Consider the following 72,089-nt stretch of genomic DNA (forward strand, 5'->3'; position numbering starts at 1 on the left):
GTTTAGATAGTTCTAGCCTGGATGAAATGACATGGGTGCCTTGATTTGTATTTGGGTATTAGTTATGGTTTATGCTTTGTTAGTTAGTTTAGCCTGTGCATCTGAGTTCTCCAGCTCAGATGTGGCATAGCACCCCGACTACTATGTCTAGTTTATGCTCTGTTTGGGAATTAAGAGATTAGCCTTTATTTTATAGGTTTTAAATATCTTGATATTTAGGGGTGTTACAATACTTGTATTAAATTTAGAACCCCTCATAATGTGACCCCATGAGGGTTTTTATACAAGAGATTTGGGCCTTGAAAAAGGTAAGAAAGAAGAAATTAACTAAATTAAACTTAGGAAAGTTTCTAAAACTTCTAGATTAACTTCCTAATAAGAAAAAGGAAAATTCATCGCCACCATTGGAAAGAATCTCTGCAAAATCTTCGTCCACCGCCTCTGGAATCGGCACCACATCGGAACACATTCAACTGCGTTGAGTGGTCGCTCAACCGGGCTGACTAGCGGGCTGAACCAACGATAGGCAAGAACTAGGTCGTTGGGTCCTCTCTCTCAAATATTCTAAGGGATTAAGCTTCACCCTCCTGACTGTCTCGGGGCACACCTGACTGGGTACCTTACTAGGGGTATCCATCACCAATTCCTCACTTTCTTAAAATCTAGCCAGATGATGTCTTAAGAAAGTATAATTTAGTAAGTGTAGTACCCGGGGATCTGAGTACCGATTGCCGAGAAGATTTCCCTCAAATTTTCAATCTTGCAATGTAGTTGAGTGCAAGGCCGCAGCCAGTCAGGCTAATGCCAAAACCACCTAAATCATCTCAACTCCTCGTACACCCCGACTGGTTCCATTTTTTTTTTACTGGTTCCACAAAAGATGTAATTACTGAAGCGTATTGAATACTCCTCTCCACTTCCAGCCAGTTACAATTTTGAAAAAGTAACTCTAGCGTAACCGTCTTTCATCAACTCTTCCAGTTGACAGCAGTCGACTACGCCGCCTCGGGCTATGTACATATCCGTACCTAGGATGGTTGTCGGTTTCTGGATAAGCTAGAGTCCTCCCACAAGGGCTGGAAAGAAGGGTATTTCATCCGGCAAGTTGTGCCTTATGTCGCCATCGACGTACTACCTAGCAATCGTCGTACTACCGCTTAGAGAAGAGGTTTTCTTGCCCGGACGCCTTAGTCAAGCTAGTCAAGAGGATCGACGAGGGGGACCTCATATCTGCCAGGAGATGGTCCCGGCTGCGTGCAATGCAGGTACCAGACATTTTACCGGATGACGCGACTAACACAAGCTCGGGTACTACCCCCTTCTTGACTAACTACCCCTAAGCTTGCGTGCTCATCTTTTTCACTCGTTCTGCAGGGAACAAAGACACCGAGGAGTTGGGTGAAGATCAGGAGGGCGACAACAATGAGCTGGTCGTCCACCACTCCACTGCTTCCGCTGTTGATGTAACACCCAGTGTTACGCCCTTTAATCCCATATTAATTATTTAATTAATTCCGTTAAAGAATAGTTAAAAAGGATTTAATCTGGCCAGGATCCCTTAATTAATTAATATGGTCCACGAAGGACCGTGGGCCCTTGTTTATAATAAGGACTCTTAGTCTATTAGGAATAAAGAATGTGGGCCTTTACTACTCAGATTCTAATTAGGAATCCTAGACCTATATACCTGTTAGGAATACAAAGTAGGTCTTTACTATTCAGACTCTGATTAGGATTCCTAACTCTATAAATAGGGGATTAGAAAGCAATTAAAACCCTTACCACCCACAGTTATATTACACGAAATTATTCCCAAGAGATTCCCCACCACCAAGCCTAGGGAAATCAATCGGATGGAAATCTTAGAGAAGAACCTTAATAGCCAATGGAGGATTAATTAACGCTAAGAGGTAACCCATGTCTTACAAAACCTATTTTCCTTGTTATATCTTATTCATTGGTTCCTTTGATAATTGTGTATGTGATTCTGTGATTGAGTCTTGATAGAGCCTTGCCTAGGATTTATATTGTGTTTATTTGATAATCTTAGTGATCTTGATGTTGTGATTGATTATATGTGTGATCTTGTATTTAATTATGTCTAGAGCTTGTCCCTAGGGTTTATATCGTGAACCTCGTTGTTGTGTTGTTCTTGGTATTCTTGGGTGGGTTTATGCTTGCTCGGGTGTTGATTCTAGTCTAGGACTTGTCTTTAGGGCTTTGCATATAGATTTCTTGATGTTCTTGAGGTTCCGGATGCTCCCGAACCGTAATGTGATTGATGTCGGGTCATGGCATGTTTAGGAATCGTGTTAGAACTTATTTGGAATGATTCTTGGTTTAGTCTTCGTTAATTGAATCCTTGATGTTGTTGTTACGTGTTGGAACGTGTTTGGACATGGTTTTGAGTTGCCCGACGAACCCCGAGCCGGGATTATACATTCGTACCAGTGGGGGGTAAGTGGGGGGACGAGTCCCCACCACCTACCCGCTTCCCGTACTGCCGAGTTCCAGCGGGCAGGCGACTGCCCACCGGGCACCCGCTGGAAGTTGAGACCGCTGGCGGCGGGTGGCCGGCAGGTGGTCCTTCACCCGCCGCCCACCCGCTGGAAATTAATGGTGTGTCGTGATGTTTTTCCCCGTTTGATGTTTTCCCGTGTTCTGTTGTGTCCCGTTGTATCCCGATTGTCGTGTATGAGTCTCGTTTGATGTTTTGAATACTGTTCTAGGAATTTATGTGTAGTACGTGTCGTTGTTAAAGTCTTGATTGTCATTGATTGATTATGTGTTGATTGATTGAATGATGATGAGTATCGTGGTTATTGCGCAATGATCGATGTGACTGATGATGGTGAGATTGTGATTGGTGGAAATGAATTGTTGGTGGAAAGCACAATGAGTGCTCGGTTAGCATGCTAATGGCACGGACCACCCCTTAGACTTGCTGGCTAAAGGCTTGGGTCAGGGTATAAGCACCGCGGTCTCATGTTAGAGCTATATGCGCTAACCCCTTGGTGTTGGTACTAGAGGTACGAACCTTGCGAATGACACTTCGGTGCTACCATGTTGGTGGTTATGGAGTGGGGCATGTAGTTGCTCCGGAGGGATAAGGAAGGAGGGATAAGGGTGGCCTGGAGGTACAGGCTCGAACTGAAATAAGGATGGAGTGGAGTGAAAAGGTTGGAACTTGGTATAAGGTTGGAAGATGGTTTGTGTGACTTGATGATTACTTGCTAATTGATTATCTTTGAATCCTTTTGTTATCTCGATTTGTTATTTATGAGCTTATTTGTCTATTATGTCTTACGTTGTGTTTTTAGGACACACGCTAGCCTTTATGATTGTTCTATAATGTCGAGTATGTTATTGTGTCTCGAGTCTTGATCTTGGTTTTTTATTTTTATATTTTTTTGGTAGGAGGAAGGGCCGAAGCCCCGGGAAATTAAAGTAATCTACTAAAAGCGACGTTGTTGGCGTCGTGAGCTAAAAGCGGATTCAAACCGTCCGGAGGTTGAGCAAGAATTGTAGTACCCCACTGGCTATTTTGACCCATGTTGGCAAGAAAATCGGCGCATTGGTTGCCTTCACGAAGCACGTGCTTGAGTTCGAAGGAGTGGAAAGCCTGAATCAAGGCCTTACAATCAGAGATGAGTGTGTCTGCCTCAAGAGAATTCCCAAAATCTTTCTGGAGCACATGAGTAATGGCCAATGAGTCTGTTTCAGCTTCCAGATTTCCAAACCCATTATCTCTTGCAATACGAAGACCTTCCCGGATATCAGCCAAAGCAAACCACATGTAAACCTTCAAACTCAACAATGTGCAACTTTTCCTGAAACCAGACTTGAGTTACCAGTGGTTTGTTGATATCAGCCTTGGATCATATCATGGATAATGATTATAGTTTATGCTTGTTTAGTTAGTGTAGCCTGTGCGTCTAGGTTCTCAAACCTAGATGTGGCATAGCACCCCGATACTTATGTTGTTAGTTCCGCTTTGTTTGGATGAATAATGATAGATTTGCCTTTATTTCATAGGCTTTAAATATTTTAAAATTTAGGGGTGTTATAGTTGAAGTTGTATATCTCGTCTCCGAAGACGAACACGCCGCCGATGAGCATCCTACTAAATCCATGGCTGACCGTCGAGCCTTCCTCTGAGCTCAAGGTCGAGCCTGCCTGAGTGCCGCCATTAAGGGGAAAGGCGTGGCCTCATTCTCCAACTCTGTCCCCCTACCCACGCAGCTCGACCCCGCTGGTCATCGGCGGGTCATCGACTGTTATTGCCTGGGCCGCTGCAGATAACAGGTGGAAGGAGTTTGTCGCCCCAACTACGACTGCACAAGCACCACGTCGGTCGAGAACTAAACAACCGGGGGATACCTTCATTGAAGCCCCTATTGCCAAAGGGGTCGTGGTCGACCTGGAGGCCAATGCCAGTGAGGCCATTCACAAAGGGAAATTCACAGTGAATGAATGGCTTGACAAGGTGATCTTCCCCAATAACTTGGAGTTCATTGAAGGGGCTGATGCTGACCTGTTGCTGGAGGGAGTGTCTCGTCGTACCTACCAGGTCAGTTGAAAAGTGATTTCCTCACGACTGCCTTCTTTCCTTTACTTAGAATAATTCGTGTATTTTGCGCGCAGGCTCTGATGTTCCAGCTCGCTCTCCGTCGGTGCCAAAAGGGTCATACTCTCCGAGCTGGAGGTCCTCTATGCCTCCCACTCTAATGATGGAAAATAAATTGACGAGCTGAACCTGAAACTAGAGCAGGCAGCATCTGCTGTAGAGGAAGAGGGGAAACGGAACGAGCAGCTAATGCTAGAGTTGTAGACTGCCCGAGAGGCGGCCCTGACTGCATACGAAGGATTGGAGGACATCAAGCGGGATTTCAAGGAATACACCAAGGAGTGTGCCCAAGAGTGGCTGAAGCCTATTGCCGGTCAGGAGTACTCGGCCCTGCTTGGTGCGGATGACTATACTTCTGGAATGATAAACATCCATAATGAGATCTACGCCGGCATGGCTGCCCGCTTCAGCGACTTCAGCCCGCACCGATATGGACTCCCGACTACTTTAGAGCATTACTCACAAGTCCCAGCTACCCCTGCACATTACCAAAGGGCGGTCGGCCTAGACCAATAGGTCGCCGGACAAGTTGTCAGCAGCAGATTACGCTAAATAACGAGTATCTGTACTCGGTCGCCAATCGCGATGCTCTGGCTAGGGTACCGGAGGCCACTGTACTGGACTTGGAGGGGGAAGCCGAAGGTGAGCTGGTTGCCCAACCGGAAAGGCGCCGTCAGACTCCTCCTGCCCCGACTACTAACGCTACCATTCCGACTGAGGCCTCTTCTGGACCAACGGAAAAGGCTGTTGGCCTATCAGCTAGTTAGGATAGTTTGCTAGGGCTTATCTCTCTTTTTTTTTTTCATGTATCAGACTGCCCCCCTGAGGGTTTAATGAAAATTTTTGTTTTCTACTAGTCTACTTATACCTCTTTTTGCTTATAAATTCTTGAGAATTTCCTAAGTATTCTAACAACCAGGGCTAACTGCCCGCAATACACCCCAACACCATACACCTTACAAACTGACATAAAAATAAGCAAAGTCCCTTAGTGGGCGAGGTTAATTGTCTACGAGCCATGAGCACTCAGTACCGCGAATCGCCTTCGAAATCCGCCAAGTCCCTTAGTGGGCGAGGTAGAGTGCCTACAAGCCCCTGAGTACCAAAAACCTCAAACCACCTTCGAAACCCGCCAAGTCCCCCAATAGACGAGGCACACTGCCTACAAGCCCCTGAGCGCAAAACACCTCGAACCATTTTCGAAATCCGCAAAGTCCCATAGTTGGCGAAGCAGACTCCCTACAAGCCCCTGAGCGCCATACACCTTGAACAACCTTTGAAATCCGCCAAGTCCCTTAGTGGGCAAGGCAGACTGCCTACAAGCCCTTGATCGTCAGCCACCCGACTACAAGCAACGTGGCTGCTCCCCCAATCTTCGTGCTTGAAAAGGAAAAGTCAGCCGACCTCGCGGGAAAGGGTGACTATTAACTCCTGACTACGTGCAGTGTGGCTGCTCTCTCAAACTTCATGCCTGAAAAGGCAAAGTTTGCCGACCTCGCAGGGAAGGGTGACTATTAGCTCATGACTACACGCAGCATGAATGCTCTTACAAACTCCATGCCTAAAAAGGCAAAGTCAGCCGACCTTGCGGGGAGAGGTGACTACTAACTCCTAACTACCTTAACTGTTAGTTACAAAGGGGGCATCAAAATGAACTAACCAACTTTATTGCTAAACGACTAAGTAGAAAACGAATAATTTGGCTGCCGAGTACCTACATTGAATAGTAAAAGAAAAGGGAAAAAGCAACTAACCTACTAATAACATTTCTTTAAGTGGTGCGCATTTCACATTAGGTCCACTAGCCTGCCTTCCAATTTTTCCAGTCAATAAGTCTCCAGGTAAACAAATTTCACAATCTTGTAGAGCCCTTCCCACTTGACCACTAGCTTACCACCATCGGTGGGCCGACTGGCCTCCCGATTCATCAGTACCAGGTTGCCCACCTAGTAGTATCTAACCCTGGCTCTCTTGTCCTTGTATCGCTTTACTGCCTATTGGTATTCACGCATTTGTACACAAGCAGCATATTTTTTCTCCTCTAAGAAATTCTTCTTGATCTGTTAGCTCTCCTCATTGCCTTCCTCATTATATAACAAGATCTTCCGACTAGGGACTTGCATCTTAGTAGGTACCAAGGCTTCAAAACCATATGCTAAGGCAAAGGGTGTTTCGGCAGTCACTCGATGGGGAGTCGTTCGGTAAGTCCACAAAATTTCTCCAGCTGCTCGAACCAAGTTCCGCCCAATTCCTCTAGTATTTTCCTCAATAAGTCCAGGATGGTGCGATTCAGATTCTCGATCTGTCCATTTGACTAGGATAGGCCACAGATACCTTGACGTGAAGGATTCCATGTCTGAAACAGAATGCATCGAATTACTAGTTATTAAACTATCTATCATTATCAGTGACCAACTGCTCAGGCAATCGAACCTACAAATGATGATTTTCCACAGAAACTGGTGGCACAGATAGTCTGTAATGGTCATTAGGGGCTCGGCTTCTGCCCGCATTGTGAAATAATCAACTGGTACTATACAAAATCGGACGCGTCAAGGTGCTTATGGAAACGACCCAAGCAAATCGACTCCCCATTTCACGAAGGGAATCATCGTAGTGACTATAGTATAGAAAGTGGTCGGTCGGGTATCCTTTTTAGCAAAAGATTGGCAAGTCGGGCACTTCATAACTTTCTCTATGCAGTATTTCACCATTGTCGCCCAGTAATACCCATGGATGACTAGTTTCCTAGCTGAAGTGTTAGCTCCTTGGTAGGCTGCATTTATAACTGACTGTCAACTATCTCGTCGGACGGCGTTCTTCTCCTTGCCTTGTCCGCATCTTCCTTGTTGCTGGGAAACTCATACGTTTCTTTGTACCTTATGATGTCCGCGATCCAGAACCACCTGGGCCAAGTCTTCGGGTCGGGGTGTGGTGTAGGCATCTGGGTAACCGAGCAGACCAACAACAACTCCGTACTCGGTCATTCTACTATTTTCGTTCGACAGGGCAATGAGAGGTGTTTGGGCATGCTACCTAACGCCAACTTTGATAGAATATCTGCCTCCACGTTCTCCGCCCTTGGCATGTTGATGATTTTGTGGGCGGCTAGCTTCCCAAGCAGTCTCTCAGTCACGTCTTTGTATAACTTTAACCTTTCCTCCTTAGTCTCACATTCACGCACGTCAACTGAATGACCACTAGGCGGGAGTTGGTCTTGATCTGGACCCAAGTTGCCTTAAGCGCTTGGACCAAACGGAGTCCACTAATGACTGCTTCGTACTCGGTTTCATTGTTCTAGGTACGCTTGTATAACCGACTGTCAACTATCTCGTAGGACGATGCTCTTCTCCTTGCCCGGTCTGCATCCTCCTTGTTATTGGGCAACTCACACTTTTCTTTGTACCGTATGATATCCGCAATCCTTAACCACTCAGGCTGAATCTTCAGGTCGGGGTGTGGTGTACGCATCCAGGGAACCAAGCAGACCAGCAACACCTCGGTACTCGGTCTTTCTACTATTCCCGTTCGACAGGCCAATGCGAGGTGTTAGGCCATGCCACCTAATGCCAACTTTGATAGAATATCTGCCTTCGTGTTCTCCACCCTTGGTACGTGGATGATTTTGTGAGCGGCCAAATCCCAAGCAGTCCCTCAGTCACGTCTTTGTATAACTTTAACCTTTCCTCCTTAGTCTCACATTCACCCGTCAACTGATTGACCACTAAGCGGGAGTTGGTCTTGATCCAGACCCTAGATGCCTTAAGCGCTTGGACCAAACGGAGTCCACTAATGACTGTTTCATAATCTGCTTCATTGTTCGAGGTACGAAACTGGTTTTGCAAGCATAATATAGGTGAAATCCTTTCGGGGTGGTTATCATCACGCCGCTCCCATAGTGCCGGGCACTGGCGGCTCCATCTGTTGCTGGATTTACAAAACTCCATATGCTTCAACATAAGGGCGGGCAGATTGAATTTGATCTTGTGCTTAAGGAAGTAAGCAAAGGCGCATTCTAGGCTCCCAACACCCTTGCTCTTGTTATTATTTGGCAACAGACTGTCGGTCACAAGCATTACCAAGAGTTTTTGCTCGACGGTTAACAATTGCTTGTTTGGCCTTGTGGCCATAGTGATCCCGTCGTCTCTCCCCAACAAATAACTCAAATAATCCTTGTATCCCAAATTCCGAGTGCAAATCCAGGACTTTCGGTGGTATTCTGATACGCCCGTGGTGGTTAATTTTAGGAGTTTGGCCATTCGGGCTTCACTCAACACTATTTCCTTACCCCAGACTTTGGAGGTGATTTCCAACTTGTCCCCATTTTTGGTGGCTACCTTGTGGTGGTAGAATTCCTTTACCAATTCCGGTAACGTATCGCATTTTATGTCCAAGTAGATTCCCAACAAGCCTTGAACTTTAAGCATATCAATCAATTCTTTAGAGAATTGATCGAGTTCGAGAGCTTTACCTTCCAAATTCCGGCGAGACTTTTTGGCGAGTTTCCGGTAAGATTTTCCAGCGACAACCTGCCGATGGTGGGGTCATTCGGTGTTTCGGCAGGACGGGGCGTCGCGGTGGCAACGGTGGCTGAGTGGGTCGCGGCGGCGGGGGCTAGGGTTGCTGCTCTGCGTTCGCGGCGGGTGCGCGGCTGGTGCGACGCAGTGGCAGCTGGGCTGTGTTTTGGGTCGGGCGGTCTACGGCAATGAGGATGGGCTAAAAAGGTTTATCTTCTTAGCCTAAGCATATTCTTCTCCAGGATTTTCTTCCAATTGGTCCGTAGGGTCCTCGTTCCCTATGGCTACGGCTTCGATGCCGTCCTTGTCTTCGGTTTCGGTTTCGGCTTCCGTTTCGGCTTGAGTGCGACTCATGATGAACACCTTCCTAGGCGCTTCATAGCCCCCTCGGTTATTCATATTGTTTTGTTGCCCAATGGGTGGTGGCCTTACTCGTCCGGGTTGGTTACACTGGAAGGCTTTGTGGCCTCTTTCCCCACAGTTGAAGCATTGCAAGGTGTTTCCCTATCAATCCTTGCCCCGATGCTCCTTGCCACATCTCCTACAATGGAATTGTCTTCCTCCAGTTTCATTGTTTCCCCTAGGCGGTCCTTGTGCCTGTGGGTTAGTCGCCTTAACGTTGGAGTCATTCCTTGGCCTTTTTAAGTTAGGGACTCCATTCCCGTCGTTCCTTCTTTTCACTTGTTCCCCTCGTTGCAACAGTTAGACTCGGTAAAGGTCGGCAGCACTGTTGTAGGCTTCTTTGAGTGTTCTTGGTTTGCTCACGATTAAGGCCTTTCTAGCCTCAAAGTTGAGTCCCGCAACGAATTTATCCACCTTGGTTGCCTCTGTAGGGACCAACACATGAGCGAAACGAGCCAGTTCCAAGAATCTCTTGTGGTATTCTACCACCATGGTGAATCCTTGTTGTAAGTGAAGGAACTCTTCGTACATGGCTGCTCTTACGTGCGCGGGGTAAAAGCGTTCCTGTAGTTTGGCCTTTAGGGCTTCCCAGTTGAAACTCGGTTCTTGCCTACAGGCCGGTCCCTCATGGATCTACCATAGGTCGGCCTCGTACCCAAAGTAGAAGGTTGCCAACTCGACTTGACGCTCTTTCGGGCAACCCACTACTCCAAAGATCTTATCCAACTTCCGGATCCATTCCTCGAGTATTGCAGGATCTTCTTCCCCGGCGAAGATAGGGGGACGATGGTTTGACACTTGGTGAGCTACATCGTGGTTTCCGCTCGGTGGCGGACAGTTGTTGTTGTTACGGAAGTTGTCACTCAGTTCCTGGGCGATCTGAGTTAACTGATGCAAGCTCTGAGCCAACTGTTCGTTAGTCAGCGTCTCAGGGGTCCTTGCACGGTTTCTTGGTGGTGCCATCCTAGATTCTACAAGGTCGACATCGGTTATAGATGTGGGTTAGGAACAGGCACCCATACCTGGTGTCTTAGTTACGAGAATAAAAGCTAGACAGAGAACAAGCGTAGGAGAACTTTTAACAGAAAGCGGTAAATAAACTCACAATCTCACCGCGCGTCCTAAGTACTTAAACACCTATAATTTCAAGCTTAACATCTTAAAGTCTTATCCTAAAGACATTATCCTAGGCTCGACCTTAGGCTCTGATATCAACTGTAACACTCCCGATTTTCGAAATAATTTAAAACTATTAAAGCTTACAGAATAAGAGCAAGTCTATCATTAATAACCCAAATACACGAAAGCTAAACATAAGTGTTGGGGTGCTATGCTACATCTAAGCTTGAGAACCTAGATGCATAGGCTAAAACTAACTAAACAAAGTATAAATCATAGTCATTATCCAAATACAAGCATGGCTCACAGGTCGTCTAACTAATGCTTATCTATTATCTAACTAGGAACTACATCTTCGACTAGCGCGCTCATGAGCCAACTAATCAGTACCTGAAAAACATGCAGTGTAGCAACTGTTAGCAAATAATGCTAAGTAACCCACTCCCACCCGTTAAGTACCATGAGTATATAAATATAGGAAAACCATTTTGAGACTTGGGAATACATAAATATAGACCTAAACAACTCTAACTTTAAAACCAGAGATAAAACTCAATACACACCAACAGACCTGACACGACACGGCACATAAAGACACAAGCATGCAAGCTATGACCACAAGACAATACGACAATAAGACTTAATCAATAACAACAAGATCACACAACAAAACATGTCCATGTTCCAACCTTATAACCAAGTTCCAACCTTTACGCCTCTCCAACCTTATATCAGTTCCAACCTGTACCTCCAGGACACCCTACACACCACATCATTATCCCTCCGAGGAACCGCATGCTCCCCACCTACATAACCGCCAACAAGACCACCGATCTCTTAGTATCCGCGATGCCATTAAATCACACACAAGTACAGCAGTACCATCACACACAAGAATGTGTAGTGCATCAAACCGCCAACATATCTTTTCCACCAATCTCATATCTTTTCTCATCATGGACAACAACACAATAAGCAAGACTCGACAATGACTTCATAAGGGGATAATCAAGGGAAGGGCACATCATGCATATTGACTCTCAACAACCAGTGACCTCAAGGCGACCACAAGACTCATAAATACCACTATAGACCATACTCTGACACCACACGATACAAGTATGGGCCACATGCAAAGACACGACTCACAATTCACATTATGGTACTTAAGACATTGTACTAGACTCACAAACATCAAACGGGGGTACATCAGGACACGGGGAAACGACCAACGGGGACCCGCGACACAACCCACCAACCCGGGACACGGGGAAACGACCAATGGGGTACATCGGGACATCCTCCCGCCGGATTGCCCGCCGTCGGGCTGCCCTGTTCCAGTGGCCAGTCCAGCGGGTGGTCGTCCACCCGCCGGCCACCCGCTGGAACAGTGGCCAGTCCCGGCGGGTGGTCGAGTGGGGGTTCGTCCCCCCACCGACTACCCGCTCGAACATATGTTTCTTGGCATTTTCCCATCCTGGGAATTCTCCAATTTTGCCCAAAATCAAGTCCAAACACGCCCAAACACATATCAACAACAATAGGGACTTGAGTTGGGGGCACTTTTGCTTAGGGTGGTCACTTTTGGACCACCCTTGTACATATGTTTCTTTAGTTGGCCGAATGGCCTTGCTTGGTTACTTAGGCCGAATGGCCTTGGACTCTTTTGAGCCATGGCTCACTTTTGGGGCCATGGTGTTTATGTGTAGACGTGGGTTTTTTTATGATATAAATTTACAGTTTCCGAAAAAAAAAATCATGCCAAGACTCAAGAATAAACACATAACGACTCAAGAGCATCAAGAACCTCAAGAACATCAAGAAGTCATCATATAAAGCCCTAAAGACAAGCTCTAGACATAATTAAATACAAGAACATGCAAACCACCACACAAGATCATCAAGATCATCAAGAATAACAAGAATCCACATCATAAATCCTAAAGACAAGCTCTAACAAGGCATAAATACAAAATCATACATACAATCATTCAAAAGAGCCAATCAATGAAAGATAACAAGGAAAATAGGTTTTGTAAGACATGGGTTACATCGTAGCTTTAATTAAACTTCTTACGACTTCTAGGATCTTTCCTCGAAGTCCTCTTCCTATCAATCTTTCATAGGCTTGGTGACGGGAATTCTTCGTTTGAATTCTGGGAGGGGATTTTCGAGTGTGGAGAAGAAGATGGGAGGGAAAGGGATCTAAAGGCTTTCTAATCCCTTTTATATAGGTTTAGGAATTCTAATCAGAGTCTAATTAATAATGGGCCCTCTTTCCTTATTCTAACAGGCTTGGGGCTTCAATATGGGTAGGGGTCCACGATCCTCTGTGGACCATATTAATTAATTAACGGATCCTGACTGAATTAAACTCTTTTAACTATTCTTTAACGGAATTAATTAAATAATTAATCCGAGTTTAAGGGCGTAACACGGGGTGTTACAGTAGGAAACATTTGGGCGTTTCCATCTCTGGTTCCCCATTAATTATTATTCCTGTCATGTTATCATATCATATTTTTACATGGTAAATAAGTAAATCTAGCCAAATAGATCAATTTTTATTTTTTAAATAACTAGATCTAGCCAAATTCATGTGCATTAAGGTTGAATGGTTAATTCAAGTGATCTTTTCTCCCTTTATCTCATTTAAATATTGCAAGTATTGTATATTTGTATTGGTGAAAGAAATGCCATTTTGGCTTAGTTGCTTAACTTGCTTTGTTCACTTTTGTGCTTTGACAAATTAAATGAATGGTGTATTGCTTCTCCCTACTTTTGGAATAACTTGTTTATAATGCAATGCTATTAGAATCTTCAAACCAATCTAATATTACATTATTTTGCCACACAATTTCTCTATTTATGTTATCTCTCTCTTCAAATAACATTGGAATTGGTTCAAATATATCCATGTATTGTTGCACTAAAAAAATGACATATTGAAATGATATTTGATTCACTTTTCTTCTCTTTATATTAGAAAAAATATGGAATTTGAGGAGAGGGGGTTACAACTTCAGCTTTGACGAGGGGATTACAACTTCAACAGCTTTTACTGAACTTGCCAAGCATTTTTACTGTTTGTTTTTAAAATTTTGTTATTTATACTTCATGTCTCTCATCATTATTTTATTAGATTAGTATATTGTTGCAATGTTATTAAAGTTTTTTGTTGTAATTATTAATTTAGATCTTTTAGGTTTATTTTAGAATTTTATTTCTTTCTTTATTTTCTCAATGGCTTTAGGGTTCTTATTACTTTATTTCCAATACTTGTATAATTGTCTAGCTCAAAATATTTAGAATTTCTGAATTTTTAAAAAGATTTACAGTTTCGGGTTAAATTACCCTAACCCGAAATACGCTCGACCAGATATATCCAAACCCGAAAAGAACCCGTTAATTTTCAGTTCAGTTTAGGATTTAAAAACACAGGGCTCGAAAACTATCGAGTAACATATATTTACGCGCGGGTCGAACTCGAACCCGACCCGTGCCCACCCTTAATTGCGATGGTGGCATTGCCAACGTTTCCAGAGCATCTGCTCGTCTAGTGCGTGCTATTAACAAAGTTTAGAGATAGAACCTTTTGTATCGATCCCCACAGACGACGTCAATGATGGTTTTACGGCTTAGGATAGCCGAACGGCGGGCCATCACTACCGTAAAAGTACTAAATAAAAGATGGAATATATGAGAGAGAAATAAGACAGAGTAACAGTGCTTGTATTGAATTCAGAACCCCTCACAATGTGACCCCATGAGGGTATTATACAAGAGATTTGGACCTTGAAAAGGGCAAAAAATGAAAATTAACTAAATTAAACTTAGGGCAAGACTATGTGGTCTAATGGTATCCGGATTGGACTTCCATTTGGAAGATTGTAAGTTCGAGCCTCAGTGGAGGCATTATTAGCTCTTTGTGTTTCAGTAGGTTGAGAAAGTATATGAACAGATACTACAATGTAATAGAGCTAGTAGCATTCAAAAAAAAAAAAAAAAACTTAGGAAAACTTCTAAAACTGCTAGATTAACTTCCTAATTAAAAAAAAAAAGGAAAATTCCTCGCTACCAGGCCATTGGAAAGAATCTCTACAAAACCTTCGTCCACCTCCTCTGGAATCGGCACCCGGTCCGGACACATCCGACTACCTTCACTGGTCGCTCGATCGGGCCGACTTGCGGGCTGAACCAACGGTAGGCAAGAACTAGGCCGCTGGGGTCCTCTCTCTCCGATCTTCTAAGGGATTAAGTCGTACCCTCCTGACTGGGTACCCTACTAGGGGTATCGATCACTAAAGATTCACATCTTTAAGTTAAGACTGATTTGAGATACTGAGAACCGGCGAAAAGTGCAGTTAACCTGATTTGAGATACCGTTAGGAGTGTGGACTTTAACCACTTAAGGTTGATTTGAGAATTTCTAGTTATAATAAATGTTTAAGGAAAAATTATTGATTCTAAATCTGTGAATGATGCTGGTGAGGTGCAGTTGTGCAGACATGCAGTTTTGCTTGTTAATTCACTTAATTGCCACTGTTTTTTGGTACTGTGTTTCCTGCCGATTCATCTAATCATTTAAAAACTTCTTGATGCTTTCTTTGATGATTTATGGTCTGATAAGAAGATCTTAGATCACTCTTTGATACAAGTAGAAGTCTATTTTTTTTTTAAAAAAATGGCATTTGATTTATGTGAATTTCTTTCTTTCCATGCAGTGGTATATAGGAAAAGGGTGAGTAAAAGACATTTTTAGTCCTAGACTTATAGTGGCGGAGACAATTTTAGTCCTTTATAAAATATTTTGCCATTTTTTGGACAGACTTATCGTGACGAGGACAATTTTAGTCCTCCGTCTAAATTCCCGTCTGTTGACCGTTTGAGAGGGGTAATTGTGTTAATTCATCATTGTGTCAATTCATCTTACCTCTTTTCGACGCTATGACTGAGGCCATACAATGCAGTAATGCAACTCTCTCTAATGGAGTCTAAGTTACGATCCTCTGTTTTTAACATTCTGACGAAGCACTCCACGCACCGCCGCCGAGCATGGTTGCGCGACCTTCCGGGCTGACTGCGAGATTGCAGAGAACTAGGAAAATGGGACCTGTCATGTGACCAGATTTCACCACGGCAAGTACGGCTTGAACGAAGCTGAGTTTCACCGTTCGGATTCTGAACGTAGAGAGTGGAGAAGCGGAGGGAGAGAGCCGAGAACGCTTATTGCCATTTTATTCTGATCGTCTAAGGCTAGGCTAAAGAGCGCGCGCTGGCGCATGGTCCTGCGATTCCGGGGAATCGATCAGCGGCGAAACAATTCGAGAACAAACTAATTTCACTTTGTTTCGGTTTTCTAACGATAGATTCACCAACAAGGGAGATCTGGGCACAATTGCACCAATCGCCAACAGCTTTTGTAGAGTAATGTGCAAGAAATAAAGATGGATCAGAGGTTTGGGGTCGTTGACCATCAATGGAGTCCATGCATTTGACCGGGAAGCAGTACAAAGCTCACGTCCGGCTCATGGGTAGAACCAACGATTGCTCGGGAGTTCTGCCGCACCACACTTCGCAGAATGTACAGGACAATATCCATTCCTTACAAGCAGTGATCCTCGGAGAACTGCGAAACCTTCCAAGCAATGGAGACCAGGGAACCAATCGTTAGAGAGCTTGGTAAATGCAGGGAAATTTTGCCGGTGGCAGGAGCTTCCTCCCCTAATTTCTATTTTCTTTTCGTTTCTAAAAATCTACTCTCTTGGTTCTGTGTTCCACGCTATCTCCACCAATCAGCTACCAACCAGAGTGCATGCACCACTATTTTCCTTGCTTTTCCATCCTCCAAATGCATTATTCAGTAACTGAGAAATATGCCACCACCCACATCCATTGTTCTTCCAAAATCTCCCTGGACTATTTTGGAGTTTGCCACTAGTACAGAAATTGGAATGGACGCCCACTTTCCGAGTCACCTACTCAATGAAGGTGTCTCGGAAATGATATTATTACAATAATAAAAGGGAATCCGCGGCACCCATGGCAAATGGTTGCCGCGGATATTAAATTATTAAAATAATAAATGGGTATCCGCGGCACCTTTTGGAAAAGGTGCCGCAGATATTTTATTATTATTTTAATAGAATTGGAATCCGCGGCACCTTTTAAAGAAGGTGCCGCGTCTCTTTTTTTTTTTTTTTTTTTTTTTTTTCATTGTCGCGCGAGACCTAAATTTCCCAAATCCCTAATTTCGACTTCGCCGGCCAATCAAATCTCTCTGCTCACGCCACGCCCTTCGTCTCCGCCCTCCAATCCTCCATCGCCGGTCACGCCAGCCGGCAGCAGCCTCCATCACCATCGCCGATCACGCTCCAGGCCTCCAACCGCTTCTTCTCGCAGACTCGCAGTCGCAGCAGGCTTCGTCCGTTCTTCGTCGCAGTTGGTCTCAGTCGGCAGTCGCAAGCTTCTTCGGTCGTCGGTCCAATGAAGCGTCCAGACTCCAGTGGCAGTCGTAGGCCTCCATCTTCACAGGTAAGTGTGTATATACCACCATTTTACAAGTGTATATTACAAGTTTTGACTTTCAATGGAGAGTCCAGACTTCCGTGGCAGTCCAAGTTTTGACTTCGTAGGCCTCCATCTTCACAGACCTAGATTGATTTACTGGAATGGAAAATAAACCATCCAAGTGAGTAAATACAAACGGCCATGTTTATGCCAACTTGAGCAATTATACCAAAAGAGTATATTAAACAAAATTGGGATAACGAAATGCTATAACTTGTATCGTCCATACAGAGAATATATCATGATGATAACACAAATAAAATATATTACAGTATTATTTTTCAACACTCTGAACTCTCTAATATTCACTTAAACTTGCACTCTTCTTCTAGTATACAAAAAAAGAAGTATTTTGTGCCTTGTGGTATTGTGATGATAATATTGAGTTCATGGATTGCTGCGAATAAGGATAAGGTAAGCTTACATATGAGGGTTGAGATGTTAATTTATACTTTCTGGTATAAAAATGAAAATGGTAAACAATTGTACTTAACTATTTAGTAGTTGTTTTATTTTCAATAAACTATAACTATTATTTTCTTCCTCTTCATTGCAGGTTTCACCACGAAGTCTTACTCCCTTTCCCTCATGCTTAATTTCATATTTTCTTTGTTTTGCAAGAATGATAGCAACATGGAACTATGGACCCTTTCCTTCACTATTTTAATTTATCTAATTATAATATTTGTTTCTTTTTCCAGCCCTGGAGAAGATTCTTTGCAAAGAAGGAAGAAAAGTAAGAAGGGGACGTGAAGCAGAGAAAATAGATTGAAAACTTGAAACAGGCTGCAAAAGGTTGTCGGTGCAGTGCAAGGTCATCCTTAGCCTTTTGGTGTTTCATTTATCAACTTTATCAATTGGTATGCGCATGTCTAGCTTGTGGTGCTCTTTACCTTGTTTCCTGACATTGACATTTATGCACTCTTATAGTTTTGTGGTGGCTTTTCTTTTATTGTTCCCTTTGATTCCTGTTTTCATATGCTTTTGTTATTGCATGCATATTGATTTAATCTTAGCCATAACAAGAAATTCTCTTTTTCATCTAATTCCTTAATTTTCTAGGCAACATGTAACTATGAAAGGTTTGGTAAACTTGCTTATCTGCTCTTACAAGATATAAAGGTGCAGGAGCATAGTGTGTGGCATCAATATACATATACTCTGTAGTACTAATGATCTGTTTGGTACTGTAATATGATTCCTGAATAGCTATGCTAGGATTTTGATTAATTGTTCACCACTGTCTAAATTTCATGAAAAAAGAGGGCTTCCACTTCAACAGATTTTTTGGTTTTGCACTTTCTCTGGAAAAGTCTGGGTCCAGTTGGAATTGGAAAAGTCCTAGTGTGCTTTAGGTCTTGTATGAGAACTGAGAGATCATTTGAGTCCTCTCTTGATTGGCACATAGAACACATTGAACATAAGAAAACTGGGACCTAATTATGTGGTGGGCACTAATTATGTGGCTAAAAACAGCATCTTTATTTTATAAAACATTATCAGAAAGATGGATCCTGTTAACCCTTTATAGCCTCTACAAATCTTGGTATAAATAAAAAACTGGGACCTCTCTATCTCATCTCTGCATTATCTGAGGCTCTGAGCTGGATTTTCATTATTGTAGTGTCACAAAATAACTTATATGTTAAGCTTAGCTTAGCTGTTGAAGATGATGATTATAATATATATATATATATATATATATATATATATATATATATATATATATATATATATATATATCTTCTAAAGTCTTGAGCTGCAATTCTTTATTCTCCTTTGTTCTTCTTTCTCAATTCTTTCTGTTTCTGGGCAGTCATTTAAGTTATCAGTTCAAGTTGAAATATATATATATATATATATATATATATATATATATATATATATATATATATATTGTGTGGATACACAACTCTCAGATCTCACTGCAGATTCATTCTCAGGTTATTTGTTTGATCTGAATCCTGGCCTCTTTGTTTATATTTTGGTACAAAGCTAGCTGTTATTAAATTAATTGGATATTATTATTATTATAATTATACAATCTGCTTTGCATTGCATGGGCACACTCAATTTGTACAATTGTACTACAACTATGCAATAGGTGATATGCAGTACAGTAGTTGATGAATCAAAGTATATATGAGAGAATTCTTCTGGTACTACCATTATATTTGTACTGCTATTCTATTATATTGTATTGTATGCCATTCTCCTTCTATTAAAGTTGTGGCAATTGGGCATGCAACACAATTCATTTCATTGACCACTGACTGTCCAAACCAATTCATTTCATTGACCCACACATTCCTACATTTCAACACTTAACACTTCAAATCTTTTAATACATTAGATATCTCAGCTTAAATCTTTTAACACTTCAAACATTTTTTGATAGTTTGGTGCACTTGTAACACTAAAACAATATTGCTTCTTGTTGTCTCATCTACAGAAGGTTGTATCTGCCATTCTTACTTCAGCGAGTGATCCAAATTGGCGTACCAGATCAACTACATCAACCTTTTGCGAAGTTTCATGTACAGGTATAGTATTTCTATTTGGGTTTACTTTTGCACAATTTTTGACAGTTGTATTCAAGTTTTACTTTTTGAAGTGGAGAAGAGAGATCTTGTGTAGTTATCCATCCACATTAAAGTTCTCCCTGTATTCATTTTATAAGATGGCTATAACTATGTAGATATTTGATAATCCATCCACATTAAAGTGATCCATCCATCCACAACTGTATAACATTAGTGTCTTTTTATTCGTATTCAGCAAGATTATAAGTGCTAGAGAGTATTGATACATTAAGTTTAGCATAAGTGGAGTAGGAATACTCTCTTTTACTATAGGATATAGCTTTAAGATTGAGTGGATTTAGGGAGGATCTTCGATTATATAAGTGAAAGGCTAAAAATTGTAATAATCGAATATCCATATATGATATTCATAGTATTATCAATTGCAGATATGGATCGGAGTTGGATGTATGAGAAACGCAGTACACTCAAATATATACAAGGGGTTCAAGAGTTTATACAATATGCTGAAGAAAATAGAAACAAAAACGCGGAAGATTTTATAACGTGCCCGTGTTGTGATTGCAAAAATTTTAAATACAACTTAATGTATATTTGAATTATAATACATTAATTAATATGTTTACTAATTTGCTCAAATTAATTTTTTTTTGTAGATATTTGAACAGCCCACCTACTCCATTAATGAAATAGAAGAAATCCGCGAGTTGTGGGCACAATACTTTGTAGATCGGTGCTTGTAACTTTAGTTGGTTTAAACATTATCTTTATTATTATTAATTAACTTATGTTTATGTTTTGTTAAAAAATTGTATAATTATATTTTGAAGTATATATAGTTATGTTTGTGTTGGTAATTACTAGTGTTGTTTGAATTTGTTGTTGAATATATACGTTTAATTAGTTGTTAATGGTTTTGTAAATTTTTGTGTGAATTTGGAAAATTATGTACAGGTTTAATTTTGAGCAAATAAAATTAGAGAATTATTGAATTTTTAGGGGCAAATTAGGAATAAAAAAAGGTGGATATCCGCAACACCCTCTACGTAGAGGGTGCTGCGGATACATTTATTAAAAAAAAAAAAAAAAAAAAAAAAAGCTTTCCGCGACACCCTTATGCTAGTGGGTGTCGCGGATATGAACTAAGAAAATGACTTTCCGAGGCTCCTTAAAAAATTTGTGGTCAGCTTTTCGCGGAAAGCTAACCACTTTCAGCGTCACAGGGAATCCGAGTCACCTGTGCAGGTGACTCGGAAAGTATTTTACAGGTGACTCGGATGCAATTTTTTGTACTAGTGTGCTCTTGTTAAGACGTGGGCTAGAGATGGGTCACTATTGACGACGCTACTCGGCGGCGGCTTGGGACGGACGGGTAGTCGGCACGGCGGAGCGGCGAGTGAGTGTTGGATCCTCTGCAGCAATTGAAGACGGAGCTTGCAAAGTGTTGGATTCTTTGACTCGTATATACACACGTGGTACAAGTCTGCAATGGAACTACCTATGTCAATGTAGATGTGCTAAAAAGTTATAAAGATGGGAATAGTATGTTACTGGTTGAAGGTACGTATAGTATAGTACATCATTCATTCTTTAGTTTGCGGTTGCTCCAGCTCAGATCATATCAGAATTTCTGTGTTTTGCATCAATGGTTACCTATATTTTGGTCTGCATGCCTGAGCATATAATGGTGGTGGAATGAATCCTGATAAAATGTGTCAATGCATGTCTTTCGGCTATTCTCAACATTTCTGGTCAAAGAAGAGGCAGCCATGCTGTTTTCAATTCATCATGGGAGCCAATCACATTGAATGACAAAAATGTCCTTCATTTAGATGACTGTCTAACAGAAATATAGACGGAGGACCAAAATTATCCTCGTCAGGATAAGTCTGTCCAAAAAAACGGCAATTTTTTTTATTAAGGACTAAAATTGTCTAAGCCACTATAAATCTAGGACCAAGAATGTCTTTTACTCGAAAAGGGTGAGAAATAAGAGCAAGTGCAGTGGATAGTGTGTTATGGCATGTTTGTTTTATTCGTTGAATGTTACAGACTTACAGTGTCCACCAGGAACCAAAGCTGGGTGTTCTTTTAGGAAAGTGTGTAGCTCTTGAGAAATTGGTTATACTATGTGCTAAAAGCCTAAAATTATCTAACTACTGCTTTAGACCTACCTGTCTGTATAACTTGTGGACTTGAAAATGTAACTTATGTTGCTTTAATAAATTCTGGTGATAGTGAATCTAATAAAATGGCTTGTACTCTTGTAGAATTCACATAATTTTCTTTTTTGCTTGTAGAATTCAAAACAAATGGATGATTTTTCATTTTTGTATACAAGGAAATGTTCTACTTCTCAAACCGAATCGAGCTAAATCTGAGTCAAAATTGAACTCTTTTAAATCGAATCGAAATCGAACCAGACTACAATGTTAAATCGAATGACTTCATTTTTTCAAAATCGAAAAAAACTAAACTGAACTGAACCTAAAAAAAACGGAAACCAAAATAACCACCCTAGGTAAGAGTAGTCTTGAAAGAGAGAAAATATAAAGTACAAGAATTCAAAATAAAGTAATTGGAAAAGCTACAGAAAAATAAATAAAAAATTAAAAACCCTTAGAGGGAAATATATGCATTTTGCTTTTCTAATTATCGTCAGAACAAAACTCTTCAAAGGTTAAAATGTCATGACAGATTAACCGCCTAAGAATCCAACAAATTCTCATGCAGTCACATTTGGTCAAGGTCTGGCAAGGTCGAATACGCTCAGAAGGTATTCGATGAAATGGTGGTGAGAGATATAGTAGCTTGGAACTCAATGCTCAGTAGCTATTCTCAATTGGGTCTCCACCAAGAAGCTCTCTCTTTGTTCCGGAGCTTGAGGACTGGTGTTGTTAGGCCAGATCACTTCACATTTACATCAACGCTTAGTGCATGTGCATCCTCATGTGAGCTTAAATACGGGCATAAAATCCATGCACTTGTAATTGTTTGAGGTTACAACGCATATTTGTCAGTGAATAATTCACTAATTGATATGTATAGGAAATGTTTGAAGAGATGGAAGTCACGAATGAAGTGTCATGGTGTTCATTATTGTTTGTGTTACGAAAATAAAGAGAGAGAGTTTCTAATGTGCTGTCATATATTGTCTCAAACTCTCATAGGAATAGAAAATACAAAGCCCTATAAATAGGTACTAGAAAACTACGAATAGGAAACAAGTTTCCATATGTCCTACCTACCTAAAACCCTAAACTGCCTAATGTATAGAGATTCTATATATCAAATATATATTTCTTAACACTCCCCCTCAAGTTGGAGCATATATTTTAATAATGCCCAACTTGTTACACAAATGAGTGATAACCCAAAATAACTAAATAACTAATAACTCAAGTCCATTTAGGACACTCCTTTGACCGAAGACCGAACAAGCTTGAGATTGGATACTCATACTCCCCCTCCAACGAAAGCTTCGAACGCCACGAATCCCACGAACAATGGGTGAACACAAAGTGACCGAACAAGCTTGAAATTGGATACTCCCCCTGAAACGAAAGTTGTGAACGCCACCAATACCTACGGACAGTTGGGTGAACTCAACGTGGTGGACCGAACAAGCTTGGGATTGAACCCTCCCCTGAACCAAAAGCTTGGACTCCACCAATACCACAACTCCAGGTGAACCAAAAGTGGACCGAACAAGCTTGGACACACAAAGTAAAGAAGACAAACTCCAAACTGGAGGACACAAATTCTTTACTAGCAAAAGGAAAGTATCTTGACTAACAAAAGGGAAGCATGCTCCAATCAACGAGCATAAAAAAAAAAAAAAAAAAAAAAAAAAAGAGAGATAACTCCAAATCGAGGCAGCACCAAAACAAGATAGGACCAAAACAAGACAACATCAAAACACAAAACGAGACAGCACTAAAACACAAAACAAGACAGCACCAAAACGAGACAAACTGAACGTAGAACAAAAGTCAATGGTCCAAACTAAGTCCAGAACCAAGACAAACAGACTTAGGCGACCCAGGAACAAGTTGACCAAAACATTTTTCAATCGTTGGAGGAGCCTCACGCGCCAGCGGCACGTGAGGCTCACGCGCTAGTCAAAACGTGACGACAATGAAGCGAAAAAAAAAAAATTTATCGTAAAGGCTCTGATACCATGTTACGAAAGTGAAGAGAGAGAGTTTCTAATGTGCTGTCATATATTATATCAAACTCTCATAGTAATAGAAAACACAAAGCCTATAAATAGGTACTAGAAAACTACGAATAGGAAACAAGTTTCCATATGTCCTACCTACCTAAAACCCTAAACTGTCTAATATATAGAGATTCTATATATCAAATATATATATTCCTTAACAGTTTGCATATGTTAATGTGAATAAGTTGGATGTAGCAGCCAATTTGTTTAATGCAATGCCAAAGAATTGAAAGGGGTGATTGCATTTAATACTATGATTGCTGGACATGCTAGACAGGGTGAAGCTAAGTTGTCAGTGGGCTTGTTTAAGGATATGTTTGATGCGCTATCCACTCCAGACCAATGGACTTTGAGTGCTCTCATGAATGCTTGTGCTGAATCAAGACAAAAATTTCTCGGTTTTATGCTACATGGTTATATTCTGAAAAGTCAAGTGAGGCAAACAATTCTATTCTTAGTTTCTATGCTAGCTAGTGTGAATTCCCATAATGATGTTCTGAAGATGGTTCACAGCATTGATGTTCTCAACCATGTGTCTTCGAATTCTATAATTGATGCTCACATGAAAGTAGGCAACATAGATGAAGCAGCATTTACTGTATTCACCCAGTCACCTGAGAAGAACCTTGTTTCATAGACATCTATGATTGCAGGATTTGCTAGAAATGGCCATGGAGAACATGCAATATATTTCTTTGTAGATATGACAAGAAATGATATCAAGCCAAATGAGTTTACATTTGGAGCTATCTTGCATGCTTGTTCTACCTTAGCTGTGCTAGGTCATGGTAAAATGATCCATGCTTGTGGATTTAAGAGTAGCTTATTTACCCATACATATGTTGGAAATGACTTAGTTAATATGTATGCTAAATGTGGGGAGATAAGAGATTCACAAGCTGCATTTTGTGCCATTTATTTAAAGGATTTGATCTCATGAAACGCCATGTTGTTTTCATATGGGCTATATGGATGGTCTAAGCAAGCTGTTCAGCTTCTTGAGGAAATGCTGGCATGTGGGGTAAATCCAAATAAAGTAACCTTTAATTTGTAGGATTGTTTATGAATTGTAGCCACTCAGGGCTTGTAGATCTCTGTTTGAGTCAATGAGTAGTGTTTACGAAATTTCACCAGGAATTGATCATGTGACTTTCCTGGTTGACATATTAGGTCGCGGCGGCCATATTGAAGAAGCAAGAAAGATTGCTAGTGACTACTTTGGAAAACAAAATAAAATGCTACTATAAGAAGTTCTATTTGGAGCTTGTTCTGCTCAAAAAAAAAAAACATAGAATTGGGAAACGAATTAGGAAAACTTCTTAAAAGTTTAGATCCCCAAAATGAGATGAGCTATATCTTGTTGTCAAACCTCTATTCTGCAAGTGGGCAGTGGAAAGAAGTAGAGATGGTCAGGCAAGCAATGGTGAGTGAAGGGGTTAAAAAGATGCCTGGTTTTAGTTGGATTGAAGTGGATAATCAAATGACAATTTTTGCAGCAGGAAGAGAGTCAAATCCATGGATGGGAAAATTGGATGAGATGATTTCCATTCTTGATTCTGAGATGAGATCCCCACATTATTTTTCTCGTTTGGATGGAATTACCTAAAACGATCTTTCATTGTATACACATATGAAACTGCCAATGGCAATTGATTTTTCATCAAGGCAACTGATGATATTTCATGCTATGATAATTAGGATCATATTCTAATTGGGTTTTTAATCAAGGTACATCACTAGTGAACTGTTGAGGACCATATTTGCAATGTATATAGACGTATTTGAATTACCAAGTTTTACAAACTTGTTTTGTATTGTTATGGTATTATAGATTTATATTTTTGAAAGCTACTAGCTCTATTACATTGTAGTATTTTTTTTTTTTTTTGTGAGAATATGTTTCATCCTTATAGTTATCTCTCAAAGTTCATCAAGTGTTTTTGCAATTCATGTGAATTGGTAAGATGGAAGACATTTATACTACTTGCAATACTTTCAAACATCAATTAAAAAGTAGCTACTATCATACTCCATATTTACTTTATTCTGTTTCATTTCACTTTTGACTTGAACACAGAGGTACTACAGTGTAGAGGGGTTCTTTTTTCTTTCTTTTTTTTTTTTTTTTTTTTTGAAATAAAGTGGTTCTTTTTTTTTTTTTTTTTGGTTTTTGTTATCTCTTGTTGCACTACAAGAAAAATCGTGAATCGGGACGGAATTTTCTACAAGAAAAATCGCAACCGATAAGGGCCCTGATTATTGGAATCCACCGAAGAACTCTGATGTCCAACTAGCTGTTGCGATAACTACCTCCGCTAGGATCAAGGAAAGCCTTGATCGATATGATAAAGATGCGCTCAAGCACCCAACCTATACTAGGGGCTTGTGCTCGAAAGCCGGCCTTACTCAACAAGCACCTTTATTAGATTTTTATTTCATATTTCATTTGCTTTTCCTGCATTTTTCGCGCGATAGATCTGTTGGGTGATTCCAGCCTGAAGAAAGAGGCTGCGGATGCCCTGCGAACAGCTATTTCAGCCAATCCCGTTATGCGCCAATGCCATAGCCAATCCCGTTATGCGCCAATGCTTGAACATGATCGTTTACCTTTACCAAAAGAAAGAAGAGAAATTGGGCCATGTTTCCTGAGAGAGGCGCCTTCTCTCAGGCCACGGATTTCATATTTATCTACGCTTATTATGGATGTGGTGGTTTATTTCTGATTTCTCAAGCCATATGAAATAGCATAAAGGAGTGGTTTGATCTAAATTTTTATCCTATTCAAGATTTTGATCGGATACGAAATCACTGGTGCTCGATCTAGTGGTATTTTTATGGGGGTCCCTTTGTTATAAAGATATCGTACTCACCCCTTTTTAGATAAAGTGAAGCGCGCAGAAACAGGGACTACCCGAGCTAATGATAGAGGCAAGAACACTTTCTCCCTCAAAAAAGTCCAAATCAATTTCAAATCAAGAAAACCAAAAAAAGAAAAGGGGGAATTTTGGGGCAGGGAAGGAAGGCCCCAGAGAAGGATCGACATCTTGGAGTACAATAAAAAACTTGGAGTTCCGATCTCATTCTCTCGATGGAAAAATCCCATCGCGATACAGCAAAATTTCATTGCGAATCACGTTTTGCGACGGAATCCGTTCCATCGTCTATCGACTTGTCGTATTTTTGTACACGACAGAATAATTCCATCGCAAAATATGGCAACGGAATAAGGCGTCGCAAATTTGCGACGGAACTTTTTCCGTTGCACTTTGACAGTGGAAATTATTCCGACGCTAATTCCATCACCATTTTGAAAACGAATATTCCGTCGCCATATTTTTTTTCTGTCGCATTTTTTAATTATTTTTTAAAAAATTCATTTGTAATTATTATTTTTATAAATAGTAATATGAGCTTTTAAATATTAATATAAAACTACAATATTCATACTAAAACTCAATTAATTCTAAACATTAACATAATTCTAAAAATTTATCAATCTACATTATGTTAAAAGTAGACAAGTAGTAATACATCATCAATCCACATTATCAAGTCGTTCTAATACATTCTATGAAACAACTATTTATGGCATGAGGTTCTTAAAAAAACAACACTAAAACAAAGTTATTGAACTTGACAAAAAGAAGTAATGATGAATAGACAAAAGAAACCCAGATCCAACATCAATTCTTTCAACTGCCTCCTTGTAGGGAGCTTCATCCCAGGGGCTGAAATATTAAACATTAAAGCCATATGAGAAAGGTGTTAGAGGAAAATGATGGGTAAAACTGAACTAGCGTTTATTTGCAATTACTAATTGCACCCCTACCTGTTTTCGGCAGTAACTTCAACAGTAGTGAAGAACTCATTTTCACACTCAAGCAACTCAAATATCGGACCAAATACCCCTAGAATTTCATGCTCTCTGCATATCCTCTTAACTGAGTTCAATTCCCTTCTAATATCCTATAACCAACAAAAATAAATAACAAGATTAGGTACTTGTACTTCAATTTCAAGTTTATTTAAAATGGTACAAATTATCAAAACAATGTATTGAGCATATGGCAAGAATAGTGTCCACTGCCTTGTTGGTCTGATTCATCATCTATTCATAGTATGACAAGGACTCCACCACCAAATCCTTGAATTCTTGATCATCTATATTTACTGATTCGGTTGGTTGATTCGGAGAGAGGACAAATCTTCTAGTGGCATGGGCTTCCTTGTGCACTTCAGATTTCGTCTCAGCACTACAAAACAACATGAAAATAGCGACGGACTATTTCCTTCGCTAAACAGGTGAAATTCGTTGCCAAAACAAGCGTCGCTAGAATTTAGCGACGCAATTAATTTCCGTCGCTACTGTTAGCGACGGAAAGTTTCGCCGCGAAACAAAAATAATCTGTCGCTATATTTCTCCCGGTGACAGTTTTGACGTCGAAATTTGCTAGGGAATAATCCCGGTATATATATTTAGCGACAGGTTTGAACATTCGTCACTAGATAGCGACAGATAAACAAATCCGTCGCTAACATGCAAACAAAAACGAGTCTGGATTGAAAATGTAGCGACGGATGAATATATCCGTCGCTAATATGTAGCAATTAAAGTTATGGAATTAGCAAGCGAAAAATCCATCGCAATTTTGTCTCTAATATTTGCGCGGAAATTTACCGCTAAAATTAGCTACGTATTTAACGACGGAACATTTCCGTTGCTAAATCCGTCACGAATCCATCGTTAAAAGTCTATTTAACAAAAAAAATTAAAATCTGCTACTACGTTGTTGCTATTCCGTCGCTATATTAGCAACGGAATGTGTCCGTCGCTAAATCCGTCGCTATTTACAAGTTTTTTTGTAGTGTAGCTGCTACTTTTGAGTCCTTTTGATAGCCATCTTCATCTTTTCTGAAAACTAACTGTTGTTCCTCGGTCATGGTCTTTAAGAAATTCATCATAAAAGATAATGCATCCACTGGCCTTGGTGAAGGTGAGGGTGTTTGGTCATAACCAACATCAATGGAAAATAGATTCTCTGAGCTCGCACCAGGGGGCGCGTCCATGTTTCCACCACTGGATGAGCTAGAATATGTAGCTTTAGAAATCTGCAAAACTTCCTCAAACTTCTCAAGAACAAATAGCTTTAGAATATCTGAGAGAAATGGAAAATTCACCTATTTGTTCATATTCTAAAGCTTAAGAGAGGGGAAGATCGATAGCGCGTTTTTTTTAAATAATTTTTCTTAATTTGTGTCGTTGATCTAGATTAGATCAATGGCTCAAATTTCACCTCATCTTTCACATGGGGTAGTCTTCGCACGTGAACTGATCCTTATATATAAGGTGCTTTTCTGGTGCACACCATTATTATAATGTGAACTTGTGGATTGATGTGGTGCACCGATGTGAGTGATCTTATGGTGCGCAAATAAGACGCACGGTAGTTTCGGTGCACTGCCAAGTAGGTTGTGTTGGGGCGTGTTTTGAATTTGAGATAACAAGCGCTACTAATGAGCGTGTTTCGCGGTGACCACCGAATTTCTTTTTTTTTTTTTTTTTTTCCGTTGCGACTGCTGTGCGTGGCGATTAGTGCTATGGAACTGACGACCACCGAATCAAGCCACCGCCGTTGTCACGAGTCTGGACTGACGCTGCTGCATCTTCCCCGCGGCGATCATATGGATCCCCAGGTGTGCTTCCGAGTTCCAGTTCGTAATTCATTATTTTTTTTATTTATTTTTTTTTATCGTGAACTTGTAGTATATTCCGAAGATGCTCTGCGTTGTTCAATAAACAAGAATCCAATCTGGGTTTCTCAAGAATCCCGTGGATACCTTGGCTCACGTACATGCACACAGAAGGTAGCCACCGTTGGTGCACCTTAACACACATGTAACAATAATGCTTTAAAAATCTGTAGTATTCTTTAAGAGTATAACTTTGCAGTGGGAGTCATGTTTGCAGTAGTGTCCTATAAAAAACTGTAGTGTTCTTTGAGAATTATAAACATACAATGCTTTTTAATGGTAAAAATGCTCAGCCACCGCCAACATGCAGGGCAGTAAAAAAATCAGGAAATACTTGATCCTAACTACTCATTGCACCTTTTTGCATAAAGTGTGTATAACCTCTTTTTGCATCTACATTTTTCACTTATTTAACTATCACAGCCTTTTGGATACCTCCAGCGCACTGCCTTTTGTATAGTTCTAAAAGCCTAGTTCTAGATTTCTAGTGCCACAGTTGTGTTTTCCTCCATTTTTCCTTGATGATGTTGTAATTATATTGCTTCTTCCACAGGTGCCAGGGGGCAAGATTGTGAGAGGATGGATTGGTATGTCACTGTACCAACGAAATATTGGTGGCCTACACTGGACCCCACAATTACGCTGGAGGTCGGGCGCCGCTTCAAAACACTAGCAGAAGGCATGCATTTCTATATCAACTACGCTAGAACATGCGATTTCTCTGTGAGACACCACACACTAAAGCGAGGTCGGGATGACAAAATTACCATGCGTTACTTAGTATATAGCCGGGAAGGCGTAAAAGGGGGCGGTAAGAGCAAGCTGAAACCTGTAGAGGGTGCAAGTGGTGGTCGAAGCACTCAACGTAGAAAACGAGCGATGCATTATAGTTGTGATGCAGGTATAGTTTGATGTTTTTACCTTTTACTGGAGTAGACCACAACAAGCGGTGCATTATGTTCGCCGGGGGGTTGCTGACTAGAGAAGACACTGAATCATACGTGTGGGTTCTCGGGAGATTCAAAGATGCAATGGGAAAGAGCCCCTAGTGTGTCGTAACTGATCAAGACCCGACTATGAAGATCTATAAATTACATATTTCTATCACTCATTTCTGATTATTAATAAAGACATTGGAGTTTTAGAATTCATAAGCGCTAAGGATCTTCCCACTTTACTATCACTCAGTTCTAGTTATTAATAACGACATTGGAGTTTTAGAACTCATAAATGCAAGGGATATTCCCACTTGTATTTTTTTTTTTACCTCGATTTACCCGTTCCAGCGTGCTAATACACTTGATGTTGACATACCATGGCTAAATTGTTTTAAAGTGCATGTAACGTCACTGTGTGAATTTCTACCATTATTACATGGAATAAAGTACGGAGTAATTAATTTGTGAAGGAAAACCTTTAATTGAATATATTATATTCTGCAAACTTGCTTTGTAGAGTGGAACCCTGCTTGATTAGGAGCATTAGCGTTTGTAGGCCAGTTTTATTTTCCCCGTCCACTTAAATGGAGTTCTCAGAATACATTGCACTAGTGCATTAAACATTAGCTTAGATTGCATTAGTTTTGATTGAATTGGCTACTGGAATTGTTTGTTCGGTGAGCAAAGGCTACTGGAATTTTAAAAAATTCTGGAGTTTAATTTGTGGCAGTAGTGCGTCTGGAATGAGGTAACAATTGGCATATTCTGGAAATATTATGGGATTAGTGGTGTGGATAAATGCATGTGCGAATAAGTGATGAATGGACTAGCTTATTTGATATTGTGCCTGGGTCAACGAATTTTTTTAAAAAATTGGGTGTTAGATTTTTCAGCAAGAATGCACTTTTGTTCTGAGTCCTTTTAGTTCATCATTGCTGCACCTAAACATGAGTTGTTTTAACTATTGAGATGTTCTACAATAAACAAAACAGTACTGCCTTACCAACATTACATTGTCTCCGTTAATGCACTGCTACGCTAGTAAGACCACAAATGCACCACTAGTCATGTGAAATGCACATCACTAATTACACCAAGTGCACAACGATACCCAACAGAATGCACAGCTAGCCACTAAACAAAATAAAAAGAGATCACAAGAGCACTATGCCCTTTTAACAAAAAATGTCTAACATAAATTACTCCACACAAATGCATGTGCCTTACTCCTCCAAGTGCCCAGCTGGCCAGATGTAAACAACAAGCATGAATAAAATTATAAACATCCCATTACTTCAATTGTTCTCTTCCCAAATGAACAAGAACACAAATACAAGCATCATCCAATTTTCGCAAATTTGAAATCACCTGAAATGCAAGAATGCAGAACTACCACCCAATAGCACATTACAGCCACACAACACCCCAGTTTCAAATCACCATGTGGTTTGCAGTACTACCACCAAAAAGTTCACAGTCTACCTTAGTTTTTTTTTTTTTTTTTGGAGAAAACAACAACCCAGAATTCAGACCCGTATGTGTACGAAGCATACCCCGTCGGGTCTTGGAGCGGGCACGTGGGGCACCGTGCGTGCAGCATCACCATCTTCATAGTCTGATGGAACTCTTTGGGACGGAGGTTGCCAGGGACGTGTTGCCGATGCATGAACCAGTGCATCCACTTGCAAAAAACCAATTTTGTTACAAACACAAACAATCTCACACAAATGAAAATAGTATTACCTTTTGCCCCAATAAATCAGTTCATCCTACCCATCTTTTTTATTTTGATTTTGCAGGGATCCCATTTTGTGAACTTACTATGTTATACACGCTTCCAGCACTTTAAATCTATTTACATACTACTTGTTTCCTAACCTACAACTGTTTCCATTAAGAAGTCAGTAGATCATAGTCATTAGATCATCCTACTGCAGTTAACTAGTGCACCAGTTAAGATGGCATACCGTAATGGGACCAGGAACGGGTCCACGGTATCCAGGGCGTAGGCGTTGGGCACTTCGGGTGTCTTGTGCTACTTGTCGTGGACTAGTACAAGGCAGTGCATCCACCTGCAAAAACACAGTCAAGTTGAGCATATCCAGGTGGCTACTATAGATATTGCATTATCAAACACATCTATGATCATTTATTTTTAAAATTTTTTTTTTTTAAAATACCAAAAAAAAAAAAAAAAAACAGTGAGCAGAACATTAACTCCAAAAAGGGGACTGCATTCCCATTCCAATGACACATAATTACATTATAAATGCCAAACACATTTGTGATCATTCATTTGAAAAAAAAAATTAATTAAAAACAAAGCCCAAAAAAAATATTAGTTTTTAAAAAAATAAATGATCACATCTGCAGCTTGGTTTAAATCATCCTACCGGGCTACCGTAGTTCACTAGTGCACCAGTTAAGATGGCATACCGTAATGGGACCAGGAACGGGTCCACGGTGACCAAGGCGTGGCCGTTGGTCATTTTGGGTGTCTTGTGCTACTTGTTGTGGACTAGTACAAGGCAATGCATACACCTGCAAAAAAACAGTCAAGTCGAGCATACCGAACTAGCTAATATAGGTATTGCATTATCAAACACATCTGTGACCATTTGTTTTTAGGGGAAATTTTTTTTTTTAAAAAAAAAAATCCAAAAAAAAAAAAAAAAAACTATTACTGTAACAAAGGAGATAAAACAGTGAGCAGAACATATAACCTCTAAAAGGGAACTGTATTAAGCTCCCATCCCAATGTCACATTTTCACCCAAACTATTCAAACCACTAACGATACCCTAACACCATACACAAGTAAGCCAAGCAAGCAATTTACATAATTACATTAGAAGTAAATTCCTCCCTTATGATCGTTACATTAAAAAGGAAATATCAAACACATTTGTGGTCATTCATTTAAAAAATTAAAAATAAAGCAACAAAAAAAAAACAAAACAAAATAAAAAGTCAAGCCTAAGTTGCTTAGGCCATGCCAAACCCTTCCAAATAATGTAGTGCCATCATCCCGACCTGGATCTCCACAACGACACACCGCATTACATTAGTGCACTCCAAAATATAAACAAAGCATATAATTCCCACCAAGCTCTAATTAGTGCAATAGAAACTATAAACAACACATGCAATCCCCTGACTCCTAACACCCCATAGTAATTCAAATTCTTCATCCTACTTATTTCAGACCTGGATCACCACAACGACACACCGCATTAGATTAGTGAACCCCGAAATATAAACAAAGCATATAATTCCCCATCAAGCACTAATTAGTGCAATAAAAACTATAAACAACACCTGTAATTATTCCCAACTCTGACTCCTAACACCCCCTCAAATTCTTCATCCTACTTATTTCACCCCAGTGCATTCCCACAGTAAACCCAAACACACAGACATGCTTACGATCTTAAAAGGCATCCATTTTCACCCCCTATACTAGACAGTATATCCTAAAGTGTCAAGAAATCCAGTCTTAATGAACTTATTAGTTGAGCAATTTTATAGTCAAATGGCTATGAGTGAACACCATTCCAAAATCCCAACTCCCAACCCCTAGAACAGCCAGAAAACACTGCATTACATGCTTTGTTCAGATTAGTGCACTCCGAACTATAAACAAAGCATATAATCCTCATCAAGCACTAATTAGTGCAATAAAAACTATAAACAACGAATGTAATCCCCAACTCTGACTCCTAACACCCACATAGTAATTCAAATCCTTCATTCTACTTATTTCATTCCCACTCAAACTGTGACACTAAATGTGAAATAAAACTACTGACACACCCATACAGTAAAACTGTGAACACCACTGCTATAATGTGAAATACTGGGACAATCAACACACAGCAACCCCTAAACCATGGCCACTGGCCTGGCCGACTCCTAACCCCTAAACAACCCAAAACCCCTCGAACCAACCTAATTTCGAAAATTGGCAGTGAAAACGCATAGAAACCATAGGAACAGGCACAAACCTTGCATACCGCACTGGTGTGTGATCCGTCTTCATGAAGATACTCTAGAAGCAATCCCGGTTACGGCCCGTTCGAAACTGACACGATCAGCCCGGCGTCTAAACGCCCAGGATGCCTCCGCAACCCTGTGCAAAGCAGCCGACGGCGGAGTTGTCGGCGAGAACGAAGGTCGGGACCTACCCCTCCTAGAACGGTGGTGTGACCGAGCCATCGTGTATCGGACCTCCTTCCGGCGAGAACGGCGCCTCAACAGAGCTGAGCAGACGGTAACTCCAACGGGTAGACACAAACCCCGACCCCTAACCCCAACCAAAATCCTGCCCCCTGAAAATCACAAATTAAACCTTGCGCATTCCACGTACCACTAACAAATGATATGTGTGACGGGGTGCACCCGAACCCGTGCACTCTAATTTCCCCCCATGGATCAGCCCCAATCGCACGGCTAGTATAAGTGCACACGTGCACACCTTTTCAAAGTTCACACCTGAACTTTTACCTATATATATATATATATATATATATATATATATATATATATATATATATATATATATATATATATATATATATATATATATATATATATATATATATATATATAGAGAGAGAGAGAGAGAGAGAGAGAGTTGAGTTCAAATGAGGACCATTATATTATAGAGGACTGTGCGAACTGGTGCAGTCGTGTGACATTAGTCTGTATGTCGTGTGCCTAGCCTAATGTAGTCGTGTGCCACAGTTTATATGTCGTGTGCATATGTTTGTTAATTAATAGAGCTTGGGTTCAAAACCTGATCTTTACATGTATTCTCGTGTGCCATTGGCCCATTGTGTATTAAATTGTGTGCATGATAATAATTTATTGTGTGCCTGTAATCAGTCCGCACAATCCTATATATATATATATATATATATATATATATATATATATATATATATATATATATATATATATATATATATAAAAAGTGTATTCAAATGATGACAACTATATTATAGAGGACTGTAAAAGTAACTCACACCAAAATAAAATTTTACTCACACCAAACTAGAATTTTATAAAACATAAGTTATAGTTCCATTATGAAAATATCCATAATTTAGCACCAAGTCAATGAAGGATGAAAATACCCACCAGTGAGTCAATACTTAGATAGTTAGACCCCCAAACCAAAACCAACCGGACACAGCCCAGTTGGTTCGAGTCTAATTCTTTAAGTATGCTTACTCCGAAAGGGACGCGCACACACACACACAATTATTTTTATCCAAAACCAACACATTCACCAATATGTGAAAAATTCAAAACTACTATGATTCACCAATTTTCAAAAATTCCACCTTGTAATCAAAATATAAATGTCCATATACTTTGAAAAATAGCCTAATGCTCAGGGATTTATATATACACTCAAAAAAATCAACCACTTCAACCAAACACAATATTTTCACAAAATCCACATAACATTGGAAATTTTTCAGAAAATCAATTTGTAAAACATAATAATTTCTCAAAATACCATGAGCATCAATTTGGGTATAGTCGAGGCCTAGCCTCTCTTTCTCCACCCAAAAAAAATAAAAAAAAATAAAAAAAAAACATCAATTTGGATATAGTAAAAGTGATGAACATAAACCTTACCTCAACCAACCAAAATCCAAAGTACCAAAACTTAGAATCGATGGTCCATACTCGCTAGATCTTCTACACAATAATAATAATTCCCGAATCACACATAAATCAACAAACCAATGAAACCCTAGCACTACCCAAAAAATATAAGAATATCTAGGAAACTTACGACTTATTGACCGAGAGAAAAACCTTAAGCAACACAACTAACGAGACAAAATTTGGTATTTTTCTTATTCTTGATTAACAACAAAGTGAGAGGAAAAGAGAGAGACGAGAGAAACGGCTAAGAGAATGATGAGAGAAAAGAGAAGAGGAAATAATGGGATTAGGATTTAGGATTGTATTAGGTCAGACTTGAAACTCAAGTAACAGAATGAAATTAGAAAACAAGGATTTGATAACTAAAATATTCTTAGGGAAATTTATTAAAATAAATCTAATAAAATTGAAGTTTAATAATGTGATGGAATAATTTAAGGGTTCAACACTTAGTAAAATAATTTGAAAGTGCCTAATAATAAGAACCGAAATAATGAAGAAATCTCATCTAGACGCATGTACGAGCCATGTACGACCATACAAGACACCCCTAAACGAAATACAAGCTAAGTATGAACGTTTCGAAAAAATACAACGTAAACTCATCATATGCATGTACAAGCATACTTGCCTAGTACAAAGACCTCCCAACGTTTTACAAGCTAAGAACAACCCTACTCCTCCCATACAAACACCTCCTGAAAGAAATTTTACAAAAATTCACAAAATTACACTTGTACGAGACCTCATACGAACGTACGACACTCATACAATGCCCAACAAATACGGAGTATCACAATCTTCCCCTTAAAGAATGTTTCCTCCTCGAAGCTCAAACCACGACTTAAACCATGCCAAAGCCAACCAAAATCATAAGTCAAAAACACACCAAAGACAACAACGGTTGACACCCCACAGGTGACACCAAGCCAACTAAAACCACACTTAATAACCAAACCACAACAATCAAGACATAGATAGGCAATCAAAATCATAGAAAAAGAAAACGAGGGTGCTAAACTTCAATTTTCATCATCAGAATCAAACGACTGCCTTCTCCTAAGAGATTCTATTACAGCTGCAGACCGTTCTCCTCGACTAGCTGCCATTGTTCTTACTGAGCAAGACTTGAGCTTAGGTGCCCTCATTGCACTGAGTGGTGGCGTTGCAGCGCCTTGATTGACTTCCCTTAGCACAGCTGCTGCCGTTGCATCTGCCATTGCTGAAGCAACCTGTGAATTGCTGTGCAGCTTTGCCTTCAGTTTACTCTTCATGATATTTGAACCTGGAACCATTGGATCTGCCGGGGTTTGGTAGGAATCTGATCTTTGCAGGGTTGCAACTGCCTCAGCAGCTGTAGATTTAGCCTTCATTGACTCATATTTCTGCATATCATAGATGAGCTCTTTCTGAAGCTGCTTATCAGCAACCAATATTTCGTCAATCTCATTCTTGTAGTCCTTGAGAAGGATCCGGAGGCATTCCATGAGAGAACCAATGAGAGGGCTGTGTTTGCTCTCAAGCAGACGTTTTAACTCAATGAAGATGGGAATGGTGGTTTGGATAAGCCCTTTCTTGACAGCTTGGGTTATAGCATTTCCCCTAACAGCAGCTGCAGATGCTCCTCCACTGTCTCCGGCTTCTTCATCTATGTCAGGCAAGTCAGATGGCATTCCACGGCTGGTTGAAATCCGGATGTCTTTACTTGACAGAATTTGGAAAGCATCCTGCATGCATACTCAAAATATATGAATCACAAAATAGATTATCCAACCAAAACCCTCGGTCTGTAAAAGTAGAGAATGAAAGACATGCAAATAGCAAAAACAAATTCAATTTATTTCTTAGCAAAATGATATTTTGTGTTGTGTGCATGTATAAAGGTGTCAATCCCCAGAAAAAAAAAAAAAAAAAAAAAAAAAAAAAAAAAAAAAAAAAACAAAAAAAACAAAAGTGGGAGACGTTAAAGGAGCTTATTGGCAGCAAATATAATACTATACCTGCAGAACTGACTGTGCAGTAGTATCACCTAGATTGAGCATACCATCAGATGCTGCACCAAGAATCTCTGCACATACTTTAGCAAATGTTGCTAAATGGTGTTCTGGAGCCATCTGTTTAAGCAGAGTGGCATAAATGTGCATTCTTGAAGACCTTGACTTCGCATCATTTCCTCTAATGAATAGCCAGCCATATGTTAAAAAATTATACACATGTTTCATATTTAAAGACTATATAAAAATGTCCACCTAATTGAGAAAAGCCGGCTTTCATTTCTTGAAAGCTGGGAGTTACTAGATCCAGTATGAGCATTGCAGTCATTCAGAGCAAATATAGCTTCCACAAAGCTATTGTAGGCCAAAAGTGGTGCCTTTACTGTAACAAACAAATAGTAAACATGCATCACAATTCTGAGACAAAAAAAAAAAAAAAAAAAAAAAAAAAAAACTTCTTATACAAGTTGTGCAGTGGAAATCACCTTTTAAAATATTCCCAAAGAGGAAATCAGCTAGTTGTCTTATCTTCTCGGATTCATCAACGAGAGATAATAAAAACCGAAGAAAAAGAACTCCTCTCCACTTTACATAGTCCCTCTGAGTTCAAGTCATAAGTCAAATGAAATAGAGACAGAGTATGATAGTAGCTACTTTTTAACTGATGTTTGAAATGAAAAATATAATGAATATGTGAGAAAACAAGAAATCACCTGCAGTAGTCTTGCAAGTAGTATAAATGTCTGCCGTCTAACTAATTCACATGAATCACGTAGACACTTGGTGATCTTTGAGAGATAACTGTCAGAATAGAAACATATAATAATTACATAAGAATACTGAACTTGGTAATTAGAATACATCTATAAATACACAGCAAATATGGTCCTCACCAGTCCACTAAAGATGTATGGCGTACACAAAAATCTGCCATCATTACAACTATGTTGTTGCGAAGAGCAGCACAATCACTCTTTTCAAGCTCCTAGAAAGACGTAATTGCATATCATTATGTTCACACATTTAAAAGTTTCATTCAATAAAATACAAAAAGTGAATTTTGATGACCAGACCCTTTGGTAAGCATGCATGTACCTGGACAAACAGAGGAATGTAACGTTTTGCAAGTTTACCATCCGCAAGGCAGATCTTGCCCATGGTTAACCAAGCTTGAACATACAAGGAAGGAGCTGTCTGCTTGATAGAAACTGAAGGTCCCGGTAGTTTCTTAGCTCTTGGATCAGTACCATCAGAAGTGATAATTGTGTGTAGAACTGGAATCATGGATTTCAAAACAGCTGAAGGGCAAACAATAATCAAACATCCAACAGTATGAACTGCAGTCATTGTTTGTGATAGTAATGCAGATGATGATGCACTTCTTTTCCCCTTTCCATTTATAAAACTTGGTGGTGTAAGAAACGCACTATCTTCATTTGTTTCTTTGTTCTTCGAAATATACAAATCTAGAATTTTGGACACTTTGGAGAGAAGCTGGTGAACCCATTTTGTAACAAGGGAATCAGCCTCCTCAGGGCTCAAAGCCTTTCGCTTGCATAGCGTTCTGAGTGCTTTCACATGAGCATCAACCTGGGAAGAGAACATCACGATCACGATTGATAATAATTGCAGGAAGCACATTTTATAAGTAGTTGGATGATTGCACCGCACCATATTGGACAAAGGTACTGACTAATTGGGAAGGCAAAAATGAAAAAGAAGAAATAAATTAAGTTTGCATTCATTTTATTCACAATCACTTAGTTCCAACTGAGATTCACAAAATTCATTATAGAGATGCGGCAAGTCTCGAAAAATATAAATTACCAGTGCTGGATGCTCTTATTTATGCTTTGCACCTTGACCACTAGTCAAAGCTGCACAAAGTTTATATACCATCCCCAGTTCCGTAATAGAATCCAAGGCAGAACAGCACCTACTGTTTGCTCTTCTTAGAACAATAGGAACAAGTCCTCTACGTAATGCATTGTCGGTGATTTTTTTTTTACCCTTTGTCCATGTACTAGGGTGGGTGGGTGGGTTGCAGGGAGCAGAAGAACTAGGAAAATCATACTAATTATTACATACCTCTGTTGAATGCATGTTGAACTGCTCTAGACGAGTGAGAAGATTATGAGCTAGGTCAGCTGCAGGTTCAGCAGGTAGCTCCACAGATACATTAGAGATTGTTTGCAAAAGGAAAACACGATCTCCTGCCCAAGTAACAGATTTTGATTCTACACCAAACTCCTCTGAGTTCAAATTTCTTTGTACAAACTGGTTTTCAACATTATTATTGGGTTTATACTTGTCGAGGAGCTGCCAATGATGATGAAGGAACTCCCAGTCTACAGCTTGAGGCAGGAATGCTGACACCTCTGATAAAAGAAACCAAGCACCCAAGGGTGCAGTCCACTTCTCTATTGGCAAGGAATGGCTCAGGCATAGTGATTCAGATGCCCTTATGATATTTTGAAGTGCAATAGCAATCTTAGGCTTGACTTTTTTCTTTTTTCCTAAACTTACACAAATCTTCTTCACCCAAGGTGTCACCTCACCATTAGAGATTTCTCTCAATAGAAGTAGAACTCCACCACGATACAATTGTTCAATTTCCATGTCTGAGCTTTTGGAACTTCCATTTGACTCAGGAAGACTAAATATTTGGTGTTGACAACTACTAGATCCAGCCAGTGAGATTCGATCAAGAACCAATTCAAGGAACAAGTTTTCACATTCTTCCTGTATGCTGGTTTCATTATCAGTTATTAGACGGGGAACTGAATGAAGCCACTCCTTTGTCACAGTTCCTCCTAAGGTCAATCTAAAAGCCTGTTAATGAAATGTAAAGTTAATCTGGGAATAAAAAATACCAAAGGATATTTTCAGATGGCATACCTACAGAGCAGATCATATCATACATTTGAAATGTACCCAAGTGTAGAAAAGATATCAAGACAAAATGACAAGGGTAGATAATCATGGTTTAAACTGTGTCTAAAAGAAAAGGTGTAGCAACCTCCCATCAAGGTAAATGAAGCATCATCAAACGTAAGCCAAAGGTCTTGTTACTTTAAAGTACATCTGGGAATTGACTTCATTTTCCCCCCCAAACTGAAACTCACTGCTCTAGTATCTACACACTGCTCTCAACAGTTAGATTCCATGTTCATACTTTATAATGAGAACAGAAAATCCAATAAATAATAATAATAATAATAATAATAATAATAATAATAATAATAATAATAATAATCTTGAAAAGTAGGATTGTAAGAGACTTGAAGCAGTTTGGACCTATCCAATAGAAACCATTGCTATTGTGCACTCCAGATTACTAACAGTTAAAGATGAGTCTTCCATGAAACATGAAGTTAACACATTACACATCATTGACTCATTGTTAGAACTTAAAGGTACAAAAGATAGTAGTAGGACAACATTTTATACTATGACTTGCAAGGTACAAGATGAACAGGGCTTATGTTTTAACCATTATTAAGAGGCACACAATGGAAAAAAGAATTTCCCAGTTTATATTCTTTTATGACTAATATGAAAGAGAGTGCTTTCAAAAAGTTTCAAGCTTCAACTTCTCATCTAAAATTGTATTTACCTAGCAGTATTAGAATTTTAGAAGTTTAACTACTAAAACTACTAGCCAAGTCATACAGGGCAAACCCAATAACATAAGGAAACAGCTCATATTGCAGAAAAGTTAATTAACCTCTGATAGAGCTGAAATAGCCACTTTCCTTATGCTAACAAGTGGATCGCAACAAGCAATGCTCACTGTCTTGAGTAAATCTTCATCAAGAGCACTGCCTAAAAGAGCTGTCAACTTGGATATAAGAATAAGAGCAGCCTTCCTTACTGCAGCTTTCTCATCCATACACCGGCTTTTCAAGATATAGTTGATTCCATCTTGTGCCAACTTAGACCCATCATTTTTGAACCCCATTAATTCCTTCAACATTGATCTGCTCCTATCCTCCCCAGAAAAGTGTACCACCAATTGAGCCAAAACAGTCAAAGCCCGAGCTCTAATCCCAGCAGTTGCATCTGAGCACCGCTGAATCAATGCATTCAAACACCTCAAGCCCCAAGAATTCCCACTATCTGAATCCCATCCAAGTGGATCTTTCAATGACATGATCAATGCTGGAATGAGATCCACAGCCAAAAGCCTTAAATGTCCCTTCCCTTGGGTCATCTTCACCACATAATCAGCAAAACCAATTTGATCCTCAAAGTCTAATACTTTAACAATTTGTATTAAGGACCCCACAGCAGAAGCCCTGGGCTCAGCCTTCTCTGGAGACTTCTGGACCAAATACTTAGGAAAATTTACAACTGCTTCTTTTATCACGGGTGAATCTTTGGCCATATTCACCATCCTGTTCACTACAAATTCTAAAGCAAAGGTCTTTGCTTGAGACTTAACCAAAAGAATCAAAGGTGCCAACGATTTCAAAAGCTCGGCTGTGGAAACCCTCAGATCCCCATGCTCAGCCTTAAGGACTTCACTTAAGACCCGTGAACACAACTCACATAACCGCATATAAACCCTTGAATCTCCAGAAAATTCACTTGCCATTACGGGAATGTCAGCCACAGTTTGAACTAAACTCTTCAAACAGTCCGGAAATCTATCCAAATGGACCAAACCCATCACCAATTCCAACCTCTCAAGCACACAGAAAAAAACCCTGACATCAAAAACTCTATCTTCACCCTCATCTACACCATGCTCCACATTCTTTCCCCTGTTCTTACTGGGACCTCCACGACCACTCCCCTGCCTTTTCCTCCCCGGTTGTCTTAACCCGGAACTCCCTCCGGAAGGAAAAGACGTGTTTTTCAAAGCTCTGCGAATGGACCGGAGAAGCGACATAAAAGCCATGGGAGTGAACAGAGTAAAGACAGGACAATTTGGGGAGAGAAGTAGAGATAAGTAAACAGTTGAGGCCAAAATCGAAACCTGGGGTGGAGCAGAGTCCATGGTTGAGGATATTGAGTTGGAAAGTGTAGTGGGTGAGAGGTTTCTTGAAGAAAGTTCATGGTAGAGGGTTTCAAGATCTATGGAATCTTGGGTACTGAGGGTGTAATCTAAGAGGGATTGGAGGTCTTTAAGAGTAGCTTCTGAAATGGACGTTTGGGTTTCAAGATCTGCCACTATTCTCTGTATAGCTTCTTCCATGGTTGACGCATAAATGGGGCTTTGAGTTCTGAGGTCTCCCAAGAGGAATTCAAATTGTTTATAATCCCGCTATACTATCGCGCAATTCGTCTGAAAACGACAGCGTATTTTATATTTTATGCCCTGAATCCCAATTGTTATACAGTGGACTATGGTCCACATGGTTGTCGAATTAAATTGTTGTACAATTAAAATGATATTTAATGTGTCAAGCACCTTGTGTTCAGATGGTATCTGGGTTAGATTCTTATATGGGAGGTTGAGAAAATGATCAAATAGACTCTTACATTTTACTCGAAAAGTCAATTAGGTCCTTAAACTTTTGAAAGTTGAAATTAAACACATAAACATGTCATTTTAGTGCATTGAAGTCCAAAACCGGTTCATGACCTATAATAGTAGGTCATTCGGGTTCCAGTGACCCTTCGACCAACTCCGGCGACTTTCCAAGCAAACTCCGGCAACAAATGACAAAAAATCCGACAAACCAGCGCGAAGGCGACCATTTTCTCCATCAGACCAGAAGGCGAATGAACCAAGTTTGAGGTTGATTGAGGGCAAAATTGTCATTCCATAACCTTCGACGCATCGAACTCGTCTCCCTTAAAGCAACGAACACTTTGCCACCAGTCAACACGTCAAAGGTTCTAGAAATGATAATTTTGCGCTCAATCAACCCCGAACTTGGTCCAATCATCCCTTTTCTCCAAATTATGCTTGCCAAAAGTCCCAATACACTAGTAAACACAACAAAAACATTCAAATCAACGTTAGACCATACTTTGATAAGAAAGCAAAGGAATAAGCATTTCAAATGGTGATTTAATGCAATTAAGCTCATAATGGAATCTAAAACTACGACGACCGTACGTGACTAAATTATTTAGAGTCGTCCTCCAAATCATGCTTGCCAAAAGTCCCAATACACTAGTAAACACAACAAAAACATTCAAATCAACATTAGACCATACTTTGATAAGAAAGCAAAGGAATAAGCATTTCAAATGGTGATTTAATGCAATTAAGCTCATAATGGAATCTAAAACTACGAGGACCGTACGTGACTAAATTATTTAGAGTCGTCTCCTAATCCATATTATTGTAGCAGCATGAATCATTATGAATCAATCTCATGACCTCTCACATGAGAAAGGTTACTACATGCCATCTGAGCACAAAGTGCTTGCCATATATAGTTCCTACTTTGTTAGTACTATATATACAAATAATTTGAATTGTCATCATCAACATTACCATCTTACTCTCTTATATATTACGTACAGTGTCTAAATAATAATAATAATAATAATAATAATAATAATAATAATAATAATAATAACAATATATATATATATATATATATATATATATATATATATATATATATGTATGTATGTATATAATAACAATAATAATAATAATAATAATAATAATATTTTTGACTAACCCTGATATATAAATCCTCACTATTTTCCCTAATCACAATTTATATTATTCTCACCCTCTTCTCTGTCGTCAATAGTGTCGAACAAAAGGAAAAAAAAAAAAAAGATGCGTAGCCTTCTTCTTCAGTCGATTGGTCTTCTTCTTCTGTCATCATCAGGTTCTGTCCTCTGTTCATCATAGGGATTCAAGGGTTAATGTTAATATTGAAATCCAGGTAAGATTTATGTTCATCAAAATCTCTTTTACCCCAAAAGAAAATTGATATTCGTAAGTGTTTATGTCTATCAACATTTACTTTTACTCTGTAAAAATGTGTATATTTCCTTGATTTTGTGGACATATGTGATATGGTGATTTTGTGGTGATTAAAAAGGAAAAATCTTACTCAACTTGATTATTGTCTGAGAAAATTCTGACTAGCGCAGCGGGAAAGACAAATTCGTGAAAAATGCTTCTTAAATTTAGTTTTGCTTGAATTTTTTTTTTGGAGAACCTAGAATTGTTATATTTGATGTTTGTAAAAAAAATTTGGTTAAAATATGTCTCTGTTTTTCGAAAATATTTTGTAAACTTGGGGCAGTGTACTGCTAGTTTAATATTTCTGTTTGGCGCAGTGTTGGGAAAAATTTTGGGAAAAATACTTTTAGACCTTGGATTGGTTTGAAATTTTTTGTGTATAATCTAGACTCACTGTACCTCTTATATGAAAAATTTAATGTGAAAATGTGTTACCGATTTTTCTCAGTAAATTCTGCAATTCAGGTCATACATTCTGAAAAATTTTGTCAGTTTCTTGTTTGAGGTGTTGAGAATTTGCTTGCTTGAGAAATATCAATAATGTTATCATTTTTATAAAGATGGAGGATAAAGGAAATTGATTCTTAAGACTTGTGTAGTATCCTATTGTGAAATTCTGGATACTTGGGCTGTGACCCAGTTTGTTGAGGAGTGAACAGTTGAAATATACTGATTCATTAGGGAGCCTAAAAACTCCCTGTTATTTTGAGGAGTGAGCAGTAGAAACATATTCTGTCTCACTAAGACTTTTAGTCCTGTTGTTTTGAGGAGCGGTTAGCGGAGTCTACCACTAGGGTATTTACCCTGTTGAGTAGTAGTCAGTCGAAACGTATCCTGGCTACTAGGACTAGTTACTACCCATTGGGCTTGGAAATCCATTGGGGGTGTGCACACTTAAGGTATTAGTTCTGTTCCACTAGAATGAGATTTCTTAGTAGTGTTCAGTAAAAAGAATTACTGTTCACTAGGGCTTAAATAATTAAGACCCTGCCCATTATTTGAGATTGAATGAGATTTTGCGTAGTGTCCAGTAGAGTGATTACTGCTCACTAGGGCTTGATGAAACAAGACCTTACCCATTGCATTGAGATTGGTGTTCCTATATACATATATTGAAAAATGATTTTCGAGAAAGTACAAGATTAAAATGTTGAAAGGGGTTATATTATATGCCAGTTATCTGCAACTATGTGCTATGTGTAAAAATGTTTTACGGGGTGAAGTAGATCTTACAAGCTTAATGCTGAATCTGTGTGTTTCTTTGTTTTCTATTCTTTAATTATTTTTGCAGGATGTCTTGGATGGGCATTGGGCATGAGAACAAGCGAACCACATAGGGAATTTATCATTTAATAGTTAGTTAGTTGGATTGTTAGTTGTTTTTGTACCAGTAAGTAGTTAGTTGTTTTAGCCTTGGCGTTTGGGTATAGTAGAAATACATGAGCGTGGCAGTAGCACTCTCCGTTTCCTTTAGTTTTATTTTCGCTTCTACAATTGTATTCATTTTCAAAGAAAAAAAAAGTGTATGCATTTTCAGAAGTTTCTCTAGTTTGGAAATGGGGGTGTTACACCAACCTTCTCCCCAATATGTCGCATTCAAAAATGGTGCCGTGTGGAATTACAAACCCTTCCTACAACAACCACCAAGGTTCTTGTAATGCTAATTTTTCCCTCAATCAACCCCGAACTTGGTCTATTCATCCCTTTGCTCAAAATCATGCTTGCCAAAGGTCGCAATGTACTAGTAAACACAACAAAAACATTCAAATCAAGCATTAGATCATACTTTAATAAGAAAGCAAAGGAATAAGCATTGCAAATGGTGATTTAATGCAATTAAGCCCATAAATTAATCTAAAACCAAGAGGAAAAATATGCACAAATGGGGATGTATCAAACTCCCCCACACTTTAACACTTACTTGTCCTCAAGCAAAACAAATTGGGAAATTACAAATCAAACACAAGTTGCTCATATTCTCTCTTGCACAACCAATCATACCACAAAAACAAACTTGCTACAAAACATGCTTCAGAACCATCTTAGTTTGACAAAACTTTAAGAGGTGTCACCGCCACAATCACCACACACGGTGATTGCACAGGCAAGAAAAAGATCTAAACAAAGTCAAGCTTAACTAACTTTAAACAATCATGGGGAACAAACCCCGATGTCCAACACCATCAAAACATCTAAACGGATCTACAACCAAATCTCGATAGACATAACAGAAAAGAGTTTAGACTACAACTAGCACTCTAAGCTAAGCTAGTCTAACTCGATCGCTCTCAAGAACTGGGCCCACCTGAAAAGGGTTAACAAACAAGCAAGTAGAAAAACAACCCGTTAGCACGAAGCTAAGTATAACGCCACTCAACCCTGTAAAATACTATAACATATACTTTTGGAAAACATTTGTTTCACACACTTAGATCAAGTATTTTCAATCACTTTAAACAACATTCAAACATACTCAACAATATTTCTATATGCTTGCAACCTAATCAAATAGGCATACTTTCTTAATCATTTAACTCATCAACAGTTCATGCTTTCACATTCATATCTTATCATGGTGAAATACACTGATCATGCTCAAACTGATGTGTAGTAATATGCTTAATCTTTAACACGCAATCTCATGCTTATCAAGACAATCAATAAATGACAATATAAAGTCATGCTACTTCTCATACTTTCATGCAATACGTGTAAATCATTTAATCATGCAATAAAATGAACATGATGCTTTAGTATAAGTATAGATATATATACATATACACTCTTTCTTTGGTAACAAAGAACACTTGTTCGAAGAAGGTTTCTTAGAGTCACAATGACTCGCTTTTCTCTTCTTTCTCTAGAGTCACGTTGACTCGCTTTCTGTAACACCCCCCAAACACGACCTATATAAAAGGCCTTAACACCTGCAGATCAAACACAAAACTAGCACAGCGGAAGAAGAAACGAAAACTGGATAAAAAAAATCCAAACGGGGTGTTATGCCACGTCTACCAAACACGGTAAACGCTACGGCGATCAATCTGCAAGTGTATATATCTATCCCAAAAGGTAACAGTCTAACACTACAACGGCACACAGGCCACAAAACAAAGGTAAAGGTACTAGACTACCGGCCACTAACATCGCGCTCGTCTAGACATCACCTGAAAGACACAAAGATAAACATTGGGACGACGCCCGATCAGCGATAATGCTGGTAACCCACCAATACCTGTTAAGTATCATACATAGGTAGGATATATATACAAAAATCATTTCGAAACGGAATACGTATATATAAGTGTAAAACCGAGAGTAAACACCAACTCAAGACTCAACACTCATCAATAAACACCACGGGAACACATCCCAAGACCACAACGGATAACGACACCACAAGGATAAAGACACGACAAACGGCAACACATGCCTAGGCATCACATGCCTTTGTGACTACACACGTCACAAGAGAGAATACACAACCACGGCTACACAAGACCTCGTGACATCACCCGCCACGAGTTGATATGCCTTCCTTATGTCCTGTTCCAACCTTTTGGCTACCCCCAACCTTATATCTAGTTCCAACCTTTACCTCCAGGACCCCTGTACATACAGTCCAACCTTATTCCCCCGGGAATCGTCATTCCCCCTCCAACAGACCTCCAACAAAAACCACCGATTCATAGTACACGAGGTACCGATCACGCACATGGCACACATGCCCGGATAACACATGTTATCCCCCAAAAACGTGAACCTTACACAAAGGCCACAACTCCATAATCACGCCACGGCCGCCATGAGGACGACTGCAATACCTTGGTGACTAGTGTCCCATACCACTAATCGTGCAATCCAGGTAAAGCTACACACGCACCACAACTCAACAAGAGTCAAACAACGGATCACAACGAAGGTACAAAACATACTCAATCAAGGAACGGGTCACAGCCCAACAACAACAACGATGAATAACGCAAGTTATCATCAACCAAACGGAGGTACAAACAACACACACGCTAGCATTTAGACAATAAACTAGCATGCTTATCAACGGGGAAACTCAAGATAGTTCCGAGGAACACACAAGACACCTCTCGGTCCAATGAAACACAATGTTGAACACTTAGCACGATTCAAGACACCAAAGTCCTACATGGATACCTACCATATAGGTCTAGACATACGAAACATCAAGAAGACGCTCAAATAGTTCCACAAAAGAACATCGGGAAGTCAAAAGACCAAATACCGAGTCAAACGAATCACGGGGAACAAATCCCATCACAACACCAACCATGTACCCGCGGGTAGACCCACGGGTAGTGCCCCACCCGTGGTTCCGCCCGCGGGAACATCATCCCACAAGGCTATGTACCTGCGGGTAGGCCGGCGGGTGGTGCCCCGCCCGCCGTTCCGCCCGCGGGTACACTCTTGTACCACAACAAATCCCTTCGGGGATTTTCTTCTCCAAACACAAATTCAAGTCCAAAACATGCCAAATCTCACCCAATACAACAAAATGACTTGAATCATGGAAAATGCCAAGCAATGGCACAAAGGAACCCTAAACACAAGCTCTAGATATGCAATATCACAAGACAAATGCATAAACCCTCATATTTCATAGCAAAACACAAGTAGAATCCAAGAAATCACAAATAGGTAAGCAAAATAGGTTTTAGTAGAGCATGGGTTACCTCTTGTAGACCAAAAGACTTCACTTTACACCTCAACAAGCTCCTTACAAGGCTTACTATCTAAACCCACTTCAAGGTCAAACCAAAAGATCATAAAGATCATACCTTTAAGAAAAAGACAACTAAGATGGAACCAAAAACACAAGATAGACTTAGATCTTACCCTCCTAGATGCCCAAATAGGTGAAAGGTTGAATCTTGGAAGCAAATCTTGGAATCTTGACAAGGGTCTCAACTTAGCTTGGAGAATAAGCTACACTTCTTTTCTAGAGAGAAGGTAGAGCTAATTTCTAAGAATTGTAAGGAATGAAATGAAGAAGTCTTCTAGGTTAGGTTACAATACTAACTCTTGGTGAAAAGTCAAGAATACCCTTACTAAGCTTTAGAAAGTGTAAGGAACAAGGGAACTCCCCTCAAAGCTCAAGGTACAACACAACTTAAAGGTTGACTAGTCAAATACTAGTCCTTGAGTATTAAAAATCAGGATTTTAGGAATTAATTCCTCAAATGAAATAGGATTAATTACTCAATTAATCCATGGATTGAATGTGGATTTTCGGGGTGTCACACTTTCTGTCTTTCTTTCTTTACTTGTACTCGTGGGCGAGGTAGGAACTTCACCATAATGTGAACGGACCTATCTGGACTTGGCATCTAGCCGGCCTAATACTCATCTCGCCCACAAAACCACTCCCTTGGTTCTTTTCTCAAACTCTGTGGAATCAGGTATCGTACTTTTATCGTGCACACCCCCTAACGGAGATTCAACGCCCGACGGGTAGTATCCTACCTAGTAATTCGGGAATATCGACCTCGTTACTTCACATTCGGATTGCAATATCCGTTTCTTTCTTTACTTTCTCTTTTCTTCCAAAAGGACATAGTCCTAACGGGCCTCTAGAACCTTAGATTACTCACACTAGATACATATAAATATAACACATGCACTTCAATCTCATGCAACAACTTTACTTATGCAAACTTATGCACAATGTTGTAAAATACGGTAGGCGCCCCCTAGGCGCCGATTTTATTTTTATTTTTAAAAAAAAAATTCAAAACTTAAAATTGTATAATTCTAATACCTAATTACTTAAAATGGCTAAAAGTCTGAAAAAATATTTTAAAAATTATAATCCATTAGTTTAAATGTTTAATTGTAAATTATATAGTATATACTATATACTATATAGTATATACTATATAGTTAATTAGTTATATATACTAATTACTATATACTATATATTTAATTAGTTATATACAAGTAGTCAAGTATACAAATAAAATATTAAAAGTTAAAACCACAAAATGTCAAAATCACAACTCATAAGTCATAAATCATAATATGATAATCCATTAATCCATACTCCATGGTCCATAACTCCATACATACTCCATAGTCCATGGTTCCATACTTCATAGTTCATAGTTCATGGTGTGACACCCCGTAATTCAAATTCAATTAAGGGATTAATTAAGTAATTAATCCTAAACCAATTGATAATTTAATTCCTTAAATTCCTGAAAATTCATTAGTCGGGGACTAGTAATTGACTAGTCAACCCAAAGTCAAGTGTTGTACCTAAAGCTTTGTGAAGAGTTCCCTTGTTCCCTTACACCTCTTCATTTTAGTAAGGGTAAATTGGACATTTCCTTTATGATTGCATTCCAAGCTAACCTAGAAGATATCTTTCATTTCTATCCTTATACTTTCAAAGCAAAGAGATCTTCATTCTCTCTAGAAACCTAGCTAGCTTTCTCTCCAAGATAAGTTTAGACTTTCCAAGATCTTCAAAGTTTGTCTCCAAGATTCCACCTTTCTTACCTTTGAGCATCTAGGAGGGTAAGATCTATGTTCCTTTTGTGTTTTTAGTATTTTCTAAGGTGTCTTTTCTTAAAGGTGAAATCTTTATGATCTTTTGGTGTGTTCTTGAAGTGGGTGTGGAAGGTGAACCTTGTTAGGGGCTTTGAGAAGTGTTAATTGAAGGTTTTTGTCTACAAGAGGTAACCCATACTCTACAAAATCTATTTTGCTTACCTATATGACGATTTATTGGATTCTACATGTAATTTTGCTATGAAATGTGAGTGTTGATGCATTGTCTTGTGAAAATGCATATCTAGAGCTTGTTATTGGGGTTCTTGTATGCCATTGCTTGGCTATTCCTTTGATTCAAGTCATTTTGTTGTGTTTGGTGAGATTTGGCATGTTTTGGACTTGAATTTGAGCTTGGAGTTGAAAATCCCCAAAGGGATTATTTTGTGAAGGGTTTGGTACCCGCGGGCAGAACGGCGGGTAGTGGCTTACCCGCCGCCCCACCCGTGGGGTACACACTCATGGAAAAGTGGTTCCCGCGGGTGGAACCACGGGTGGGGGTCCACCCGTGGCCCCACCCGCGGGGTACATATGTGGCTTGTGCGGGGATTTGTTCCCCGTGATTCTTTTGACTCGGTATTTGGTCTTTTGACTTCCCGATGTTCTTTTGTGGAACTATTTGATCGTCTTTTTGATGTTTCGTATGTCTAGAACTACATGGTAGGATTCCATGTAGGTTTTGGTGTCTTGAATTGTGCTAAGTGTTCAACATTGTGATTCGTTGAACCATGATGAGTCTTGTGTGTTCTTCGGAACTATGTTCGATTTACCCGTTTGATAAGAATGCTAGTTCGGTGTTTAAATGCTAGCGTGTGTGTTGTTTGTCCTTTCCTATTGTGGATGATGACTTGTGTTAATCATCATTGTTGTCGGATTGTGATCCACTCCTTGATTGAGTATGGTTTCATATCTTCGTTGTGATCCGTTGATTGATTCGTATTGTGGTGTGGTGTGTGTGGCTGTACCTGGATTACACGATTAATGGTATGGGACATTAATCACCAAGGTACGGTAGTGGTCCTCGTGATGGCCATGATGTGATTATGGAGGATGTGACCCGAGTGATGGGTTCAAGTGTTCTGGAGAGGCATGTGTTGCCATGTGTGTGATTGGTACCCTCGTGTACTGTGAATTGGTGGAATTTCGTTGGTGGTTTGTTGGTAGATGAGGACGACGGTCCTCGGAGGGAAAAGGTTGGACTTGGTGTATAAGGGTCCTGGAGGTAAATGTTGGAACTAGACATAATGTAACACCCCAGATTTTTGAAACTTTTGAAAACTTATATAATAAAGGTAATACTATTATTAATACCGAAATAGAGCATTACTAAGCTTATGAGTTTGGGGTGCTATGCCACATCTGAGCTGGAGAACTCAGATGCACAGGCTATACTAACTAAATATCCTTAAAACAATGTCAATACATCATCATGGCACGCAGGCCGAAGGAAAAACTAACTATCTAAGCCTCGGCCCTCTAGCGCGCTCTGGAGCTACTCATCTATTCCTGAAAGCCAAATATATCTGTTTAGCGAATAATGCTGGTAACCCACTCCAACGCGTTAAAATACAATATATATATATATATATATATATATATATATATATATATATATATATATATATATATATATATATATATATATATATATATATATATATATATATATATATATATATATGAGTTAATACCATTTGAGGTCCTCCGAGTATAGTGGTTTTGCCACGTTTAGTCCTAAACTTTCAAATTGACCATTTGTGGTCCTTCGACTTTCAAATTTAACCATCCGTGGTCCTCGTTAACCACCCATGGTCCTTCAACTATTAAATTTTAACCAACTATGGTCCTTTAAAGAGGACCGCGACTGGTTATATTTCGAAACTTGAAGGACCATGGGTGATGAATTTGGACCACGAATGGTTAAATTTGAAAGTCGAAGGACCACAAATGGTCAATTTGAAAGCTTAGGACTAAACATGATAAAACCACTATACTTGGAGGACCTTAGATGGTATTAACTCATATATATATATATATATATATATATATATATATATATAGGAAAACCATTTTGAAGCAGGAAGATATATACTTAGGATACTCTAGCTTTCAAAACCGAGAATAGACTCAACAAGTAGGGACAAGCGCATGAACCAGTTATAATCATGCATATAAAGGTACTAGCATATATCCTAAGGTCACAAGATTGTTTTCACATCATTCATATTATCATTCAATCATTATCTCAATCACATAAACACACTTTGGTGGTGCCGCATGACCCTTCACGCGCCCATACACGAAGTGCCAGCGCATATAGCTCTGGCATGGCCCTGAAGCACCCTGCCTGTACCGCATCACAAGGGGTCGATCACAATCGACCGATGAACCGCAACTCATCATAATGTTTGATCGCAACCAAACAGTGGACCGCAGCCCAAAAGTGTATTTCTGATCGCAACCAGATCATAAACCGCAGCTCATGTAAAACGTTTGATCGCAACCAAACGGTGGATCGCAGCCCTATATAATATTTAGGGAAAAGGGTCAAATAGACCCTCAAACTATTGCTCAAAAGTCAATTAGGCCCTCCAACTTTTTTAAGAGGCAATTACACCCCTGAACAATGTATTTTGAAGCAATGAAGCCCAAATACAGGTAAATGACCTGCTATCCCAGGTCATTACAAATCCGGCGATATTCCGGCATATTTTCAGGCAACCCAGATTTGGGTTGCCTTCTCAACCGGAGAAGGCGACCCAGATCTGGGTGCCTTCTCCGGCGAGAAGGCCACCACTGTGGTGGCCTTCTCAACCGGAGAAGGCAACCCAGATTTGGGTTGCCTTCTCCAGTCGAGAAGGCACCCAGATTTGGGTTGCCTTCTCCGGTTGAGAAGGCCACCACTGGTGGCCTTCTCGAAGGCAACCCAGATCTGGGTTGCCTTCTCCGGCGGGTGGCCTTCTCTGGGAGGGGTCTCCGTGACCGGCGACCGGTCGCTGGTCACTTTTTTGCCTGAAAATATGCCGGAATGTCGCCAGATTTGAAATGACCTGGGATAGCAGGTCATTTACCTGTATTTGGGCTTCATTGCATCAAAATACATTGTTCAGGGGTGTAATTGCCTCTTAAAAAAGTTGGAGGGCCTAATTGACTTTTGAGGAATAGTTTGAGGGTCTATTTGACCCTTTTCCCTAATATTTATATACCTGACCGATCGCAACCGGCCTGGTTAACAGTTGATATGGTTCTCAACCCATCCAACTGCCCGTATAGCCAATTTGATCGCAACCAAATTGGGGTATCATGCACACATAACACATAGCAAGCACAAACAACCCACATTTAGCACATTGGGAAGGGGGAGAAAACGTATAAATAAACTTATGCGTGGTCATCTACATACTAGGAATAGTCCTACAAGGTTCATACATCTTTCACCTAGGCCAACGGGATACCAATTCAACTAGTATGCAATACACGAGACTCTTTTATCCTACGAATGGTACCCGAAATATCGAACTAGACTCAGGCACGATAAACGAAGTCCGTTGGGATACCACTAGGGTCGGGGAAACATCAAACGGGGAAACCACCATCCCACATTGGGAAAAACTAGCGGGTGGAGGACCACCCGCCGGCGGCGAGGCTACTGGGCAGCGGGTAGGTGGGTCCGGCAGGTAGTCCCCTGCCCGCCGGCTGCCTGCTGCCGGCGACGCCCTTTAGGGGCAGCGGGTAGGTGGCGGGTTCCCCTACCCCCCACTGACTCTTTTTCAATACATGGGTCCCGGGATCTTTTGTGGAACCCGAAACCATGTTTAGACACTTTTAAACGCAAATGACAACACCACGTATTCAAATAACGGATCAAAATCAAGAATCATATTGAGCATGTCCTAACATGACTTCTAAACATAAACAACGCCCGAACATGCGAATTCGCACCCAAATATACCAAGAATATCACAATACGAAATTCACGATTCAACCTAGGGCTCTAATCATATTTAAATCACAAAATCATACTTTATCTTTAAAATCAAGAACATCAAGATTTATCAAGAATCAACACACAATTATCAAGATCCCCTTATAATCATCAAGATTATCAAGATCAACATATAATATCATCTCATCAACATCAAGATCATATCATAATCATCATAAAAGATTTATCAAGACACAAGCATAGAATACGGAGCCAAAGAAGAAGATTATAGCAAGGAAAATAGGTTTTGTTGAGACATGGGTTACCTCTTAGCCTTAATTAGATTCCTTGGCTATTAAGGTTCTTTCTCTAAGATCTCTTCTTCTTGATTTCTCCTACGTTGGTGATAAGAGAATTCTTGGGGATTCTTATGTGGTGATATATATTGTGGTGTCAATTCTAGGTGCCTCCTATGTCCCTATTTATAAGTCTAAGTGTCCTAATTTGGGTCTGAATGATATGGGTTTGCTAATTCTATTTCTTATAGGACTCTGGGTTTGGTTTAGGGATAAGGGTCCATGGTCTATAGTGGACCCTTTTTAGTTAATTAATGGAAATTAATTCCCTTTTTAGGCTAAGTAATTAAAGAATTAGTTTGGGTTAGAGGTCGTAACACGGGGTGTTACACATAAGGTGGGGGGTAGCCATAAGGTTGGAACCGGGCATAAGGAAGGCATCTCAATTCGTGATGGGTGATGTCACGAAGGCATGTGTTTCCATTGTTGTGTGATTCCCTATTTGTGACATGTGTTGTCACAAAGGCATGTGTTGCCAATGGTTGTGTCGTTATTCTCTTGTGTTATGCATGTCGGGTGTTATTCTACTAAGTGATGGTAGAATACGCCTTGAGCCGTTCTTATGAGTCGTTATTGCTTCTTGTTATCTTGGGATGTGTTCCCTATCTTTGTTGTGAGTGCATAGAGTCTTGTGTTTGACTTCTACTCTTGGATTTGAACTTATATATACTATATCCCGTTTCGCAAATGATTTTGTATATATATATATATCCTATCTATGTATGATATTTCACATGTATTGGTGGGTTACCAGCATCATTCACTGACCGGGTGTCGTCCCATATATTTATGTGTTTCTTTCAGGTGCCGAGTAGAGACAAGTGCGGTCTAGGGATGGATAGAGTAGATCCCTTGAACCGTGTAGTTGTTTTGGCCTGTGTGCCTTTGATAGACTTTAGACTTGTTGTCGTTGACTTTGTTCTTGGATAGACAGATTATGTTGATGTGATTTACGCCTGTGCGTTCATCGTTGTGTGGGCGTGGCATAACACTCTACGTTTTCCATCAATTTCATATTTAGTCTTCCGCTGTGTATGCTTTTATGGTTAGATTATCTGCATGATTAAGCTTTAAATTAGTATGGAAATCGGGGGTGTTACAGTGTGTATCAGAGCCTAGGTTTGAGCCTAGGATGGTATATTCTAGACTCCTAAGTGGCTAAGTGTGGTATGAGACCTTAAGATGACCATAAGAATCTAAGTGTTTAGGCTTAGGATTCTTAGGATGCGCGATGAGCTGAGCGTTGTTTATAGTTGTTTGCTTGCTTGTTGTTTTGTTGTAACAGTATTGTTGTTGTAGAAGCTTTGCGATGCCTCTCTGTCAGCGTGCATGTACACCGGAGACCCCGACGAACGAACAGCTTGCCCAGAACCTACACCAGCTGACGCAGACTATGCAGACCCTTAATGAGGCCTTATTGCACAACAACCATCCCGTGCCACCTCCGCAGCCTGCCGGGCATAGGGATATAGGGTGCCTTTTTGTGTCGAGCCATATACCTCCAACGTTCGCGGGCGAGGAAGACCCCGTTGTTCTCGAAGAGTGGGTAATGACGTTTGATAAGATCTTTTCGGTTGTTGGATGCCCAGAGGAGCGGAGAGTAGAGCTTACGACGTTCTACTTCAGCCACGAGGCTGACTTGTGGTGGATACACGAGGGCCCAGCTTGCCTTGAGGAGCTTGGTTTTGATTGGACTGGCTTGAAGGATTGAATGCGTGAGAGGTTCTACCCAGCGCATGTGCGAGCCGCGATGTACGAGGAATTCCTTCACCTTCAGCAAGGATCTTCATATATTGGTGGTTGAGTACCACAAGAAGTTTCTAGAGCTTGCTCGCTTCGCCCGGATGCTTGTCCCTACCGAGCTCGCCAAAGTTGAGAAGTTCGTAGCTGGCTTGAACTACGAGGCATGAAAGGCTTTAACCAGGAGTAGGCCGAGTTCTTTGAAGGAAGCATACCTGAGTGCTGCGGATTTGTATCGTGTTGATCAGCTTCAACGTGGATCTTATGAGCTTGCAAGAAAGAGGACCGAGAGTGGAGGCTCTTCCAACTTCAAGAGGCCCAAGCCGAGCTTCCAAGCCAAGAACGCATCATCTCCAACCCAAGGGCCCAATCGAGCGGAGCATGGAAATCAAGCCAGGACGTTCTCGTGCCGTAGGTGTGGGAGAGAGCATGCGAACAAAGAGTGCCCTGGTCAAGCGTTCCGGTGTTTTCGTTGCGGGGATAGAGGACACAAGATTGCCGAGTGCCCTCAACAAGCTAACCAAAGGGCGTTGCCACCACCCCCAGGATCTGGAGGAGTAGCAGGAAGTAGCTCGAGTCGAGGAGCAGCCGGGGCTAGGCCGTCAGGAAGGGTGTTCGTGATGGGGTGATCACAGGCGAAGACCGAGGGCTTGGTTGAGGAGGATGTAGCAGGTAATCCCTTTCCTAGCCTACCCTTGTCTTTAGAACGCATCTTGTTCCTTGTTGCCTTCGTGTGTTGTCTTGTCTCCTTCGTTGTCTGTTTGAGTTGCCTTGTTATCCTTGTCATGTTTTCTTCTTGATGAATAATTCTTTTAGTTTTAAGTGTAAGCCTTTCATAGAGATAGTTGTTTACCCTAAAATGAGTCATGCTTGAGTAATTTCATAATCTTTGCACATGTATAATTTGCAACATTTCCTTCTTGTGAATCGCCTAAATTTCTCCAAGTGTTCTTTGAATTTGGAATAGAAAAATCCATAAAATCCTTTCTTGTGAAGCCTAAAATACCAAGTAGCTTTTTAATTGCCATTTACCAACCCAACCTTTTAACCACATAAACTAATTATATTTCTTGCAACTTATCCAATTTTAATTCTATCTAACCCATAATTTCTCACTTTACCCAAAATCCCCAAATTAAATCATCTTCTTTCCCCAATTTTTCCCCAAATCCCAAAACCCTTATTTCCTTCCCTCCCTCTCCCTACCCGTGAGACAGCCGAGGACACCCCCTGCCACCCGTCACCACCTGCCCATCCCCGACTTGCCGCCGCCGCCGTCGATCGGAGCCACCGTGTCGCCGCCGGTCTGCTTCGTTGAAGCCGTACAGCGAGAGAGAGAGAGAGAGAGCAGCGAGAGTGAAGAAGAGAAGAAGAAAAGAGGAGGAAAGCCTTAGTCTTTTTGTTGAGCTTTGGATCACCTTTCAATCATGCCTAGAAGATCAAGTTTGGCAAGGAAAGTAGAATGGGTGGATGCCCATTATCTCGTGTTAGAAGGTAAAGCTTTCGACCCGGAATCTTTTCCTAGTTCTTTGTTGGATATGCTTAGATATCAAGGCTTGTTAGATGGGTTTCTCGCCATAAGGGTCGAGACATACCCCAGCTTGGTTAAAGAGTTTTACCGTTACATGGTTGTGATAAATGATGGAGGAAAGCTTGAAATCACCTCCAAGGTGAGGGGTATGAAAGTGGTTTTGTCTGAAAAGAGGCTAGCTCAGCTCTTAAGTTTAACCGCCACGGGAGTTTCTCTATACAGTGGTAAATCTTGGATTAGTACGGATACCATGGGGTACCAGGACTATTTGAGTTACTTGTTGGGTCGCACGAGTGGTTTCACTCAAGCCTCAAGACCAGAGAAGAAGTGGCTATCGGCAGAGCAAAGGATCTTGGTGATGCTGGTGTCAGATTGTTTGTTGCCCAATAACAACAAAAGCCGGTTGTTAGGAAAGCTAGAGTGTACCTTTGCTTTTTGTCTGAAGAACATGGTAAAGTTTAATCTGCCTGCCCTGATGTTGCAACATATGGTTTTCTGTCTAGACAACAATCGGAAGAGCCTACCTTATGGGATGGTTTTGAGTTGGATTTTTGCCAAGAGAGGCGTGAGTGTTGAAGGTTGTGTGCCGAAGCCGGTGGGCAAGATGGTGTTGGATGCTATCAATCTGTGAAGTTGCAACTTGTTTCAGTTGGACGACGGTGAATACATCACTCTGGAAGAGGTTTCTAGGAAGACCTCTGAAGAAAGAGATGAGTTGGTTGCAGAGCTTGAGATCCCTGTTGGAAAGTTGAACCTCGCAGTTCAGAGCCTAGGAGGTGATATGGAGGATAAAGAAGAAGAAGGCCATGAAGAAGAGGTGGAAGCGGAAGAAGCTGCCGAGGTTGAGGAAAGCGATCCGGAAAGTGAAGAAAACTGAAGAAGAAGAGAAGCCCGAACCAAGAGAGAGCACGATGCTGTGACGCACGAGGAGCGTGTGGTCACCCTTTTACGTCAGCAGAACCAGATGATCGAAGAAGGTTTCGTTTTTATGAAGACGCAGTTTGTTGCCGTCCACCAAAGGTTAGATTAGATAGAGGCCAGCTCAAGCCGAAGAGGAGATGGTGACGAGGAGTCCGAGGAAGATACCGATGAATCGGAGAGTGAGTCGTTCTAGCGCGGTGTTGTGGTAATCCTGCTCACCTTTCCTTAGCTTGCTGTTATCTTTCAAGTTGTTGTTACCGTTGCTAGTTGCTTGTTGTTTACCTTGTGTGCTCGTTTTTGCTTGCTTGTTGGGATGAGTAGTTAGCTTTGTGGCTTGTGCTAGGAGCTAGTTGTTTAGATCTTGGGTGTTGAATAGAAGTTGGTGGTTGTGTTTTGTTTAGAGTTTGATATGCTCAATATCTCCGTTGATTATTTCTTTCAATCCTTGCAATGCTATTACTTCTTGCTTATTCTTGATATCTTTTGAATCCTTTGAGTTTGATCAAAAAGGGATGTTCTTGACATTCTTGTCACATTGTTGTTCCATTTCATCGTTTGTTTTAATTCGTTGTACCTAAGCTTCGGGGACGAAGCTTCTTTTAAGGGGGAGGGGATGTGACACCCCGTAATCCAAATTCAATTAAGGGATTAATTAAGTAATTAATCATAAACCAATTGATAATTTAATTCCTTAAATTCCTAAAAATTCAATAGTCGGGGACTAGTAATTGACTAGTCAACCCAAAGTCAAGTGTTGTACCTAAAGCTTTGTGAATAGTTCCCTTGTTCCCTTACACCTCTTCATTTTAGTAAGGGTAAATTGGACATTTACTTTATGATTGCATTCCAAGCTAACCTAGAAGATATCTTTCATTTCTATCCTTACACTTTCAAAGCAAAGAGCTCTTCCTTCTCTCTAAAAACCTAGCTAGCTTTCTCTCCAAGCTAAGTTTAGACTTTCCAAGATCTTCAAAGTTTGTCTCCAAGATTCCACCTTTCCTACCTTTGCGCATCTAGGAGGGTAAGATCTATTTTGCTTTTGTGTTTGTAGTATTTTCTAAGGTGTCTTTTCTTAAAGGTGAAATCTTTATGATCTTTTGGTGTGTTCTTGAAGTGGGTGTGGAAGGTGAACCTTGTTAGGGGCTTTGAGAAGTGTTAAGTGAAGGTTTTTATCTACAAGAGGTAACCCATGCTCTACAAAATCTATTTTGCTTACCTATATGATGATTTATTGGATTCTACATGTGATTTTGCTATGAAATGTGAGTGTTGATGCATTGTCTTGTGAAAATGCATATCTAGAGCTTGTTATTAGGGTTCTTGTATTCCATTGCTTTGCTATTCCCTTGATTCAAGTCATTTTGTTGTGTTTGGTGAGATTTGGCATGTTTTGGACTTGAATTTTAGCTTGGAGTTGAAAATCCCCGAAGGGATTATTTTGTGAAAGGTTTGGTACCCGCGGGCGGAACGGCGGGCAGTGGCCTACCCGCCGCCCCACCCGCGGGGTACACACTCGTGGAAAAGTGGTTCCCGCCGGTGGAACCACGGGTGGGGGTCCACCCGTGGCCCCACCCGCGGGGTACATATGTGGCTTGTGCGGGGATTTGTTCCCCGTGATTCTTTTGACTCGGTATTTGGTCTTTTGACTTCCCGATGTTCTTTTGTGGAACTATTTGAGCGTCTTCTTGATGTTTCGTATGTCTAGAACTATATGGTAGGATTCCATGTAGGTTTTGGTGTCTTGAATCGTGCTAAGTGTTCAACATTGTGATTCGTTGAACCATGATGAGTCTTGTGTGTTCTTCGGAACTATGTTCGGTTTACCCGTTTGATAAGCATGCTAGTTCGGTGTTTAAATGCTAGCGTGTGCGTTGTTTGTCCTTTCCTATTGTGGATGATGACTTGTGTTAATCATCGTTGTTGTCGGATTGTGATCCACTCCTTGATTGAGTATGGTTTCATATCTTCGTTGTGATCCGTTGATTGATTCCTATTGTGGTGTGGTGTGTGTAGCTGTACCTGGATTGCACGATTAATGGTATGGGACATTAGTTACCAAGGTACGACAGTGGTCCTCGTGGTGGCCATGATGTAATTATGGAGGATGTGACCCGAGTGATGGGTTCACGTGTTCTGGAGAGGCATGTGTTTCCATGTGTGTGATTGGTACCCTCGTGTACTGTGAATTGGTGGAATTTCGTTGGTGGTTTGTTGGTGGATGGGGACGACGGTCCTTGGAGGGGAAAGGTTGGACTTGGTGCACAGGGGTCCTGGAGGTAAAGGTTGGAACTAGACAAAAGGTGGGGGGTAGCCAAAAGGTTGGAACCGGGCATAAGGAAGGCATCTCAATTCGTGATGGGTGATGTCACGAAGGCATGTGTTGCCATTGTTGTGTGATTCTCTATTTGTGACATGTGTTGTTACAAAGGCATGTGTTGCCAATGGTTGTGTCGTTATTCTCTTGTGTTATGCATGTCGGGTGTTATTCTACTAGGTGATGGTAGAATACGCCTTGAGCCGTTCTTATGAGTCGTTATTGCTTCTTGTTGTCTTGGGATCTGTTCCCTTATCTCTATTGTGAGTGCATAGAGTCTTGTGTTTGACTTCTGCTCTTGGATTTGAACTTATATATACTATATCCTGTTTCGCAAATGATTTTGTATATATATATATCTTATCTATGTATGATATTTCACATGTATTGGTGGGTTACCAGCATCACTCGCTGACCGGGCGTCGTCCCATATATTTATGTGTTTCTTTCAGGTGCCGAGTAGAGACGAGTGCGGTCTAGAGATGGATAGAGTAGATCCCTTGAACCGTGTAGTTTTTTTGGCCTGTGTGCCTTTGATAGACTTTAGACTTGTTGTCATTGACTTTGTTCTTGGATAGACAGATTATGTTGATGTGATTTACGCCTGTGCGTTCACCGTTGTGTGGGCGTGGCATAACACTCTACGTATTCCATCTATTTCATATTTAGTCTTCCGCTGTGTATGCTTTTATGGTTAGATTATCTGCATGATTAAACTTTAAATTAATATGGAAATCAGGGGTGTTACACATGGTCCATACAAACTCCAAAAGTTCAATACAAAAAACTTCAAGTCATCAAATTTCAAACGAAGTACATGACAATTAAGTTCAACAAGATATCAAATTCAAGTATTCAATCTTCAAGATTTTGTTCTCCCACTTCTCCATCAATCACACGATTTTCATCATCTTCAAACTCAACAACCACTTCCTCTTCTTCACTTTCGGATTCAAAGTTCTCTTCTTCAAGCACCCTCAATCTAGAACTCCTTCGTGGTCTTAATGCTTCATCGCCCTCATTATTAGCCACTGCATCTTCAACAACAACCTCAACTTCATCCCCTCAACAATCCAATCTTGTGCCAAGCTTGCATCACTACCAAGTAATGTTTCAACATTTTGCTCTTTTTTCCTTTTGTTCATCAAGTTTGCATTGAATTGCACAAAGACTAGATTGTTTAGGCGATTAGATTCCAACCTCTTTTTTTTTTTTTTTTTTTTTTTTTTTTTTTTTTTTTGTATGTATCTACAGATATGCAAAAGTGCAAAACAAATGTATCAACTATCATTCCATCAAGTGTGCAAACAAAAATGAAAAATAACTAAGTAAAGACTTAACTAACCCCTTCAAATGTACTCCAATTCCTTTCACAACCCGACGAACTTGAAGTTAGAGATATAATCTTCATAGCAATTGTTTGCAAGTTTGGAGTTGCCAAACCATAAGTTGACCACCACATTGCTACATCAAAATTCAAAATTGTATAAAAGTATAAAACATATGAAGTATAAATATCAAAAGATGTAGTAAAGTAGTAACTTATTTACTCGGATCATATCACTCATTATTAAACTCACATCCTTTGACCGCAAGTGTTTTCCTAAATACACCATCTTTCTTCTTATACTTGGGAAATTCATCATTCAATACTGTGTTTTGCATTTCTATATCACCATGATAGTATGTTTCAAGAAACTCAATGCATCCAAGAGAAACAATTACATCCAAATGAAGTCGAGGATCCTTAAAATGATAATAAGGATTCAACATGTAAGCCATCAAATGAAGAGGAGAATCTAACCTATTGCTCATCTTTTCTTCGACTATCTTAATAATAGGCTCATAGTTTCTTTCTACTGTATTGAATGCCTTCTTAATGTCTTCTTTGGCTTGCATAAGCTCACCATAAACAAATCTCATTGAAGGTCTCTTATCCTGATCAACAATGCGAAGCACCTTCACCAACGGTGCAAAAACATTCAAGCATAATGTAACCCCTTGCCAAAAGGAAGCATTGGTGACAGTAGAATAGGCAGCTTTCCCTTTAACTATTTTGACAAACTTACATTCATCCCATTCATTGCTTGAAAACATAGCCTTTAATTCAATTTTCTTACTACTTATACTCTGCAAAGTAAGAAATGCAGAAGCAAACCTAGTCACACCTGGCCTAATTATGTCACGCTTCTTTGTATAGGATCTCATCATTGCCAAGGTTTTATGGTGTGCATAGATAAAGATAGTCAAACTCTTTGCTTGATCAAGAACTTTTTTAAACCGTGGTAAACCCGCAAGGGATTCAAGTATGAACAATATAAAGATTTAAAGTTAAAGAATAAAGATTAAAGAATAAAGATTTAAAGATAACTGCAATGCTTTCAAGCATTAAATTAATGGAATGAGTTGCACAACAAGTCCAAAATAGCCGTGACCTCTTCTCCTTCAACAATTTAGCAGCTCCCATGTTGTTCGCGGCATTATCTGTGACAATTTGAACAACATTCTCCTCTCCAGCTTGTTCAATGCCCTGCTCCACATATTCAAATATAAACTGACTTGTGTGTGCCTCACTTGAACATTCTTTAGAAGATAAAAAAACAGTGCCTAAACTTGAATTGACACACAAGTTCATGACGCTTCTTCTCTTCCTATCTGTCCATGCATCAGTCATAGTTGAGCATCCATTTAGTTTCCACTCCGCTTTATGCACCTTCAAACTGTCTCGGACTCGATTAACCTCTTTTTTCAAATATGTTTCACTCAATTCATATCTATATGGTGTATGCGCTCCCGGACCGAATTGACCAACAGCTTCAATCATCAACTTGAAGCTATCTTTCTTAATAACATTAAATGGAATAGCTGATTCATAAGCTCATCTGCATATGTACTCTTTCACTCGGTTAACCCTCTCCTTGTCAAATGCCTCAATTATCCGCTGTTGCGCCATGCCCTTTCCTGAACTCAAAGAACTTTCAGGATTGATTTGGTTTGCAAACTTATCCATAGGGCCAATTGGACGAGGTGGCTTGAAATGTCCAAACTGTTGCATGTCTTGCAACTCATCAACATCAATAGTATTTGTAGGTGTATTACTCAAACTCTCATGCGAACCAATGTTTACCTCCCCTCTTATATTAACTTCTTCAGCTCTCTTGTTCTTCTTTTTGTTCTTTGCCATCATGAGAGCATCTCTACATTTTAATTGATCTTCCTTTGAAGCTATGGGGCATTTGCTAACATTCCCTGCTATGCCAACAATATGCTCTTTGATCTGATAAACTCCACCAGACATTACTTTCTTGCACAATAAACATTTAATCTTGTCCATTGACTTAGTAGGATCATTAATTACCTCATAGTCCCAACCTATGTCATTGGACTTTCTTTTTATTGTAGTTGACGTTGTAGATGGTTGAGAAGATCCAACAATCTGACTTTGAGTTTGAATTGGTGCTTGAGAAATATTATTATCATCACTTGCCATACCTAATTATTAAATATTAATAAATTATTAATGGCTAATACATTAGACAATTAGGCATATTATCACAATTCACATATTCACATATTAATATATTATCACTGCCTAAATGCCTAATACAGTAATACAAATTCACATTTCAACAATAATACAAATTCACATGAATCACATATATTATCATTGCCTAAATGCCTAATACAGTATATAAATTCACATATATCAAAATTCAAAAACATAAAATCACAAAACCCTAAATAAGTAAATAGAAATAATGAATAGTGAAATACAAAGTGATTAAGTGATTAACTGATTAAGTATTTAAGTGAAAATTCAAAATTGAAAAATGAAAACAGTGAGAAATTGAAAAATGAAAACAGAAAAGTTATTAAGTCATTAAGTGAGACTACGTACTTGTGGGCTGTGATACTTTGTACGGTGACTGGCGGAGGGCGGCGTCGCAGCGGAGGCATCGGTCGGCGGAGGCGGGAGGCGGAGGGTGCGGCTTTGTCGACGTCCGAAATCGCAGAGACGCAGAGGGAAGGGTTTCGAGGTCGACAAATGAGCTTCACTGCTGCCTTGGCCGAAATCGTGATTTTAATCGCGATTTTTTTTTTTTTGGGTTATTCGCCAAACGACGTCGTTTTGGCGAATAACCCAAAAAAAAAAAAAAGGGGGTTTTGGAAGGTTCGGCCGGCTAGGCGGCGCCTAGACCGCCTAACCGGCCGCCTAGTCGCCCTGCGGCGGAGGAGGCGGATTCCGGCCTTCCTCGCGGCAGCCGGGCGGCGCCTAGGCGCGATTTTCACAACATTGCTTATGCACATAGCTTCTCAACAACTTCTCTTTTCTCACAAATTGGAAATCAAGTATCATGCAACTTCTCAATGCAACTAGATAATGATTTTCCCAAAATAGATATAGATTTTTGAAAGATTACTTTGGCTTACTTAGAGCCGCTAATGCACTTTAGTTCATGATATACTAAACATGCTCTTTTACTATAAAGAAGATCTGAATTCTCTTTGACTATAAGTCAAACAAGCAATGTATTAACTCATGCTCATAATTCAATTCTCGGTAATCTTCTTTGAAAACATTTAATAAATATTGATCATGCTCTTTAAGCTTGAAATACACTTCATAAACTCAACTTATATCTCATGCTTTAGTAATTCACTTCACTGTAATCAAATAAGCTCATGTACTGTACAAACCAAATATTCATATTCTTCACAAAATTCTCAATAACTCACAATGGATATTTAGACATGATATTCAAGCAAAACTTAACAAATAATGATCATGTTTTTCAATCAAATGGCTAAGCTCAAACATTTCGGGGTTGTTTACCAAAATGGAGAAATGGAGAATTTTCCAAAAAAGTAGAAAATTGGAGAAGTAGAAAAATGAAAAATGGAAAAGTTGTTTACTAAATTTCTTTCTCCAAATCCTATTTCTATTTCCTTTCTCAACCTTTCTTAAGAATTTGGAGAAAGGAAAAACCAGGGGTTGTTTACTTCAGTTCTCTGTTTTTCCACTTCCAGTTTTCCATTTCTCCATTTCTCCAGTTTTTCTTCTCTATTCCTCCAGTTTTCCATTCCTCCATTCTTCCAATTTTTCATTTCTCTAATATTGTGATTTTATTAAATACATCATCTTATATTCCATTTGTATATTTATACAACAAAGATAATAATAGTAATCATAATCATAATATCATATCATCATATCATAATTCATAATAATACCAATAACAATAACAATATTAATAACAATAACAACAACAACAATAATATTAATAACAACAATAATAATAGTTATAATAATAATACTAATAAGAAGAAATAATAATAATAATAATAATAATAATAATAATTATTATTATTATTATTATTATAACAATAATAATAATAAGAATTTAATAATTTAATAATAATGATAATAATTAGAATTTAATAATAATAATTATTATTATAACAATAATAATCATCGACTATACTATATATAATAACCAAATCCTGAAATTTTAACATCCCGCCCAATTCCTAAAAAATCTCTCTTCCTAATAAAATATATTGATTTCTAATTACTCATACGTACATTTCTAAAAAATCTCTCTTCCTAATAAAATATATTGATTTCTACACTCCCATCCATAGAATAATTCTGCATTAAACTTCTATTATAATATTATAAAATAGTGTAATACAATTCCTATTGTAATCTATACTATATATAATAACAAAATCCTGAAATTATAACTTCCCACCAACTTCGTAAAAAATCTCTCTTCCTAATAAAATATATTGATTTTTACTTACCCATCCGCACAATAATTCTGAGTTAAAATTCTATTCTAATATTATAAAATAGTGTAATACAATTCCTATTGTATTTTAACTATATATAATAACAAAATCCTGAAATTTTAACTTCCCGCCCAATTCCTAAAAAATCTCTCTTCCAAATAAAATATATTGATTTCTACTTTCCCATCCGTACAATAATTCTGCGTTAAACTTCAATTCTAATATTATAAAATACTGTAATACAATTCCTATTGTAATCTATATCTACACTATATATAATAACAAAATCCTGAAATTTTAACTTCCCACCCAATTCCTAAAAAATCTCTCTTCCTAATAAAATATATTGATTTTAACTATATATAATAACAAAATCCTGAAATTTTAACTTCCTGCCCAATTCCTAAAAAATCTCTCTTTCTAGTAAAATATATTCATTTCTACTTTCCCATCCGTACAATAATTCTGCGTTTAAATTCTATTATAATATTATAAAATAGTGTAATACAATTCATATTGTAATATATACTTCTATACTATATATAATAACAAAATCCTGAAATTTTAACTTCCCGCCCAATTCTTAAAAAATCTCTCACCCTAATAAAATATATTAATTTCTACTTTCCCATCCGCACAATAATACTGCGTTAAAATTCTATTCTAATAATATTAAATAGTGTAATACAATTCCAATTGTAATCTATACTATATATAATCTATACTATATATAATAACAAAATCCAGAAATTTTAACTTCCCGCCCCAATTCCTAAAAAATATCTCTTCCTAATAAAATATATTGATTTCTACTTTCGCATCCGTACAATAATTCTGCGTTAAACTTCTATTCTAATATTATAAAATACTGTAATACAATTCCAATTGTAATCTATACTATATATAATAACAAAATCCTGAAATTTTAACTTTCCACCCAATTCCTAAAAAATATCTCTTCCTAATAAAATATAAATACTGTAATTCAATTCCTTTTGTAATCTATACTATATATAATAACAAAATCCTGAAATTTTAATTTTCCACCCAATTTCTAAAAAATATCTCTTCCTAATAAAATATATTGATTTCTACTTTCCCATCCGCACAATAATTCTGCGTTAAAATTCTATTCTAATATTATAAAATAGTGTAATACAATTCCTATTGTATTTTAACTATTTATAATATCAAAATCCTTAAATTTTAACTTCCAGCCCAATTCCTAAAAAATCTCTCTTCCTAATGAAATATATTGATTTCTACTTTCACATTCGTATAATAATTCTGCGTTAAACTTCTATTCTAATATTATAAAATAGTGTAATACAATTCCTATTGCATTTTAACTATATATAATAACAAAATCATGAAATTTTAACTTCCCGCCCAATTCCTAAAAAATCTCCCTTCCTAATAAAATATATTGATTTCTACTTTCCCATCTGTACATTCCTAAAAAATCTTTCTTCCTAATAAAATATATTGATTTCTACTTTCCCATCCGTACAACAATTCTGCGTTCAACTTTTATTCTAATATTATAAAATACTGTAATACAACTCCTAGTGTAATCTATAATATATATAATAACAAAATCCTGAAATTTTAACTTCACACCCATTTCCTAAAAAATCTTTCTTCCTAATAAAATATATTGATTACTACTTTCCATCCGCACAATAATTCTGCGTTAAAATTCTATTCTAGTATTATAAAATAATGTAATACAATTCCTACTATATTTTAACTATATATAATCCTGAAATTTTAAATTACAGCCCAATTCCTAAAAAACCTCTCTTCCTAATAAAATATATTGATTTCTAATTTCCATCCCCACAATAATTCCGCGTTAAAATTCTATTCTAATATTATAAATTAGTGTAATACAATTCCTATTGTATTTTAACTATATATAATAACAAAATCCTGAAATTTTAATTTCCAGCCCAATTCCTAAAAAATATCTCTTCCTAATAAAATATATTGATTTCTACTTTCCCATCCGCACAATAATTCTGCGTTAAAATTCTATTCTAATATTATAAAATAGTGTAATACAATTCTTATTGTATTTTAACTATATATAATAACAAAATCCTGAAATTTTAACTTTCCGCCCAATTCCTAAAAAATCTCTCTTCCTAATAAAATATATTGATTTCTACTTTCCCATTCGTACAATAATTCTGCGTTAAAATTCTATTCTAATATTATAAAATAGTGTAATACAATTCCTATTGTATTTTAACTATATATAATAACAAAATCCTGAAATTTTAACTCCCCGCCCAATTCCTAAAAAATCTCTCTTCCTAATAAAATATATTGATTTCTAGTTTCCCATCCGTACAATAATTCTGCGTTAAAATACTATTCTAATATTATAAAATAGTGTAATACAATTCCAATTGTAATTTATATCTATACTATATATAATAACAAAATCCTGAAATTTTAACTTTCTGCCTAATTCCTAAAAAATCTCTCTTTCCTAATAAAATATATTGATTTCTACTTTCCCGTTCGTACAATAATTCTGTTTCAAACTTCTATTCTAATATTATAAAATAGTGTAATACAATTTCTATTGTAATCTATATTATATTTATATATAATAATAAAATCCCAAAATTTTAACATCTCCGCCAAATTTCTACAAAATCTCTCATCCTAATAAAATATATTGATTTTTACTTTCCCATCCGCACAATAATTCTTAGTTAAAATTCTATTCTAATATTATAAAATAGTGTAATACAATTCCTATTGTATTTTAACTATATATAATAACAAAATCGTGAAATTTTAACTTCCCGACCAATTCCTAAAAAATCTCTCATCCTAATAAAATATATTGATTTCTACTTTCCCATCCGTACAATAATTCTACGTTAAACTTCTATTCTAATATTATAAAATAGTGTAATACAATTCCTATTGTATTTTAACTATATATAATAATAAAATCCTGAAATTTTAATTTCGCGCCCAATTCCTAAAAAATCTCTCTTCCTAATAAAATATATTGATTTCTAGTTTCCCATCCGTACAATAATTCTGCGTTAAAATACTATTCTAATATTATAAAATAGTGTAATACAATTCCAATTGTAATTTATATCTATACTATATATAATAACAAAATCCTGAAATTTTAACTTTCCGCCTAATTCCTAAAAAATCTCTCTTTCCTAATAAAATATATTGATTTCTACTTTCCCGTTCGTACAATAATTCTGTTTCAAACTTCTATTCTAATATTATAAAATAGTGTAATACAATTTCTATTGTAATCTATATTATATTTATATATAATAACAAAATCCCAAAATTTTAACATCTCCGCCAAATTTCTAAAAAATCTCTCATCCTAATAAAATATATTGATTTTTACTTTCCCATCCGCACAATAATTCTTAGTTAAAATTCTATTCTAATATTATAAAATAGTGTAATACAATTCCTATTGTATTTTAACTATATATAATAACAAAATCGTGAAATTTTAACTTCCCGACCAATTCCTAAAAAATCTCTCATCCTAATAAAATATATTGATTTCTACTTTCCCATCCGTACAATAATTCTACGTTAAACTTCTATTCTAATATTAT

General features: G+C 38.9%; 2 protein-coding genes and 1 long non-coding RNA gene across 4 annotated transcripts; all 3 read right to left on the reverse strand.

The window, feature by feature from the left end:
• Nucleotides 1-32,384: 32,384 nt before the first annotated feature.
• On the reverse strand, nt 32,385-34,907 carry LOC109168336. The gene is made up of 3 exons (XR_002052075.1): nt 34,696-34,907; nt 32,660-32,764; nt 32,385-32,576 (listed from the first exon to the last, which is right to left on the reverse strand). It is a non-coding gene; the product is annotated as an uncharacterized LOC109168336 (long non-coding RNA).
• Nucleotides 34,908-36,980: 2,073 nt separating this feature from the next.
• LOC109168335 (condensin-2 complex subunit D3-like) lies at nt 36,981-43,652 on the reverse strand. 2 transcript variants are annotated; one of them, XM_019317346.1, is made up of 10 exons: nt 42,092-43,652; nt 40,453-41,196; nt 39,460-39,954; nt 39,258-39,349; nt 39,078-39,165; nt 38,850-38,964; nt 38,620-38,746; nt 38,371-38,545; nt 37,717-38,097; nt 36,981-37,680 (listed from the first exon to the last, which is right to left on the reverse strand). In XM_019317346.1, exons 1-10 carry the CDS (start codon nt 43,562-43,564, stop codon nt 37,393-37,395), a joined length of 3,978 nt encoding a protein of 1,325 aa, XP_019172891.1. In that variant the 5' UTR covers nt 43,565-43,652; the 3' UTR covers nt 36,981-37,392. The 2 variants fall into 2 exon arrangements, with proteins under 2 accessions (XP_019172891.1, XP_019172890.1); XM_019317345.1 differs by having other exon boundaries at nt 36,981-38,097; nt 42,092-43,651.
• A 21,326-nt stretch (nt 43,653-64,978) lies between these two features.
• Nucleotides 64,979-66,166, reverse strand: LOC109168286. Its single transcript, XM_019317303.1, has 2 exons — nt 65,588-66,166; nt 64,979-65,518 (listed from the first exon to the last, which is right to left on the reverse strand). The coding sequence occupies exons 1-2, from the start codon at nt 66,164-66,166 to the stop codon at nt 64,979-64,981; spliced, it is 1,119 nt and encodes a 372-aa protein (XP_019172848.1).
• Nucleotides 66,167-72,089: the final 5,923 nt, after the last annotated feature.

The sequence above is a fragment of the Ipomoea nil genome, unplaced genomic scaffold (assembly GCF_001879475.1).
Source record: "Ipomoea nil cultivar Tokyo-kokei standard unplaced genomic scaffold, Asagao_1.1 scaffold3195, whole genome shotgun sequence".
Taxonomy (NCBI): Eukaryota; Viridiplantae; Streptophyta; class Magnoliopsida; order Solanales; family Convolvulaceae; genus Ipomoea; species Ipomoea nil.

Bases quoted from the DNA above. Each gene is read 5' to 3' on its own strand.
- LOC109168335 (XM_019317345.1), bottom strand. From the start codon at position 43,564: ATGGAAGAAGCTATACAGAGAATAGTGGCAGATCTTGAAACCCAAACG. The intron at 39,350-39,459 runs GTACATGCATGC...ACGTCTTTCTAG, and splicing joins ACATTCCTCTGTTTGTCCAG to GAGCTTGAAAAGAGTGATTG. The intron at 39,166-39,257 runs GTGAGGACCATA...CTATTCTGACAG, and splicing joins CATACATCTTTAGTGGACTG to TTATCTCTCAAAGATCACCA.
- LOC109168286 (XM_019317303.1), bottom strand. From the start codon at position 66,166: ATGGCAAGTGATGATAATAATATTTCTCAAGCACCAATTCAAACTCAA. The intron at 65,519-65,587 runs GTTAACCGAGTG...AATGTTATTAAG, and splicing joins AGGCATTTGACAAGGAGAGG to AAAGATAGCTTCAAGTTGAT.